Source organism: Budorcas taxicolor, chromosome 3, assembly GCF_023091745.1.
Source record: "Budorcas taxicolor isolate Tak-1 chromosome 3, Takin1.1, whole genome shotgun sequence".
Taxonomy (NCBI): Eukaryota; Metazoa; Chordata; class Mammalia; order Artiodactyla; family Bovidae; genus Budorcas; species Budorcas taxicolor.
Window position 1 is genome coordinate 7,268,801 of NC_068912.1, and position 72,089 is coordinate 7,340,889.

The following is a 72,089-nucleotide window of genomic DNA, read 5'->3' on the forward strand; positions in this document are numbered from 1 at the left end:
GTTTTTTTAAATTTGGAATTATCAGTATAATTATATTTTTCCTTTTCATAACCAACAAAATATATTTTCTAGGTCAGTGCCCTAAAAAGGTTCAGAACCTCTAGCAATAAATACTACTAGGGCCTATAGTATCTAGACATCATTTCTTATTAAAAGGAAAAAGACTTCTTGAAGAAAAGGCTTCCTTTGACCGGTTGGACCCATTTCCCACTGCTAGGCACCACTGTGTGCCTCTCTTTAAAGGGCCTGCAATCTCATTTGAAGGTGACCTCAGTGGCATCTGTAGGAATCATACAGATTTAACTTGTATTAGGTGAGTCACGGCTCCTAGGAACATGCAGAGAGAGTGCAGGTGCCACAGCTCCTAGGACTCTGACTCCTGGCCCATCTCTTGACTCCACTCAACTCTCATCCCAGAGAGGATTCAGTCTTTCTAGCATGTAATCTCATCCCTTGGATCAAGAGTATAGGCTTGATTCCATGGATAAACTTAGACTTACAAACCTAAATTTTCGTTACAAGGATTTTTCCAAATTAAAGTCAGGAAAATAAATGTGTCACAATAAATGAGTTAGTAAACATATTTTATAAAACATCTAAAGTGGTATTTTTTAAAAATTTGTCTAGAGTAGGGCTAGAAATAATTAATTTTTGTCCTGAGACATCTTGTGATATCAGAAAGCAAAGAAGCTATCAATACAAAAGAATATTATGAGTTATGTCAGAAGAACATAGGAGACAATTCAAAGGGGCTCACTGGCCAAAACTAATAATGAGTGTAATGGATGGAAATACATGAAGTATTTTTTTTTAAACCCATGAATTCATAATGATATTTAGAGTTGGAGAGGATTTCATTATCTTGGGAGTTTTGCTAAGATATAACTCATTCTGGAAACTAGTAAAGGAAAAAGCTGTTATAACTGCTTTTGTTGTAACTAATCAAATAATTGATGACAATGTTTCTTTACAAATAATCTTGCTAATCAATACAAAAGAAATACTAATGAAATTGCCATTTTTCATCCCTTAATGAAATAATGACTCTAGGAAACAGTCATCAATATCTGCTAAGGCATTAAATAAATGCAGAACCACCTACAAAGTATTTTTCATCAAAAGAAAAGAGGAGAGCCTGAATCTGATCAAACCTCAGATTCAATGACAGTTTTTGGGAAATAAGGAAGACAGAGGAAAATGTTAAAGGATACCATGAACATGAATTCCAAAATCTACAAAGTGACAATGGAAAAATAACTGGTTTTTTCCAACAACTATTTTTAGAAAGGAGGACATGGATAGGCTAAAAACCATTTAAGAGTCTTAACAAAGAACCTGATTCAGCAGTTCTAATGAGGAGGATGAAACTGGGGCCTATTATACAGACTGAAGTAAGTCAGAAAGAAAAACACAATACAGTATATTAACGCATATATATGGAATTTAGAAAGATGGTAATGATGACCCTATATGCAAGACAGCAAAAAAGACACAGATGTAAGGAACAGACTTTTGGACTCTGTGGGAGAAGGCAAGGGTGGGATGATTTGAGAGAATAGCACTGAAACATGTATATTACCATATGTGAAACAGATCACCAGTCCAGGTTGGATGCATAAGACAGGGTGCTCGGGGCTGGTGCACTGGGATGACCCAGAGGGATGGGATGGGGAGGGAGGTGGGATGGGGGTTCAGGATGGGGGACACATGTACACCCATGGCTGATTCATGTCAGTGTATGGCAAAAACCACCACAATATTGTAAAGTAATTAGCCTCTCCAATTAAAATTAAAAAAAAAAAAAAAGAACCTGATTCAGATACATTAATATTCAGTTCAGTTCAGTCACTCAGTTGTGTCCGACCCCATGAACCACAGCACACCAGGCCTCCCTGTCCATCACTAACTCCTGGAGTTTATCCAAACTCATGTCCATTGAGTCGGTGATGCCATCCAACCATCTCATACTCTGTTGTTCCTTTCTCCTCCTGCCCTTAATCTTTCCTAACATCAAGGTCTTTTCAAATGAGTCAGCTCTTCGCATCAGGTGGCCAAAGTATTGGAGTTTCAGCTTCAATATCAGTCCTTCCAATGAACACCCAGGACTGATCTCCTTTAGGATGGACTGGTTGGATCTCCTCGCAGTCCAAAGGACTCTCAGGAGTCTTCTCCAACACCACAGTTCAAAAGCATCAATTCTTCAGTGCTCAACTTTCTTTATAGTCCAACTCTCACATCCATACCTGACCACTGGAAAAACCATAGCCTCGACTAGATGGACCTTTGTTGACAAAGTAATGTCTCTGCTTTTGAATATTAGAAAGGTGTATATGTGATATTTGGGGAAATCTGAACATTGGCTGGGTATTAGATAACATCTTAGTCTGTTCAGGCTACTATGACAAAAGTACCATAGACTGTGTGACTTATAAAAAATAGAAATTTCTTTTTCACATTTCTGAAGGTTCGGAAGTCCAAGATCAAAGTGCTGGCAGATTTGGTGTCTGGTGAGTTCCTACTTACTGGTCCATAGATGAATGGCTATCCTTTTTTCCCTGTATTCTCGCAATATGGAAGGGGCAAGGGAAATCTCTGGGCTCTCTTTTATAAAGGCACTAATCCTACTCATGAGGACTACACCTTCATGACCTAATCACCCCCTAAAGGCCTCATTTCCTCATATTATCACATTGAGGGTTAGCTTTCAAAATATGAATCCTGAGAGGACATAAACATCCCACCGATAGCAGATGATATTAAATAATTACTTTTAAGGTATGGGGTTATATATATATATATATATATATATATATATATATACACACATATATCAAAGTGTTAGTCACTCAGTGGTGTCAGACTCTTTGCGGCTCCACAGAATGCAGCCCACCAGTCTCCTCTGTCCATGGAATTCTCCAGGCAAGAATACTGGAATGGGTAACCATTCCCTTCTCCAGGGGATCTTCCCAATCCAGAAATTGAACCTGAGTCTCCTGCATTACAGGCAGACTCTTTGCTGTTGGAGCTACCAGGGAAGCCCATATATAATAGATTGATTATACACACACACACACACACACACACACACACACACACACACACACATATATACATATGTATAATAGAAATCTCTCTCAGATATAATCTTAAGTATAACATCCAACATGTAGAATTACTCTTAAAGTAATTCCCTGGAGGCTTGGGAGGTGGGTATTAAATGAAACAGTATTAGCCAATGCTAGTTGTTAGAAACTAAGGAACAGGCTGTCATTATTCTGTTCTCTACTACTGGGTATGTTTGAAAATTTTAAAGAAAAATATTAACAAAAAGAGGAGGTCTCTGGATTCAGACTCTGGGTTCACTTTCCAGCTTTGCTTCTTACTAGTCATATAATCTTAAAAAATTTACTTAACTTCTAAGCCTCAGTTTCCTTAAGGACTGAACAGTAAGAGTTCTCATCTCATAGGAAAGTAACAAGGATTACATGAGACAGTGTACATATAACATGCTTAACACAATGCCTGGCTCACAGGTAAGCCCCATTATAAGATGCTGGGCATAGTCATCATTACTTAATTACTTTTTATGTTCATGATATTTAATTTCCTTTCTGTCAAATTTCAGATCTTTTAAAAATAAATAAATTAGGAGAAATTTTAAACTTTAAAAGGAAATCTATCAAATCTCCTTATAATCTTATTCATACCACCTATATTATATATTTTACCATATAATATATATACATGAAGAGTTCTACACAAATTTTGTCAATTAAAAAAAAAAAAAAAAAAACTTTGTCCACCAGAACAAAATCTGCAAAGGAACATTTCCTAAGAAGTAGAATCACTGAGATAGAAATAAGAAACTGATGTGGAAACAATGAGTCATGAAGTTATAATGATAGACTTTCCGTTCTTACATTGTCCTCATTTTGTGCAGGACTTCGAAAACACTATGCCTATATAAACATCTTTGGTGTCACTACTGACTCACTGAGCTTTTGGCTAGCCTACTAGGCCTCTCATCTTTAAGAGGCCATAATAAAATACTCAATTCATGTATTACATCAGAGGACTCATATTAAGCCTCTTGCAGAAAGGTTTTAACTCCAAGTGTGTTACCCAGAATTCTTACAGCAAATTTGCTTCATACACCCTTCTGAATTAAGACATTATCATTTTCCACAAAGAAGTTCCAAGTAATGCCCAAGCTCAGTTGTTCAGTTAAGTCGTATCTTACTCTGTAACCCCATGGACTGCAGCACTTCAGGCTTCCTTGCCCTGCACTATCTCCCAGAATTTGCTCAAACTCAGGTCCGTCTGAGTCAGTGATGCCATCCAACCATCTCATCCTCTGTCATCCCCTTCTCCTCCTGCCCTCAATCATTCCCAGCATCAGGGTCTTTTCCAATGAGTCAGTTCTTCACATCAGGTGGCCAAAGTATTGGAGCTTCAGCTTCAGCATCAGTCCTTTCAATGAATATTCAGGGTTGATTTCCTTTGGGAATGACTGATTTGATCTCCTTGCTGTACAAGGGACTCTCAAGAGTCTTCTCCAGCATCGCAATTTGAAAGTATCAATTCTTCAGCCCTCAATCTTCTTTATAGTTCAACTCTCACATCCATACATGACTACTGGAAAAACCATAACTTTGACTACATGGACCTTTGTCCTCAAAGTGATGTCTCTACTTTTTGAAACACTGTCTAGGTTTGTCTTAGCTTTCCTTCCAAGGAGCAAGTGTCTTTTAATCTCCTGGCTGAAGTCACCATCTGCAGTGATTTTGGAGCCCAAGAAAATCTGTCACTGTTTCCCCATCTATTTGCCATGAAGTGATGGGACTGGATGCCATGACCTTAGTTTTCTGAATGTTGAGTTTTAAGCCAGCTTTTTCACTCTTCTCTTTCACTTTCATCAACAGGCTCTTTAGCTCCTCTTCACTTCTGCCGTAAGGGTGGTGTCATCTGTGTGTCTGAGGTTATTGATATTTCTCCCAGAAAACTTGATTCCAGCTTGTGCTGCATCCAGCCTGGCATTTCACATGATGTACTCTGCATCATGTGAAGGCAATGGCAACCCACTCCAGTACTCTTGCCTGGAAAATCCCATGGACAGAGGAGCCTGGCAGGCTGCAGTCCACGGGGTCGCACAGAGTTGGACACGACTGAAGCAACTTAGCAGTAGCAGCAACTCTGCATATAAGTTAAATAAACAGGATGACAATATACAACTTTGATGTACTCCTTTCCCAGTTTTGAACCAGTCTATTGTTCCATGTCTGGTTCTAACTGTTGTTTCTTGTCCTGCATACAGGTTTCTCAGAAGACAGGTAAGGTGGTCTGGTATTCCCATCTCTAAGAATTTTCCAATTTGTGATCCACACAAAGGCTTTAGCGTAGTCAATGAAGCAGATGTTTTTTGGAGTTCCTTGCTTTTTCTATGATCCAATGGATGTTGGCAATTTGATTTGTGGTTTCTGTCTTTTCTAAATCCAACTTGTACATCTGGAAATTCTTCACGTATTGTTGAAGCCCAGCTTGAAGGATTTTGAGCATTATCTTGCTAGTAGCATATGAAGATCATGTTGTTTTACATGACAGTGGTACACTGTCAACATTCTATTATCTGAAAGTATGGTTATATCCCCCTAAGTTTACCACAGCCAATTTTACCTCCAAGTTTTCTCACAGCTGTACCTAACTAGTTAATGTGGATACCCGTGGTTTGACTCTTGAGCCTTCATAAAATGTAAAACTTTTTATCATAAAACTACTAATAATGCATTATCCAAAAATTTATGCAATATTAGAAAAAAAAAAACCATCCATTACACCATCACCTGAACACATTATTTTAGTTTTTACTTCTCATTCAGCCTGAAACATATTTTTTAACCAAATTATGAAATAACTTTCCCTTGTCCCCTACCATTCCTTGTTTTAGGAAATGCTAAGTCAATGAGGGATAAAATTTAGGAAGAGCACTATTTAGGGTGGTTCCTTTCTAGCAGTGTGAGATATCTGCAAAGTCAAATCACCTCCAGAGCACTTGTATCTGGGCCTCATCTGCCCATTCTGTCTGTGCTGTTCAAGTGAAAACTTCCTCACTCTTCGCCCCACCCCTTGTCTATTTTTCCAAAGCCAGGACACATTCAAACTTTTCCCATCTCAGCCTTGGTTGTGGATCTCTGCACTAAGTACACATCTCCAAGTCAGTGATTCTCACTTCTAGCTGCCATTTACAATCGTCAAATGCTTTTTATAATCAGCCACCCAGGCCTTCCACCAGACAGAATCATAATCTCTTAAGGCCCTCCAAGTAATTCAGAGACTCCACAGGACTTGGAAACCACTATTCTAACAATTATAATTGTCCTGATCAGGTCTTACAAATTCCATCCTCTATTCTTCTACCAGTATCAGTACATTCCCTTGGCATTTTAATGAATAAAGCTCACAAAGGACATATCTATTTGGCTTCTGGCTTAACTATTCTAGATCAACTACTCTTGCTCTAGGAACACTGACCTCTCTGTTTCTCCCCCTAATTTATGTTCTTTATGGTACCATCTGTGAACTTTTGATTAGCTACTCTGAATTCTCTTATGGTAGTTATTCTCTAGGTATGCAGCAGGATCACCTGGAGGGTTTGTTAAAACACAAATTTCTGGGCCCCATCCACAAATGTCTACTACGGCAGTGCTCAGAATTTGCATTTCAAACAAGTTTCCAGTGGTACTGGAAACTGATGAACCTCATCAGGGGACTACACTGAGAAAATCACTGTCACAGATTTTCCTATTAACCCTTAACTTGGGCATAACCTGACAACGTAACAAGGCAAGTGACTCCTTCTTCCCATAATAACAATATCCCTTTAATCCATTTCTGAATCATTTGCCTTTTAAGGTAATTAAAATTAATAAATCAGCGTTAACTTACTTGAGTGCTTACTAGGAGCAAAACAGGATTCCAACAACTAAAAACCTCACTGATTTTTCATAACACATGTTGAAATGATTGAAGTACATCTTTTTAGAACACAAACCTCTGATCCCAATTTGAGAAGGAAATAGCTCTATTCTCAAAATGATGAGGTTTGTTGGGGAGTTCTGCCACACCAAACTACAGGTCATAATGACCTTTAACTGTTACTGGACTTGATTTCATTCCGAGTATTTTAGTACTAGAGTATCTTCCCATTGTGTTAAGTGAGTTAATTTTACCTCTTTAAGCAGCATTCAAACTTTCTAAGACCCTATGTTACACTTTCTGTCCCCTAGTGGTGCCGGATACATGACAGGCACTCAACCTTTATTGGCTGACTCATTCATTCATCACTTCCCAACATGCTTTTCCTAAACTGGAGCTCTAAAGAGGGCCATGAATTGTAAAAGCTTCAGTCTCAGTCTGAGCAGAAACAGATTTCCAAGCCAACTGAATGATCTGTGTTTTAGTCACTCTCCTGGGTTATGCATGATTCTTCCTTGCCTCTTTTTACCTGAATAATCGAGATCTTGCCGTACCATGATGAATCATCAACAGAAAATGCTGGAGATAGTAAGTTAGGGTTAGAAATGAAATCACATATTACCAGCAACAGCCCAAACTTCCAGGAATAGAAGGGCTAGAAATTGAAAATGGAATTCTTTTTGCTCCCCTTCCTATATACTTCACTAGTAATTCCTTTTTAGGCATCAAAACTGGATCGATTTTGAGAAGCAAGAAGGAAATGAAGAAAAAACTCAAGTATTCAAATAACACACTCAGTTGGACTTAGATGTTCATTTGTGACTATCAGCAAAGTTGTTAACACATAGTAAGGGTGATTTTGACCAAACTCAGTGGTTACTAACTCTCACATAAATTCTACCGTGTTGTTGCCAAGTGATTCCAATTCACGTTTTAATAAACATTTTACTTGGTTCTATATTTGCTGAATTAGAACAATAACTTGACAAGGACTCATGAAGATATACAATGCTATTACCTTAAGATTTCATGGCTCAGAGGCTCTTAAACTCCTTAGCCTTACATCCAGTGGTGCCCAACCATTGCTCCTCTATAGTGAAACCACTGCCACAACCCCACACTGCCAGAGCTCCCCTGCCCAGCAGTATTAGTATACGATCTTAAAACAGGGAGACAGGAAATAGGAGATGAAGGTTCAGAAAAAGGAAAAGCAAGCATACCATTCAGAGGCTAAAGACTCTGCAGATCTGTCCTTGACAATCCAGTTTAGAGCTTGCTCTGATGAAGAATTCAAATCCTACATCCTTTTTAGAAATGGAATGGATAACAACAGCAAAATTGAGCTATTATTTTGAAATAAAACAAAATATGCTACACACTATTTAAACTTTAGCACAAACACTATGAATAGATATAAATATCATACAGTTTAAAGGAAAAACCACTAGACCATTCAGTTCAGTTCAGTCGCTCAGTCGTGTCCGACTCGTTGCAACCCCATGAATCGCACCACGCCAGGCCTCCCTGTCCATCACCATCTCCCACAGTTCACTCAGACTCACGTCCGTCGAATCAGTGATGCCATCCAGCCATCTCATCCTCTGTAGTCCCCTTCTCCTCCTGCCCCAATCCCTCCCAGCATCAGAGTCTTTTCCAATGAGTCAACTCTTCGCATGAGGTGGCCAAAGTATTGGAGTTTCAGCGTTCGCATCATTCCTTCCAAAGAAATCCCAGGGCTGATCTCCTTCAGAATGGACTGGTTGGATCTCCTTGCAGTCCAAGGGACTCTCAAGAGTCTTCTCCAACACCACAGTTCAAAAGCGTCAATTCTTCGGCGCTCAGCTTTCTTTACAGTCCAACTCTCACATCCATACATGGCCACTGGAAAAACCATAGCCTTGACTAGACCTTAATCAGCAAAGTAATGTCTCTGCTTTTCAATATGCTATCTAGGTTGGTCATAACTTTCAGGTATGACCTAGATCAAATCCCTTACGACTATACAGTGGAACTAACAAATAGATTCAAGGGATTAGATCTGATAGACAGAGTGCCTGAAGAACTATGGACGGAGGTGTGTGACACTGTATAGGAGGCAGTGATCAAATTCATCTCCAAGAAAAAGAAACGCAAAAAGTCAAAGTGGTTGTCTGAGGAGACCTTACAAACAGCTATGAAAAGAGAAGTGAAAGGCAAAGGAGAAAAGGAAAGACATACTCATTAGAATGCAGAGTTCCAAAGAATAGCAAGGAAAGATAAGAAAGCCTTCCTCACTGATCAATGCAAAGAAATAGAAGAAAACGACAGAATGGGAAAGACTAGAGATTTCTTCAAGAAAATTAGAGGTACCAAGGGAACATTTCATGCAAACATAGGCTTGATAAAGGACAGAAATGGTATGGACCTAACAGAAGCAGAAGATATTAAGAAGAGGTGGCAAGAATACACGAAAGAACTGTACAAAAAAGATCTTCACGACCCAGATACTCATGATGGTGTTAGCACTAATCTAGAGCCAGACATCCTGCAATGTGAAGTCAAGTGGGCCTTAGGAAGCAGCCCTATGAATAAAGCTTGTAGAGGTGATGGAATTCCAGTTGAGCTATTTCAAATCCTGAAAGATGATGCTGTGAAAGTGCTGCACTCAATATGCCAGCATATTTGGAAAACTCAGCAGTGGCCACAGGACTGGAAAAGGTCAGTTTTCATTTCAATCCCTAAGAAAGGCAATGCCAAAGATGCTCAAACTACTGCACAGCTGCACTCATCTCACGTGCTAGCAAAGTAATGCTCAAAATTTTCCAAGCCAGGCTTCAACCTTACGTGAACGGTGAACTTCCAGATGTTCTAGCTGGATTTAGAAAAGGCAGAGGAACCAGCGATCAAATTGCCAACATCTGTTGGATCATTAAAAAAGCAAGAGAGTTCCAGAAAAACTTCTGCTTTATTGACTATGCCAAAGCCTTTGACTGTATGGATCACAACAAACTGGAAAATTCTTCAAGAGATAGGAATACCAGACCACTTGACCTGCCTCCTGAGAAATCTGTATGTAGGTCAAGAAGCAACAGTTAGAACTGGACATGGAACAACAGACTGGTTCCAAAGCAAGAAAGGAGTACATCAAGGCTATATATAGCCACCCTGCTTATTCAACTTATATACAGAGTACATCATAAGAAATGCTGGACTGGATGAAGCACAAGCTGGAATCAAGATTGCTGGGAGAAATATCAATAAATTACCTCAGATATACAGATGACACCACCCTTATGGCAGAAAGCCAGGAACTAAAGAGTCTCTTGATGAAAGTGAAAGAGGAGAGTGAAAAAGTTGACTTAAAACTCAACATTCAGAAAACTAAGATCATGGCATCTGGTCCCATCACTTCATGGCAAATAGACAGGGAAACAATGGAAACAGTGACAGACTTTAATTTGGGGGGCTCCAAAATCACTGCAGATGGTGACTGCAGCCATGAAATTAAAAGATGCTTATTCCTTGGTAGAAAAGTTATGGCAGCATATTAAAAAGCAGAGACATTACTTTGCCAATCAAAGGTCCATCTAGTCAAAGCTATGGTTTTTCCAGTAGTCATGTATAGATGTGAGAGTTGGACCATAAAGAAAGCTGAGCACCAAAGAATTGATGCTTTTCAACTATGGTGTTGGAGAAGACTCTTGAAAGTCCCTTGGACTGCAAGGAGATCCAACCAGTCCATCCTAAAGGAGATCAGTCCTGAATATTCATTGGAAGGACTGATGCCTGAAGCTAGAACTCCAATACTTTGGCTACCTGATGCAAAGAACTGACTTATTTGAAAAGACCCTGATGCTGGGAAAGATTGAAGGCGGGAAGAGAAGGGGACAACAGAAGATGAGATAGTTAGATGGCATCACCAACTTATTGGACATGAGTTTGAACAAGCTCCAGGAGTTGGTGACGGACAGGGAGGCCTGGTGCTCTGCAGTACATGGGGTTGCAAACAGTCGGACACGACTTGGTGACTGAACTGAGCTGAACCAAAGGAAAAAAGGGATCCTTAAACTTTGTACCTCTAGAGAACAGAGGATCAGCCATGACATTCGATCTTGTGATATCAATAGAAAATGAAATTTATTAATCTCTTCTCTAGACATAATTTAAACATTTTTTTCATTTATCTAGATATCAATTTTTATGCTTTTGGTCAATAGTCAAAGGCTATATAAAATGCATTTATAAAGCTCAATATTTTTATGCAAACTACATTTTAGACACAGAGGACCCTTACTAATATCCAGTGACCTATGGCCTATATTTAGAGAACCACCTTTCTCTTTTTAATCTTCTGTGCTAGTCTACAGCTCAGTCATGTCTGACTCTTTGCAACCCCATGGAGCCCACCAGGCTCCTCTGCACATGGGGATTCTCCTGGCAAGAACACTGGAGTGGGTTGCCATGCCCTCCTCCAGGGGATCTTCCCAATCCAAGGATCGAACCGAGGTCTCCCTCATTGCAGGCAGATGCTAAGCCACCACAGAAGCCCTTTAATCCTCTAGCTGAAAGCAAACCACCAAACCAAAAACCTGGATGTTAGTGATTAACTTGCTGAGGAAATGCAAAAATTACAATCTTTTGAAATTCCAAGTGTCACCAAATATTTGAGCCAAAGAGAATAAAGCAGTGATATGAAACAAGGTTTTTCAACCTTTACAGTTTGAGCCAGATTAATTCTTGTTTATAGGGGGTTGTCCTGTGCATTGTAAGATGGGTAGGATTATTCCTGATCTCTATTCATTAGATGCCAGTACTACCATTTCACCCTCTCAGTATGATAACAAAAAATGTCTCAAGACACTGCCAAATATGTCCTGGAGAAGGGCAAAGCCATCTCTGGCTAAGACCTACTATTGTAAAGTGATAGGAAGATAAAGTCCAAAGTTAGATAATCAATAAAAAGCTGGAAGACTGCAGTCATAGAAGTATTAATTTGGTTTTTCTTGTATTATCTCAAAGTTTCTCCAAAGTTTCATATTTTCCCAATGGAATAATTTCTTCACAGTACAAATAACACTTGAGACAAGAAGAAAAGTTTATTTTACTGTCCAATTATTTTCTTAAAAAAATTTAATTTTTGATAAAATAAAACAAACTTTTAGTACCATAGAAACCTTTCGACATGTACAATGACATATTATTACTATGTACAACTTCAAAACAAATGCTTCCAGCTCCAAGTAAAGTGATGTTGAACACCCTGACTATACTTAAGTTGTAAGAAATTTCCAAGATGGCCAATGTTTTCCTTAGCTTGGAAAAAAAATACAGTTGAAAAATATAAATAAGACCTTCAATCAGCTGTGAATCATAAAAATGCTTTCTGAAGTTCAGTCATCTGGATCTTATGAAATATGTAGTAGTTACAAGAGTTCAACAAGCAAAATGAAAGCCTGTGTATATTCAAACATGAGTATTCCAGGAGAGGCCCTGTAGGTTCACAGTCAGTCTATCAAAAATAAAAGCTATTCTTATTGTGGTGGAACTTATTCAGTATCTGGCTCATATACCATTCTTCACCAGCTCATGGACTCCATTCTCATCAATGATTAAAGGTGCATGAAATTCTTTATCTGCCACATAACTTTCTAGTCCCTAAAAGAAGGGTTGAAATAAAAACACAGTTAGAACACTGATCAACACAAGTCATGCAGTGCTGGACTTAGTGGCTGTAATAATGACATAAAGCATGAATGCTAAAAGTTGGATTGAGATACAGAAACTTAAAAGTCAATAAAAAGCTCTATTTAGTTTACTTTTAAAACTGGGGTAATGGCCTATTTATGGAAGCATAAAACAAATAACAAAAAGAGGGGAAAGTGTTCTGATTATGTGTTCTGATTATAACATAATATTCAAAGTTAATAAAATGAGAGTCATTCTTCCTATAACCATCATCCAACAGTTAACATTCTAAGCAAGGTGGCTATTTCTAATGCTAGAACTAAGCAAGCTGACAAGGATCTCCAGAAACAAAAACAAAACCCTGTACATATTAGAATAAAAGGACCCCTACATCCCCTGGTCTTAAAAGTGAAAGTACTAAGAATATGAACAAAGTAGACCCACTGAAAAAAAAATTTTTTTTTAATTATATTGCACTGAAAAAAGCCAGAAGATTTACCTAAAAAGCAAGGCTTATTTTTAAAAGACCACTGCATTTCGATATACAGGTAAAAGGAACTAAACATGAAACATTCTGTTCATGGCAACTAAGGCACTGATACAAAGCCACACCAGGAATTTTCCAAGAGGTTTCTCATTCTCAGGATGAGTTCCTCAGGGGACGCCCACTGGAAAATGCTGTATCTTCTCCAAGGACAACTCTGTGCTGTGCTGTGCTTAGTTGCTCAGTCATGTCCAACTCCTTGGGACCCCCAAGGACTGTAGCCCACCAGGCTCCTCTGTCCATGGCATTCTCCATGCAAGAATACCTGAGTGGGTTGCCATGCCCTCCTCCAGGGGATCTTCCCAACCCAGGGATCAAACCCAGGTCTCCTGCATTGTAGGTGGATTCTTTATCAGCTGAGCTACCATGGAAGCCCAAGGACAACTCTACTTCAACATAAAACAGTATCACAATTCTACTTTTAAAAGAATAGGGAAAAGAATAAAGCAGACTTACTTCTCCAGCATAGGAGATAAGAGGAGAGATTTCACACTGGATTGGCACATCATTGGCATCCTTCAAGCTAAGAAAAAAAATCAGACATGAAGATTTTGCTTCCCATGTTGCTTGCCAGAGTGAAAATACAGATTGTAACTTCCCTCTGAGAAGCCTGCAGGTAACAAAATTTTCCTAAACAATTAGAGTAGCTCCTACCCTCATGATCACTAAATTTCCTGAGGCGTAAGTTAATACAAACTCATCGTGGTTCAAAGGGCACTACTTGGGATATGTGCCAGTAATCACCAGTAGCTCTTCACAGTACTTCACCAATCTTGATATACTTATCCCTTAATATAAACACTATTTTTTATCATTTCCAAACTTTAATTCCATAAAGAAAGGACTATTTATTGAGTACACACTGCATTCCAGGCTCACAGCTAGACAATTTGAATCCTTCAAAATTCATTTTAATCTTTGTCACAACCTCGCATGTTAGGTGATAATGTTGACCAGCATTCTAAAGCTACCCTGTCCAATACAATGACCACTAGCCACATACTGTTATTTAAACTTGGATTAATTAAAATTTTAAAAATTAATTCAAAATTCAGTCTCTCATTCATAATAATCACATTTCAAGTGCTCAGTAGCCATGAACAGGTAGCGACTACCAAACTGGACAGCACAGATATGGAACATTTCCTCACTGCAGAAAATTCTAATTGGACTAAAAGGTCAGTTAGATTATCTCCCAGTACAGCCTACATCTCCTAGATTAGCTGAGCTGATTTATTCAATGTTTCAAGGAGCTTCACTGTTACTTTTTTAACCAAAGTCCCTTCACTGCACCCTAGTGAAAGCAAAGCTGAAGTCACCACTTGCTTCCTCTAGACCACACTCTTAACATTTACATCCACTTGCAATACTGAGTTCCTAAATTACATAACACAAAAGTCAATTAAGAGTGCTTTTAGTATGTTTAAAGTCACTAACCTCGAGATTTTTCACCATTTTGAGAATTTAGCCAGTAAGATACAGGGCACACAAAAAAATCTAGTATTTTGCAGCCTCAAACCGTTAGCTCTCCTTTGTTTCACCCAATATGTAAGTCTGAGGCTTTGGTGGGGTCAATAAAATCAGAGACCTTCAGAGGTCAGCCACACCCAATCTTTCTCCAAACAACCATTTAGTGAGCCTTCCAGGCACTCTATACCCTACTCCAACTCTCTTGCCTGCTATTTCCCAGTCAAACCAGGCTAGATACAGGCACTTTAGATTATTGCAAGTCATTCTAAACTATGGTCCCTTTAACTATCTAAATCATACCCACCCTCCAAGACTTAACTCAAGCCCCAATATTCCTTTACCACTGCATTGTACAGTGATTGTTCTCATTCATTTACTTATAAAAACAAATAAATTTATTAGACATGTGATAAGTCACATGCTTCCTAGGGTAATTACTATTTATATCACACATTTAACACATAAACAACATCACTGTCTGATGATTTACTTAATTTTAATGTATGTGCATCTTGAATCTCCCAGGAGGCTGTAAGAAATGACTAATTTCTCTTATGTATGCTCCTTCAGCCCCTGGGATTTCTGTACCTGAAGGTCTGTGTGCAGGCCTGCAAATGCTTGTTGGCTGAATGAACAAATGACTTATTAGGGTAGACAGATGGGAGACTAATTCAAGTAAAAGATGAATTAAGAAATGGAGCACTTGTCTCCACAGCCTGAGATGTAGATATGTGTCAGATTTTATCAAAAGAGCTCAAGAGGTCTGGTCCAGACCCTCTGGGGACAGCTTGGAGTCACATAAAACCAGATGGGAAAATGAGGGCCCATTCCATTGATAAGATGTATATAGCCCCTAAAGGATTTGGTGTGCCAGTAATTAACTGAAGATGTTTCTGAAACCAAGGAACACGTAACCAACTTGAATATAACTTCCCTTCCATTCCACAGATATCTCCCACAAAACTAAGCAAGCTGGGTGCCAGAGAGGAGAAAAGATAAGAGCTACCATTACCAAATGTAAAATCTCAGGGGATAGGCAAATTAGTCGTCCCCTATTCTTTAGCCAAGCATCCTTTTGGTAGCTAACAGTGCTGAGCAGGTGTAAGGTAAAAAATAAAAACAATGCCATTTCGTCAAAATTTAGCATCCAGCCTTCCCTTCTTTCAAAATACCTCCAAGCTGCTTCTTCCCACTTTTATAAAAAATACTTCCCTTTCATCTCTCATTTTTAAATAATCTTTTTCTATTCTCTGAGGGTATCCTTTAGTGCTAAGAATTTAGGAAGACCTATTTCTAAGTCCATGATCTCATTTGGGGCCAAACTTTGATTTCAGTTTAACTATACAAGAAATGACTACAAATGAAGTAAATGAGGGTGAGGAAGTGTGAAACAAAGAACTCAAACAAGAATTAAATAACATTTAAAACACTCTGTATCTTAGCTGAGATGTTCCGTGTTTTTTTCAGTTGTATACTTAAGAAGCTATCTCACTTAACAGACAGAAAGCTGTGTTTCAACGAAACAGAAATTCAGGATCAAAACATCATTTTGTCAAATTGTAAAAGCAGCTTGCTTCCACATATTAAAAATGATGGATGGGACAGAAAAGGACAAAGGGCTCTATGTCCCAGCTGCCATGGCACAAGGGGCAACAGTCACCTACGGCTGCTCTAAGAGCTAGCCAGCTTTGAGTGTACTTCCTCATGCCCAGGGCCACATCCCGGAAACACCTGATACTCACAGGGACTTGTCTCTGCAGGGTCAGGATGAGGGGCTCAGGCAGGAAAAAACACACCAATGAAACGGACATCCCTGCTACTCTATTTCTGAGATAAATGCCATCCTCGGCTCTGTACACATATCCTAAATTATCCTAAAATTTTAAATTCAAACTAAACCCAATAACTTTCAAAGTGTAATAAGAATATCAAGCTGTCTCTTTGGCTATAAAGATAATGGCTTTTTCTAACTTAATCAGTACCCAAATAAGAGAGGGTATATGCTACTGCTAGCTAAAAATTATCAACCGTTAAGACAAAACTGTTAAGATACCAAAAATGGAGCGGTTACTATGAAACTAAATTAAAAGAACAGTTTTTCCACATTAAGAGCCATCCAGTATGTCAGGAGCAGTTAGCCTTTGTACTGAGAGCAGGTATCTAATTCAGTAAGACACATCCATAGAGTATCATTCTTATCCAGCTGACACTTATGCTAAAAAGGGTACTCGGACTCACATTTGTTCTTCTTGGTCTGTGACCTGCTCTAGATTTTATCTTTCACTTGTAAACTTGTCAGTACAGGCTCAAATACCTATGGTGAGAGTCTTTAGAAAAGCATGCTCCCCTTTCCAGCATGCACTGAGATTCTGAGTTAGTGCCATCCAGACAGAGACCTGCCACCAAGTAAGCAATAACCCCACCACAGCTTCAACCCTTCACCCCCAGACCACCAAAAGGCAGAGAGCACTAAACTACAATGCCAGTTAGTATGGAGGGAAGCACAGCCCCACCACCATGCACTGCAGGCAGGCTGGTATATTTACTTGTGATTGACATCAGCTGTGATGGCCTCTGACTTTCCATGTGTAGCACTGCTATGTAGGAATAAATAAGCATTAATGGGAATGGAAACAAACCAAACAATAAAAATGAAGTGGAACTGCAAAATATACTTGACTGAAAGGCATGTATTCACGGTAAATTACAAACTTGGCAAAGGAGATCTGAGGGGGAAAAACAAACAAACAAAAAAAACCCACAACAATAAAAAAAAAAATCAATGGTGAAAGATGAAGCGTGAGGACCATCTGACATGCCACAGAGCTAGCCTGTTGACAAGACAGAGCCTGAAAGTGGCCTTGGACTGAGACAGTCTACCACTGCTCCTTCTTAATAAAAACAGTTATAACCCCAGCTCCAATACCCAATGTTCGAACATTTAACAAGGCATCCTAGCACTTTGTGCATAGTCTTTTTATCCCTTAAGAATTATAAATTTTATGGCAAAACGTTTTTGACAAAAGTATAGAAACATCAAATGATTTAGAAAGGGGGAATTCTAAGTATCAAGGGAGGTTTTATCATAAAATATAAGACAGCTGAAAAGCACTTTATCTCATATTTGAATAGCTCCAAAGATCTTTTTTTTTTAAACTTCTAAAATCCTAAACATTTCAACGGTTTGAATATCAGTGACTGTAAGTAGCGTGCACATCCCTTCCTGGCACCTCCCTTTGCGATCTGAAAGTTCCACAAGCAGAACTGAAGTATGCGTCTGTCTCAGAGGCAGCCTGTGGGTGCCAGGTTTTTTGGGGTGGGGGGTTTGTAGATAACACTTGAGGCCACAGATATATGGGCCTAATAATCAATCCTCTTTCCCTGTGGCATAGTGGCTGCTGATGGTCTTTAATCCTGTAGCATAGCAAAAGAACTACCTTCTGACCATTCTTCAGTAGGAGTCATTTCACTGATATGGTAGAGGGGCATCCAAAAAACGGAGAAGGCAATGGCACCCCACTCCAGTACTCTTGCCTGGAAAATCCCATGGATGGAGGAGCCTGGTGGGCTGCAGTCCACGGGATCGCTAAGAGTCGGACACAACTGAGCGACTTCACTTTCACTTTTCACTTTCATGCATTGGAGAAGGAAATGGCAACCCACTCCAGTGCTCTTGCCTGGAGAATCCCAGGGACAGGGGAGCCTGGTGGGCTGCCGTCTCTGGGGTCGCAGAGTCAGACACGACTGAAGCGACTTAGCAGCAGCAGCAGCAGCAAAGCTACTGCTCTCTATGTAAAGGGGCCAAGCCGTCATTACTTCACATCATGAACTGCCACAACAATACTTAGCTCTTTTAAAAGTTCTAGGAATACATCAGAGATAAGAGGACAAGCACAGGAGGCAGCCACACAAAGAAGCAAAGATATCAACCTACCGGGGAATAGCTGGGAGGCGAGAGCCATTTTCATCTATGAAGTGGCCCCCTGCATTGAGGACCCAGCAATGATGGAGGGACATCAAAGCATGCCTTGCAGTAGTAGGGTTGTCCTTCCCATTCTGACTGTCTGCATTCTTTAGTGGGGAAAACTCATCTTCCCGTAATACTTCATATACCACAAACTTCCTAGAGTGAAACCATACAAACACTGCTTTATTATGAAGCAAACTGCATACACAGCTTCTGACTTTTCTCCATGTAGCTAAGCCTTTGGTCTTCAATTACAGTCTCTCTTAAAGCAATTTCAAATGAATGCTGAAAGAAATAATGTTCATCCTTGGATGAAATAAATTTGGAATTATCTTCTCCACACGAAATGAGAAATTATTTCCTTCCCCAACAATATACATATAACACAAATCTCAACTCAAGTTAATGTGATCTTTAATCAAGAGAACAAAGAGCAATATAAGTTAAAAACAATCTCACTGAAACATTTACTCAGAGGCCAGTAAAGGCCTCCTAACCACAAAATGGGCCGATTCTCTACCTCAACCTTTTTTGTCTCTCAGCCAAAGTAAGAGACTTTAACAAGTTTTCAGGAGAGCCAGATAATATAATAATTGAAAATTTTTAAAAAGCACTCACAGGCAACTCAAACCATATTCTTGCATTGGTGGTTTCATACTAGAGAATAATAATGAATCTAAACTACATACTCACAGTCAAACACCATGCCTGTCATACCTGCTGTCAACTGTTTTCAACAGTGTCCTGCCTAGAAGAGCAAAAAGCAACATCTCAAGACATACTTAATCTTACTGATGCTATTCAAAACATACTTTGCAAACTGGAAGATATCAAAGACAAATTTTTCCATCTTTATTCCATTTGGTTTGTCTGGCTTAATTAACTGTCCCTGGGAATCCACAAATGGAATCTTCTTTTGAGCCACATGGTGCTGCAACTGAGGTTCATAAATACTATGGAGGAAAAAAAAGAAAAAAAAAAAAAAAAAGACAATCACTTTCCAAATTTAAAATGCCAGAGAATCTGATAATCACACTCAGGAGCTAATGCATCAATAAGTACTAAGACTTTCAAAGGGAAGGGCATTCATTAAATTTTAGTTCATATTTAAATATTAAATATACAGATTTCCCTATTCATTTTTTTAAAAAATCAAATGATCTCTACAAAAAAAAAAAAAAATACACACACACACAGCTCGTAACATCTCTCCCATAATTTCCATGTCTTATATAAAAATGTTCCACTCTCAGCCTCAATTTTCCCAATTGGGATCCTGTGAAGTGCTAGATGAAAAGGTGAGTATTTATAGTTACTACGGGTGAATTAGTAACACAGCTACAAAAAGCACAGCAGGAAATATTGTGGAACTGGAGCTGAAATTGTAAGGTAAAGCTTAGTAACTTTTTAAACAGTAGGCAGTCATCTTGAATGTCCAAAAAGCAATCAAGTGAAGAATTAGATACTGAGAACATCCTTCATTTAAAAATCTGGCGGGATAAAACAACTCTTTATTACTAGCTGACACCACTATGTTGATTTCCATGCTTGGTCTCAAGATCTTTTTCCTTTACTTTCCAATCTACTAGTTCCTAAATGCTAGTGAGAGAACCAGTTAAATTAAATTGCGTGGGCAGCTTTTTAAAAATTACAGATGTCTACATCGACCTTCAGTAATTCTGATTCCATAGATGTAGGGCAGATATGTGTATCTTTTGAGGTTTCCAGTTGTGGTAGAAAGCGGGGGTGTTGCCTTTCTTACTCGTTACTTCACCAGAACTGAGCACAGTTAGAGGGAAGGAGAAGAAAAGGGAGAAGTGCTTTGGACTCCAGTTAATGCACAGTTAATGCACTTCACATTCTGTACAGTGGGTATCTCAGGGCTGCTACAAATTTGCACCTGGTGATATAGCTTACTAAAAACAACCACAGTGTCAAGTAAACTTCTATCTGATAAAGGAGATCCTCAGGAAGGAAGATGAATTAAGGATTTGAAGTTTCTTCCTACTTCTCAGGTGACTTAGCTTCTGATTAACAATAAATAAAGTTTTTAAAAGCCCCCATCTTGCCCATACTTGACAACATCTCTCAGAAATGGCACAGTGAAGAAATGGTTGGCAATGTTCCCAGCGTTGAACAGCAGTCGTCCATCTGAGCTTCGCTTCTGAGCTGTTGCCAGAGAAATCTCACTATATTCCACCACCTGGTATACTCCATCCACTCTGCAAACCACTCCAACTGGTTCTGTAGGGTTTGTTTTCTCCACCACCTACCCACCAAAGGAAGAAAACAGTAGAGAAAGAAATCTGATCAGGTGCTATGCTGGAGATTTGTCTTTTTCCAAGATCTGCTTACTTTAAGGTATAAAATCAAGAGGAATCTTTAGATAATCATCTATCTTTACATTTGATAGACTACTTTTCAGAAAGAGGTCAATTATCTCCCTCCTATTTATCAACTAACTAAACTGCAGAGTAGAAATTCCATCACACACATAGGGCCCAGAAGAAATCACACTGGAGTGTGAATAACTGCATCCCCCCATCTAATATATTTTCACTATTGAATTGATCCTCAGTCAGACTCAACTACTTTGAGAATAAATGAAACAAAATCTATCTGAGATTCACAAGACAAAAGAAGTAAGGCATTTTGCCTCTCATTTTATATTGCACAAGTCATTATTTCATTTGAAAATGGTGTTCCTTTCATTTTCATTCATGAATATAGCAAATTCCTTATTTTTCAGGCACTTGGCTAGCTGGTAGCAGGGTTAGAGCAGGCAGGTCACAGGGCTCCCACTCCAACTTGAACCAGAAAAGTCCACTCACATTTCTGTCTTGCAGGTTTGGTTTTATTTGAAGTAAGAGAGTCTATGCTTTTTTAAAGTCTGAAAACCAGTGATTTGATAATCTAGCAAAGGTTCTAGGATGGTGAGGGAGCTGAGAGAAAAGTGTTTAGTCAAAATCAGAGGGAAAACATAAGAGTATGTAATTTTTTAAAAAAACCTCACAGGTGATTCTGACACCCCACCACCCTATTTACGTATCACTGACCTAAATTAAGTGTTTAGAATACAATTATAAAGGAACCCTATGTAATGCACTAATAGAAAACTCAAGCCTCAGACAAGATGAATATCCAGCAGAAGAATCAAACAATTAAAAGATTTGAAAATATTTGTTTTGCCTTGTTCTATTAACAATTCAGTATACTCCAGAGTATTTTGAAAAACTGTCCCCAACTTGAAAAGTCTATCCAAAGTATACATGAAATTATTCCAACGAAATTAAAGCTTTTCTTCAGCAACTGATTTCATAAAATAAATACAGCCAGTCAGGCCCTTGCAGACAACTGAAGTCACTACTGAGTGCTTTGTTTACACTGCAATTAGAGACACAGGCACTGAGTGTAGCTCAGTGAGGCTGGGCTACTGCATACGCAGGCCTGATGTGCAGTTTCACTGTTTGCCACCCTGAAAGGAGTACAGTATTCAATGAAAAGGATCCTTCTACCACCGAAGTGGATAAAACTGAGAGAAACATACAGCAAAAGGATTTAAACCAATCATGAGCCCATTTCCAATTCCAGTCTATCAAGCCATCACCACCTCTCACTTCACATTCTATACAGTGCGTATCTCAGTAGACAGGGCATCTAGAACAGATTCCTCCTATCCACATAAACACACACACACACACACACACACACACACACACACGTATCTCAGTAGACAGGGCATCTAGAACAGATTCCTCCTATCCACATAAACACACACACACACACACACTCACACGTATCTCAGTAGACAGGGCATCTAGAACAGATTCCTCCTATCCACATAAACACACACACACACACACACTCACACGTATCTCAGTAGACAGGGCATCTAGAACAGATTCCTCCTATCCACATAAACACACACACACACACACACACTCACACGTATCTCAGTAGACAGGGCATCTAGAACAGATTCCTCCTATCCACATAAACACACACACACACACACACTCACACGTATCTCAGTAGACAGGGCATCTAGAACAGATTCCTCCTATCCACATAAACACACACACACACACACACACTCACACGTATCTCAGTAGACAGGGCATCTAGAACAGATTCCTCCTATCCACATAAACACACACACACACACACACACTCACACGTATCTCAGTAGACAGGGCATCTAGAACAGATTCCTCCTATCCACATAAACACACACACACACACACACACTCACACATATCTCAGTAGACAGGGCATCTAGAACAGATTCCTCCTATCCACATAAACACACACACACACACACACACACGTATCTCAGTAGACAGGGCATCTAGAACAGATTCCTCCTATCCACATAAACACACACACACACACACACACACACGTATCTCAGTAGACAGGGCATCTAGAACAGATTCCTCCTATCCACATAAACACACACACACACACACACACACTCACACGTATCTCAGTAGACAGGGCATCTAGAACAGATTCCTCCTATCCACATAAACACACACACACACACACTCACACGTATCTCAGTAGACAGGGCATCTAGAACAGATTCCTCCTATCCACATAAACACACACACACACACTCACACGTATCTCAGTAGACAGGGCATCTAGAACAGATTCCTCCTATCCACATAAACACACACACACACACACTCACACGTATCTCAGTAGACAGGGCATCTAGAACAGATTCCTCCTATCCACATAAACACACATACACACACACACACACTCACACACACACGTATCTCAGTAGACAGGGCATCTAGAACAGATTCCTCCTATCCACATAAACACACACACACACACACTCACACGTATCTCAGTAGACAGGGCATCTAGAACAGATTCCTCCTATCCACATAAACACACACACACACACACACACACTCACACGTATCTCAGTAGACAGGGCATCTAGAACAGATTCCTCCTATCCACATAAACACACACACACACACACACTCACACGTATCTCAGTAGACAGGGCATCTAGAACAGATTCCTCCTATCCACATAAACACACACACACACACACACACACTCACACACACACGTATCTCAGTAGACAGGGCATCTAGAACAGATTCCTCCTATCCACATAAACACACACACACACACACTCACACGTATCTCAGTAGACAGGGCATCTAGAACAGATTCCTCCTATCCACATAAACACACACACACACACACACACTCACACGTATCTCAGTAGACAGGGCATCTAGAACAGATTCCTCCTATCCACATAAACACACACACACACACACTCACACGTATCTCAGTAGACAGGGCATCTAGAACAGATTCCTCCTATCCACATAAACACACACACACACACACACTCACACGTATCTCAGTAGACAGGGCATCTAGAACAGATTCCTCCTATCCACATAAACACACACACACACACACTCACACGTATCTCAGTAGACAGGGCATCTAGAACAGATTCCTCCTATCCACATAAACACACACACACACACACACACACTCACACACACACGTATCTCAGTAGACAGGGCATCTAGAACAGATTCCTCCTATCCACATAAACACACACACACACACTCACACGTATCTCAGTAGACAGGGCATCTAGAACAGATTCCTCCTATCCACATAAACACACACACACACACACTCACACGTATCTCAGTAGACAGGGCATCTAGAACAGATTCCTCCTATCCACATAAACACACACACACACACACACACTCACACGTATCTCAGTAGACAGGGCATCTAGAACAGATTCCTCCTATCCACATAAACACACACACACACACACTCACACGTATCTCAGTAGACAGGGCATCTAGAACAGATTCCTCCTATCCACATAAACACACACACACACACACTCACACGTATCTCAGTAGACAGGGCATCTAGAACAGATTCCTCCTATCCACATAAACACACACACACACACACACACTCACACGTATCTCAGTAGACAGGGCATCTAGAACAGATTCCTCCTATCCACATAAACACACACACACACACACACACTCACACGTATCTCAGTAGACAGGGCATCTAGAACAGATTCCTCCTATCCACATAAACACACACACACACACTCACACACACACACACGTATCTCAGTAGACAGGGCATCTAGAACAGATTCCTCCTATCCACATAAACACACACACACACACACACACACACACACACACACACACACACACACACACGAGGTTAGTTTTCCAATCACTTCTATATAACCGTACTCCTGACCAGCCATGGAAAATAAAAATAAACATATTCATACTTTACTTTCCAAGTGTTAATCTGCCAGTGAAAGGTTTGCTTTTATAACAACATGAACCTCCAAATACTGTAAAAGTCTAGATTACAAAACAAAGCATTTGTAAAATACATTAAGTTGGAAGTCAGTTTATATTCTACAGAAAAGATATGCAGCATAGAATTAAGAGGTCTCCTAATCTCCTACAAGTTAAATCCTGAAAAGCTGAGCTCAAAATAACTTTAACCTCAAAGTTACTATAAGTGTTTTACAAAATTATCTTTAATTAACAATCATTCCTACTCTCTCAGCTGTGGACTTTTGTAAACCACTCCACTAAGTCTTTTCTCAAGGCTCTCACTTCATTAAAAATACTTCATTCCCCAAGGCAGGAGACTGTTAAATAAGAACTAAAGAGAATTCTCTGCAAAGAATTCTACTACCCTCTATGAATCACTCCCTAATTTAGGTGTTTTTTAAAGTATATTTTAACATCTATGATTTTTAAATTAAAAGGGTGGGAAGACAGATTAAATAAATGGTTTCTAACATCTCTAAATTTTTTTAACATATACCAATCTCTTAATATTTCAGTTGCATCCGAATATTTATTTATTCATTCACTGAGAGACCACTAGATTATATACTAGACACAGAACAAGCAGGAAGACTGAGAACGGATTTGTCCTAGAGGACCCACCGGCAGTAAAGAGAGAATGGTTATATTTACATCCCAGTATGATTAGAATACTCAAAAAAGTTAGCAGACCAATTCAAAGGTTTTTGAGCTGCCAGCAAAAACATAATTAAAGAACTGCTTTATTAAAGTGATATAATACTAAAACTAAGAGTTGGGAAACATTTCTAATTCTGCCTCTGCTAATGTGATGATGGACCTAGAGCCTGGAACTTATTTAGTACTAGAACTCATTTCTAGATCAAAGGAGTTGACCAGATGATCTCTGAGGTCCCTCCCAGGTTCAGCATTCTCTAATCATTTAGAATTTAAATTGATTCTGAAGCTGAGTCGGAGAAGGAAATGGCAACCCACTCCAGTACTCTTGCCCGGAAAATTCCATGGACAGAGGAGACTGGCAGGCTACAGACCATGGGGTCACAAAGAGTCAGACACGCCTGAGCGACTGAGCACGCACATGCTGAAGCTCAGCGCAGTAAAATTTTAAGCTTCTATCTTAGAAAGAAGAGTGACACCAAGTGGAACAAAGTCAGAAATACAGCTTTGTTTTGCTTTTCAAAGCTGAGTAGCTTTAAAAAGTTAATCTACTATTCCTGTTAGGGGAGGGGAGGGCGCCCCTGCCAGGGCACAGCTGAGTACAGTTTCTGATCTTCCCCATTCTCCTCTCCAAAGTGGAGAGCTCCCTGAAACCACTCAGAGCTGAGCCCCACCCCAGACCAGGCAGGAGGACTGAAAGCCAAACCTAGAATCTTCCGAGGTGGAGCAAACCTCAGCGAGTACAATCCAATGCACTATTACAGTTCAACAGCTATTTACAGTAGGGCACAGACACTCATAGAGTACTGAAAGGGACAGAGATCTTCAATCAGTGAACTAAGCCCTTTATTTTCAGAGTCAGGAGTCGTCTTATTAGGCCTCTCAGCTTAATCTCTCAAAACTTATACTGGTAAATTTAAGACTTTAGCTTCTATGACTTTGCATTGATTTGTAGATTAATTTTGAAATGGCATCTTTATAACAAAAAATCTCCAAACAAAGATACATCTCTTATGGCAGCACTTCTTTTCTTTCATTTATTTTTTATTGAAGGATAATTGCTTTACAGAATTTTGCTGTTTTCTGTCAAACCTCAACATGAATCAGCCATAGGTATACATATATCCCCTCCCTTTTGAACCTCCCTCCCATCTCCTGCCCCATCCCACCCCTCTAGGTTGATACAGAGCCCCTGTCTGACTTTCCTGAGCCATACAGCAAATTCCCATTGGCTATCTATTTTACATATGGTAATGTAAGTTTCCATGTTACTCTTTCCATACATCTCACCCTCTCCTCCCCTCTCTCCATGTCCATAAGTCTATTCTCTATGTCTGTTTCTCCACTGCGGCCCTGTAAGTAAATTCTTCAGCACCATTTTTCTAAATTCCGTATATATGTGTTAGAATATGATATTTATCTTTCTCTTTCTGACCTACTTCACTCTGTGTAATAAGTTCTAGGTTCATCCATCTCACTAAAACTGACTCAAAGGTGTTCCTTTTTATGGCTGAGTAATACTCCACTGTGTATATGTACCACAATTTCTTTATCCATTCACCTGTCGATGGACATCTACGTTGCTTCCATGTTCTAGCTATTGTAAATAGTGCTGCAATGAACAATGGGATACATGTGTCTTTTTCAATTTTGGTTTCATCAGGGTATATGCCTAGGAATGGGACTGCTGGGTCATATGGTGGTTTTATTCCTAGTTTTTTAAGAAATCTCCATACCATCTTCCATAGTGGCTGTATCAATTTACATTCCCACCAACAGGGCAGCACTTCTTTTTAAATTCATATATTTAAAATTTATATGTAACTTAACTTGCTTTTGTCAGAAACCTATACATGGCTTTTGCTTTTGGCAGAAAGGTTCCCCCTTCATGTTGATTATAAAATTATTCCAACAATACTGTAAATCAACTAACTGCAGTAAATAAATAAATAAAATTATTTTTTAACTTTCTTCTATGTTTTTTCACTGTTTTATGTTTTTTCATTTTGTAATCCATTTGAAATCAATTTTGATATGAGCTCTGAGGGAGACATCTTAGTTTATTTTAAGCCAGTTTCCCAGTAATCTCCCTGCAACGATTTGAAATGCCATCTTTGTATACAGTACATTCTTATACATGCGAGCTTGTTTCTGATTATCTGTTCCATTAGTCTGTCATTCTATTCTGGTTTCAGGACTACACTCCTACTTACTTTTTATTTACAACCCATTTTAATAGCTGATAGATTGTTAACACTCTTCCTTCCTAATTATCATTTTTTCAACATTTTCCTGGTCATCTTTATATGCTTCTTCTAAACTTTACAACAATTTTTTCAAATGTCCCCAGTATAGTCTCATTGGGACTTTGATCAGAATTGCGTTATACTTGAATTCGGTGAGACCTGATACCTTTACAGATTTCCAGGAAAGTAACACCTACATTAGCATCCTGAAATCTTCCAAAAGTATTATTAAGGCCTTTCACGGCACAAAGTCAAGTCTCTTGCATTATCCTCTATGCGACTAAGGAAAAATGCTAAAAATTCCTATGGCAAGGACAGTCTTGTTATATGGCATTACAAACCTCCCTCTATTTCAGTATCAGTATGTCTGTCGTCACTCAAGCAGCTATTTAATCTCTGCAACTTCCCTTCCCCCCAGTCTGCATATTTCCATCTTTATGCGCACGACTGTCATGAGTTACCTTGTCAAATGCCTTGCTGAAGTCTTCATGTGCCATTTCTACCATATTTCTTTTACTTACGACTCCAGTAACTTTGCCATAGGAAGAAACTTGATATTAATGAATCCAACAACTTGGTATTATTAAGTCCACTGCAGACCCAGTGATGACCATTCACTTTCCCAGGTACTTACAAATCATCCTCACATACTGTAAACTCTTACTTGTGATAAACTAAGCATACACCATTATTTATAGCATCAAACACTGCAAATTAAAGAAAAAGTAGGTATGGGACATTTCAGCTACTTTAGAAGATGAATGGTCCTAAAATATCCACATCACCCTAAAAAGTCTAGCTTGACTCCTGGAACATATACACTGACAAGAGAAAGACCACAAAAAGCCTCATTACAGTTGAGAAAGGCATTACCTTTGCTCCACAGTCTGCTCCCTTCTGAATGCAAAATCCAATAAACCGTGGGTCTGCCACTTTTACTAATATGTTGTCAACACAATAGACATGAATGCTCCAAATGCCTCTTCGTTCCATATCCTCCACAATATTCTGGGCTGCAAGAGCCCGATAAAGACCACCATTCCCATCTGGAAAAAAAAAAAATTGCCTGTTAGTAGCAAACCAAAACTCATTATGAAGGTAACTCAAAGATAGCTCAATGTTTCTAAACAGGGCAGAAGCTCTCTAAAAACCAGTTTTACATGACAGGGCCAACAAAAACTGAGTATCCATAAGTACGGATTCAGCAGTCAAAAGTTATACTATGTGATTTTGAGATAATTTACCATAAGAATACAGAGAATAACATTATTAATATAAGACTAGGCAATCCTTAAGAACATACTTCTAACTCAGTCCTTTTAACAATCTGTCCCATAATACACAGTGAAACATAAAACTCTTTACCAGGCAATGATTATTTTATAACATTTCTAGTTTTATTTGCATGATTCAAATTAGCTCTGTATTTACAGCCCCAACACTGCCAATTTCATCCACCTCAATAATAAAAATATATGACCATCTATACCAAATGATTTGTTAAGAAAGCAGATTAATATGAAGGTCTATGGTGATTTAAATTAAATACAGGTCAAAGCCTCTTCTTTCTCCATCTATTTTTAGTGCTGCTTTAATATACTTCTTCCATATACAGCCTAAATGATGACAAAAAAAAATTAGACAACTGCACAAAACTAAGCTAAAAGTAGTAAACTCTTCCATTAATTAAAAAGAATTAAGTAGAGGTAAAAAAAAAAAAAAAACAGTTGAGATGAAATAAAAGTCTACATCTGCAGACCATCACTGTAAATACTATTTTTTATTTCCTTTCACCCTTTTTTCCAAGAAGTGAGTCACACAGATGAGAATCTGTGAGTTCTGTATTTTCCATTCTCTTACTTAACCTACTGAAACTATTTCACTTTGTCTTTTGATATCTACAAATGATTATTTTAATACTGTTTAAGAATGAATGCTACAGATAAACTATAATCTAGCCTCATTTTTTAAACAGCAGATGCTTTCCAATTTTTCACTACGATAAGTAATGAGGCTATGAACAATACTGTATATAAAATGCTGAGTAAAGAGAATAAATACTCTGAATGACGCTCAAATTGCTGTCAAGAGCATAGGAAGTATAAAAGCATATTCATTTCACCCATGGGCATTTCCGTTTTTTTAAATCACTGACAAATTTAATTATATTAAGCAAAATATTAATTTTTGACATCAAAATCACCATAGTGAAAAAATTCAAAACTTAATGAGCTACACTGTGTAAATCAACCATACTTCAAAAACAAAAAAAGTTAATGAATTGTGTTAAGTCTATTTCTATTCACAATTAAGTAAGCACAGTTACAAACCTGGAGCCATAGAAACCTTATTCTTCTCTTCCAAAATAATTTTCCCATCAAAACTCATAGCAGGCAGCATTCCCTGCTGGAAAAAGATTACATTCTCTTTCTTTAAACCAAAGTACTTGTGCTTTGTGAAGAACTCCTTTGTAGATTCCATTGTTCTGCCACTGGTCATTATATACCTTGCAAGAGAAAAGCAGATCTTCTAAGAAATAATGCTATGTGAATTAGGGGAAAATAGTTTATTTCCTAAGAAAAAGAAAATTTTTGAGAGCACTGTTTATTGTTCTCACTTCCTTCATCCCTTTCCTGAATAAGGCAGTATTAGTTGCTACCCAATGGGAATTTCTTCTAGCAACTTCATTAATCTTTATGCATAAAATAAATCTGTGGCCTCTCCTTAGGGGCTGGCCTGCTCCCATGTCTCCGGAGTATACTATCTGCTGCCTGTTTTAAAAAGTCCTGCTGCTTGAGCTGTAAAATAACTCTGTTATTTTACAATATTTAAACACATCTCCTGTAACAGAGAACCTGCAACAGAGAGGCCCAAGAAAACATTTCAGAACTCTGTGAAAAGTATAGTCTAAGTCAAAATCTCTCCTATTCTAATAAAAGGGATAAAGGCATAAATGCAATACATTCTAATTACCTCTTATGGTTCTTTTTACTAAAATTTTGAAATGACATCTGGGCTCTGCACACCCTTTATTTACAATCATAAAAGTATAAGTATACACTCTGTTGTCACAAAAATCCAACCCATGCCAATGTAGTAAAAGAGAAAAAAATTCTATCTAAAATTGTAATTATTGACTACAATAGCTAAATGTAAACTATGTGTAAGTAGGGATTTTTATCTGTTTTAGTTACTGATATATTCCCAGCACCTAGAGGCAGGTACTCACGTAATACCTGTTAAATGCAAAAATGAAGAAAACTGTAAAATTTCCCAGGACAGTCAGTATCTGCCTGATTAACAAATTATCCTCGATATTTGAACCCTGGGCACAAAAACTTTGGGCATCATGATTCAAATGAAAAGGGACTAAACTGTTTCACATAAGAAAAATAAACTCTGAGTTGTGAGGAGAAAGAAAGAGAAGAAAATCCAACATGACAGTTGGGAGACTAAGGCTTGTAAGTAGAATTTTGGCCACTTAAAACACAGATGTCCTTCAAAAGTCCCCAAGGGAACCAAGATGAAAAAAAAACACGCAAAAAAGTTCACAACTGGCCAATACCCTTCTTAAGAACTAGAAAAGCTGAGGCAATTATAAAAAGCCTATTTTTAAAGGCATCAGAGAGCTACAAAAGCAACATGGATTAGAACTTAAAATTTAAGATAGTGAGAATCTTTCAAAGGAGACCTTCAGATATGCCTTTTCCTGGGGCTATTTGCTGATCTGGGGCAAAGGCCAGTGGTAAGGAATCTGAGCTTGGACCAGGCAGGACAGAGAAACCAGCAGAGCTTTTGTTAAGTCTCCTGGGGCTAAAATAACAAGATTAGTGACTTCAGGTTCCAAACAAACAGCTGGTTTCCCCCTCAAAACAGGACAACTTCCAAAGCTGCTCTGAGAAACAGATTCAAGAGCTAAATCAAAACCTTTTAAAAAACAGAGCAGAATTCTCATAATCTCCTGGTGTTCAGAAGATGAACAATGGCTGAGATAGGCCCTGGGGAGCTGGCATACAAGCAGAGACAGAATCCAAGTTTGGCCCACAGCAGAGAAATCAGTGAGGCTTTCAGGTTTGGTTTGGTTTTGTTTCGGGTGGGGGAGGGGGCGGGGGCAAAAGGGTGGGGTTTCAGGAGGACAAGATAACCCAATATTTAAGGACATGAGTTTCTAGAGTGAGAGAACCCACTGAGTACCCACAGCAGTGACTGGAAACAGATCCATACATCATCATGAAATTTCAGTTACTAAAGATAAGAAGAGACTCCAAATGCTTTCAGAGGAAAAAGGGAGAAAAAAAGACTGAGAATCAGAATGGCAACAGATCTCTCAAAAGCAACGCTGGAACAATAGACCAATGCCTCCAAATTTCAGAGGGAAACTGATTTCCAATCAAACTCTGTACACAGACAAACTACCAATCAGTATGAAGTTTACAGACTGAGAGAACCCTCTGAGGATCCAAGAGTGCTCAGGTAGGGGTTAAAGTTGGAAATAAATATATACTGCTCATTAAGGCTATAGTGATTATCTACCTAGCTATAATACATATTGATTTTAACATATAAAGGACAGCTCCCAAGAAAACCTGTAGTAACAGGAAATACCTCTGCTTATGAATAAAGTATATATGCATTTTGAATATTATAAGCCAATATATGTTCAGACACTCTCCCATAATGAGAGATATCTTACCATGGAATGATGCATTTGTTGCTATGAATAATGAGAGATATCTTACCATGGAATGATGCATTTGTTGCCATGATATTTTTCAGCTAACTGCTGAAGCTTCAGGATACGCTCTGCTTGAATCTGAAAAAGTGTCTTATGGGATGGCAAACCAACATCATACATCCCCTTGGGATATGCAACACCAAGTCTTGTCCCCTGCCCACCAGCTAGAAGAAGAACTGCCACTTTGTTCTGAGAAATCTGGAAAAGTCCTAAAAAAGAAAACACTTGTATCATTCTATAATTCAACACTTTAGGGTTACACATAGAAAGGTAGCTGCAAAGGGTCACCCTAACTGCATAAGCCATAAAGAACAAGGAATTCACAAGTAATCATGGATGACTACATTGTTAATAAAAACATTTTATTATTAAAAAATGAAGTTTATATAATCCAAACAAACACCAGATAATTAATAATATACTGTAATGAACCAATAATTGTTATTCTGATAAGGTTGGAAGGCAAAGACCAAGAGACGCTGCAAATGTTTTATAAGCACCTGACAACTTACTAGTTGCGGCAGGTAAAGAAAAAGGATAGAAGATCCCCAGACTTCAGGATGAATGATGATGCTATTAAGTTACCCCCAGCCTATAAATCAATCAATAATAACTGATTAATCAATTGGCATGTAAATATACTAGACAAACTGCCATCCAGTAAATGGAAAGACAAGAAATCCTGAGTTGGGGAAGCAGTGCAGAACAATGGTTAAGAAGCTAGGCTCTGATGTCAGGATACCCAGGTATGAAATCAAACTCAACTGAATGAGCTTAGGGAATATGCCTGCCAAAGGGCATTAGGACACTCTGTGGGATGATGGAAATATTCTATATTTTGATTGGGGCAGTAGTTTTATGGATGTATAAATTTTTTAAAAACTCATAAAACTAGTGCATTTTATTACATGTAATTATACTTCAATAAAATTGTTTAAAATGCCTTTTTTTTTAATGGGCAGCTCAGAAGGATGTGAAACACAGAGTTCTTGTGAAACTGCAAGTGAAACAATAAAACTAAAAATGGTATTAAAAGACAGAGGCTCTCAGTTTAGATTTGAAAAAAAAACAAAAATAAAATCTTGCCATATACCATTTCTAGGAACTACCTCATCTCTCTAGGTGGACAGTTTCAGCACCAGAAGGTAGAATAACCTGCGGGAAGAGGTAAAATATAGAGCGGATCTCTCAGAAGCTAGAAAAGCTGTAAAAGGTCAAATGTGATAAAGCTATGCTTGATAGGTTATGTCCTTTTTTCTGAATTTCACACTTTTATTAAACTTCTCAGAAATTCTATGAATGAGGCAGGTCACTATCCATAACTGTAGATCAAGCCAAAGGGAGCAGTGGTGGCCAGTATCAATTTTTTTTGTTTGTCTAAATTACCAACTTTATGCTTTATGTGTTGGGGGGGGGGGGGTTTTTTGGTCTTACATGTTTTTGATACACTGTGTGTCTGTGTCAGTTGCTCAGTCATGTCTGACACTTTGCAACTCCATAGACTGTAGCCCACCAGGCTTCTCAGTCCATGGAATCTTCCAGGCAAGAATGCTGGAGTGGGTAGCCATTCCCTTCTTCCAGGGGATCTTCCCAACAGAGGGATCAAATCCCAGTCTCCTGCACTGCAGACAGATTCTTTACCATCCTGAGCCACCAGGGAAGACCTAGGCTTTGCTACAGCTAATATACTAGTACATTGTGAACTCAGAAAAATATTCTTAATAAACCTAATATAAAATCAAAACTATCCTGATTCTACAACCTGTTTTCACTAGTAACTAAGCATAGCCAAGGATATTATGCAGGAACTTTCTGGCAATTTTTTCAATCAAAAAGTTTAAAAACACATTAGATATTTCCATAATTTTCCCCTTTGATATGAAGCAGAGAGCTTAGCTACCTGAGAACTAATCTTCTCTCTTTCTTCCTTGCTTATGATGAGACTGTCCTTGTTTTCTCCACAGCATTTCACTGTACCTTATTAAAGTTTGAAAATAAAATATCAAGAGTAATGCTAGACTCCAGCTATTATTACAGTAACTGTAATCTAAGAGGTAAGTATAATTTTACCCTTTTAAGACGTAATAGGCTCATATGAGTTAAGGATCTTGCCCAAGGTCATACAGCTAAACAGTGTGAATCAGGATTAGAACTTGACTCCGAGGCCTATTCACCAACACTGCACTGACTCCAGCAGTCTCTCCAAACATTTAACAGATATATTATACAGCACCATAAATTTTAGGTGCTGTATAACAGTCATTCCTATTGCCTTCTTGACCCTTCTTCTCTTTTCCATTGAATTAATGAGAAGTTGTGCTGCCTTTTCTTAAATCTTACCCATCACCCTACATGAAAAAGCTGCTGAGGTGGCCAAGAGCCCACATTCTCCAAAATTTGTCAAAGACTGAATTTCTAACAGCATTCAAGCTCTGCGTTGCCCTTAAAACAGGCCCTACAACCACCATGTAACAAAGACTGGCTGAGATGAAGCAATCTGAAGGGAACAGGAACCATATAAAGAAAGCAGCTCTGAAAACCATTTTCCATTTGGTTATGTCTTCAGTTACCAAAGAAACCATGGTTTCTAGGAAATAAATTTAACTCTGCCGTCGCTGACCCAAAAAGCATTATTTAAAATTACAGGTCCACAAACCCTTACCTAAACTAGATTTATTTAAGAAGCTTACTTCAGAATGCAGAACTCTTCAAAATTTAGAAAACAGATATAATACATATACAATATGTTCATATTTTAACCCAGCAGATCTAAGACAGTTCCTTCTAATCACATTAAGTGAGACAAAAAAAGAGTTTTTCAATACTATCTCAGGCTTCCCTGGTCGCTCATTAGGTAAAGAATCTGCCTGCAATGCAGGAGACCCAGGTTTCATCCCGGGGTCAGAAAGATCCCCTGGAGATGGAAATGGCTACCCACTCCAGTATTCTTGCCTGGAGAATCCTGTGGACAGAGGAGCCTGGTAGGCTACAGTCCATGCGGCTGCAAAGAATCAGACATAACTGAATGACTAACACTACTGCTACTACTACTTGCTCAACCCTCATATACCACCAAAGGTGCTGGAATCAAAAATATTTCTAAATGTGTTCCCCCAAAGTCCCAGATAAATATTCTGGACACAAAGATCTTTGTTCTTTTTGTACTATTTATTTTCTTTATAGAGCACATGTGTTTTAAGTTGTTGTACTATTAATGTGGCTTTCCTGGTGGCTCAGTGGTAAAGAATCTGCCTGCCAAGGTAGGAGACACAGGTTTGATCCCTGGGTCAGGAAGATCCCCTGGAGAAGGAAATGGTAACCCACTCCAGTATTCTTGCCTGGAGAATCCATATAGACAGAGGAGCCTGTCTATATGAGCTACAGTCCATGGTGTCACAAAAGAAACGGACATGACTTAGCAACTAAACAACAATCTGTTAATGTGGTTCTAGTCATCCTTCCTGATTTTTCACTTTTACCTTCAGTCCAAAGTTACATTATTTCTCTCAGCTCCCTTTAAGAGCCACACTTCCAGAGTCACTTCCATGTCTCAACTCTGGCTCGCCTCATGGCCACCCAACATCAATCGGCACTTTCCCTAGGTTCTAACGAGTTATCAAAATTATCACTGTATAACCTTTTCTCTTCCTTGGATCAGTTCCCTAAACCACTGCTTCATTCCAAATGGTTTCCAAATGGTTCTGCTTTAAAGATTTGCAAACCAACAGCTGGTAGTGGCCTCTTCCTTCATTCAAATAAATGGCATGTGTTTGTTTCCTAAGCCCTCCAATGCCACACTTTCTCCAATTCTTTTTTTTTCCCTAATTTTTTCATCTATTTATTTTTTTAATTAAGTAATTTTTTATTGAAGGATAATTGCTTTACATCTCCAATTCTTTTTCCATACTTTCTCCAATTCTTCTTTCCACCTGTGGACCTGATAACGCATATAATCACTATGTCTTAAAAACAGCACTGACGCCATGCTTGCCAGGTGTACATTTACAGGCAGATCTACATTTACAACTCATCTCCAGCTAGCCACAACTATTATAATGAATTATAACACAATTCATAAATATTTGTGATAAAAAGGTGTCTACATTAACTTCTTCCTGCTTATACATCTGACTCATGAGCACACAGAGAAAAACAAGAAGAAAGCAAGCAGTCCCTAGAGTATTAAAGCCAGCTGCAATTCAAGAACTAAATGCAGCTATAGCTGTTGTTAACAATATCAAACCCTGCCGAGCTGAAGTATTCATCTACTTGATCCATGTTACTGCAATAAAACTGCATTGTTTATCGAAAGTGTGTAATGCATAAATTAGTATCTGCTTTATGACAGACCAAATATTTCTTGAAATTAAGTAGGCCAATAAAATTCTGTAAGCCTCATAGTTACATGGCAATACACATGATTTCAAACTGTATAATTCTATATAGGCAGCACTGCACGTATCTGAAAAATGTTGACTGTTTTTATAAACAGGCTTAAAACATACTTAACCTATGCGACACTTAGGAAATTATGAACTTTTATTTCAAAACTTCCACAAAAATATGGGAAAAAAAACTTGAAAAGTTTAGTACTATATCATCCTTCCCATCTTTTCATTATATGACACGAGAGTTAATTACCTTCCCACAGAGGTCAGGACCTAACACACATCAAATCACAGGTTTAAAAAAAAGAGAGAAAAGAAATCAAGCCAGAGTGAGCAATTTCCAGGACACGGGTAGAGCTCTCTCCTCAGAGTCAGGCATGTGGGCCCAACAGAGTCTGAACAGTTTTCCTAGTAACACTTATAGAAAACAGAGAGGAGTTTACAGTAGCCTCTCCCAGGTCAACTGCTTCCTGGATAACTTCCTGCTTGGACTAGTTCCTCTCAAACATACTCTTAGATTTGGGCATGTGCCTGAAACAAAGAGGCTAGCAGAGGTGCTATTGAAATACAGCATCGTCAGAATTTTCTGTCTAAACTGTCGGCACTACTGGACAAGCAGTGGGGTAAATAGGCTAATCAACTGGTGCAAACAAAGGAAGACTATACAAGAAAGAGGAGGTATTCTAAGAGTTTAATTTTTAATCACATTTCACAGATTAAACAATTATTTTATAGATTAACTACTTCCCTAAACTATTAAGAATGAAAAGTAGACTAATAAGGGAAATCTCTATTTGGAATGGTTTCAGATACTGGGAGATTATTATAAATTTCATTAAGTATAATGACGGCATTGTAATTAGGGGAAGAAAATGTCCTTGTACTTAAGAGATGCATACTAAACTTTATGAGGATAAAAATAACATAATGTTTGCAATTTGCCTTAAAATACTATAGCAGAGAAAAATAAGAGGGATATATGAAGCAGAATTTTGAAAATTATGTAATTAAGGTGATATATATGTGGAATTTCATTATACTATTTTTTGTCCCAAATATCTGTTTCCAAATAAGCTTGAAATTTCTTTGTAATAACAAATTCTTAGGCAGGCTACATGACTATACATGAACTATGAACCTAATGTATGTGTGTGTATATAAGAAAATACTATAAAATATTACTAGTGAGTATCTCTGGATTGTGAGACAGCAGAGATTTATCTTTTTTCTCTTGTAATTCTTAGTATTTTCCAACCTCTCCAAAATATATGTGACTTTTAAAATAAAACAAATCTATTAGAAATATCAGAGCACTAGATTTCAGAAAATGTAGAGGACATAATGTTATTAATACATTTTTTTCTAAACAATCCATTTACTTTTCTACCATAATGCTATATAAATTAATTTTTTAAATGCCTCATAGGCAAAAAAAAAAAAAGGCTAACACTGACTACTAATTTATTATAACATAAAGTTAAAAGATTGTTTTGTGTTCAGTTCAAGCATGGGTTGCTTTTATAAAGAATGGATTTTTTAAGCAAATATATTTTTCCAGAGTAAGTATCCTTTCTAAAATAATATTCTCATCAAAGCTTCTAAATTACTTCTTTCAAGATCTGAGTTTTATAAGAGAGATTTTTCAGACTCCTCTACCTTTCATTTTCTGTGCTTCCAGAAATAAATTAAAACAAGAACTCTCTTCAGGAAGGACCACAGTGGTCACTTACGTATTCATCCTTCAGCAATAATTTTCCACCCTAGGTATTAAAATGTCTGATGTCAATAGTCACCAGACACTCTGAAATTACTGTAGAATGCTTTTACTTTCCCTCTCCTGGGGCACTGGGATGGGGCAGGGGCAGCAAGGGTGCGGGGGTTGGGGCCCGGTTGTCTTTGATACAATTATCAGTAATCTCCTATTGTCTGAAATAAAGCATCCTAATCTTTGCAATGGAACTCTCTTTCCTTAGATAACTTACTGAAGAAACTTCATTTTGTTACAAACTTTGCACACATATGGTAGTTTCTAAGCGAAAAGGATGTAAAGTCTGTTCCAAAGTCTCCTTCTCCACCCCTACTGCTAAAGCCACAATTGGCTATTGCTTCCTTGACCGTAAGCCAAAAGGAAGTTTGCTTTGTACTTTCTTGTACTAGACTTGCTTGTAACCGTTCTGGATTTTAATTTAAATGAAAGGTCACTGGGCTTGTTCCATAGATTCCAACGTAAGAAGAATTGAATTATACATAGATTCCATGTATAAGAAGTCTTCATTGCTGCTCATGGTCCCCATTATACAACGTCAAAGTTTTATCTTTCCAAAGAGTTAATTCTAAGACTTTTTCCCCATAGAACCACAAGGAGAAATATAGGCAGTTGGCATACCAGAGGAAAAGAAAGGCCTTGTGTGGCTTTTGGTCTGAAGTAGAAGCCTTTCTGAAACCCAGGGAGGGAGAGAAGGATTAATGAATCCAAAGTTAGTGAGGGTCAGAGTGTCACCACAGTCCTCCATTCAGAAGGATCTGCCTGCAAGTCCCTCTCACATCTTAGTGCCAGGGCCCTGTTCTAAGTGAGAAGTTACATTAGACACTAACATTCTAAAATCTGAAAGGGCCCTCCCTGAAGATCATCCAATTATTTCAATGTTTTTAATTTCCAAGCCCTTTTAAATAAAACCTCAGGTATCAAGTTTTATGTATGTATCAAAATAAGTCAAAGTAGAACTGCTCCTGGAGTGGGGACGTGAAGGGGTTGGAGACCTACTGTTTAGCATCTGTTTCTGCCCTTCCCACTTGAAACAGTCTCACCAGCAGTCAAAACCCTAGAGGTCTTTGGAATACAGTTTGAAAAAGAGTAAATCTGTAAGCCCAGAGAAAGACATGAAGATAATGGTACAGAAGAAGGTTGATAATGGTAGTTATGTTTCTTTTCTGGGAAGATGCAGAGAGTGCCAAAGAGCAAAAGACAAAATAAAAATAGCCACAGTGTAGTGTGAATACAGGCTATAAATCATATCCATAAAAGTAAATATGTATATTACCAACTACTAGGTGGCAATGCGGGCAAATGAAAACAAAGATATGATGAGGTTATCAGCAACTTCTCTACAGTTATTTCTGTTACTTTGATATTATTAATATTTTTTTGCCATAAAGTAATGTTTTTTTAAAAAGGAAAGAAAAGTATGAGTCCAGCCTGTTCTTTCTACAGCTGAGGAAATAAGGTCCAGATTTGCCAAGAAGCATGGACAAATACTCAAGGGCCTGAGCTGCAATATTTAGTCACTTGTACTTACAGAGTACAAGATTATAAAAACCACAGAATAGTAGATTATAAAAACCACAGTTCTTAACCCCACCAAAAGAAAAACTAAATTTTAGTTATTTTACCATTTTCAAAAGCATTCATTAGTACTCATTATTACTCATTATCGGGTTAGAGTTAGATTTTATGATATGCTTTAGAGGAGAAAGCACTGGAGTAATTCAGGAAACATTTATCAATCAACTTATAACTGCAAAATACTGTTCTAAATACTATGGATATACATAGAAACTAGGACATGGGCTGCTCTTTAAAAGTTTACATTGTGACAATGAAGATAGACATAAACAACCCTTATTATAAGAAAGAATGAAAGAAAAGCGTGCACAAATAACTCCAGCCTGGGACACTGAAAAAGAGGTGATGAACCCTGGAGAATGAACCACTGCACTACACAGCTCCAGGAGACGGGCAGCCTCACAAGGAGATCCAGTCACATACAGAAGGTGCAAAGGCCAGACACAGCTAAGGACAAGCACCAGCAAAGGCAGGAAAGGCGTAACAGAATGTTCAGAGAAAGATGAATTATGGGTTCCAGCTGAAATGTGTGAGGCAGTAGAATCGGAGAGAAACATAAAAGACAGGACTAGATACGCAAGCTAGGGCTGGGTTAGGGAAGGTTTTTGGAGTAAGCCAGCATGAACTGAAACATTTAGCTTGTGCTCCAGGAAGGGAAATCTAATAGTAGTACAGATAATGAGAAAGGAAAGAGACTGGAGTTAATTTTGGACTTGAAAGAGAAAAGCCATAAACTAGGCACATGAGTCTGGGTAAACTCCAGGAGTTGGTGACGGACAGGGAGGCCTGGCATGCTATGGTTCATGGGGTCGCAAAGAGTCGGACACGACTGAACTGTGGCACCAGAAACGAAAAGAGAATGGAGGGACTGGCAACAGGAGCTACCACAGTGTCCTGGCCACACAATCTGTCACTTCTGGATCAGTCACCTGGTTTAAGGTCTTAGGGAAGTCAAAATATTAATGATGTCACTCAAGTTACTTTAGTGGATTTAAATCCATTAAATGGTATATCTCATAAAAAACCTTACAGCAAATCTTTCCAAACTCAGTACCTTCACTTTCCCAGGCCTGCAGCTGATCTTGATCCCTGGTAGCACTGCCCAGCACCTCTCGAGGGACAGGTTCCATCCGTGCATCCACTTTCTCTGGTTGGGAGGAATGGTTAAATCCTTCAATGGCCTTTTGGAAAAATAAGTTCAGCTCCTGGAAGTTCATGGCCTGGAGCTCCGCATAAAGTTCTACCTGTTGGGCCTCCTCCAACTCATTCCAGAAGTCCAGCAGGTGTTCCTGCCCAGCTTTGGACAACCTGAGTTTGAGGTCATTAACATTCATAATGCTCTAATAGCCAAGTTTTGTGATAACGGAGGTGTAATTTCTGCACCTGTAAACCTGAAAGAGAAAAGGAATCAACAGCAGGTCAAAGTCCAACACTGAAACCTAAAGAAATTTTTCCTGCTAAAAATGAGTACATTAAAAAGAAAAAAACCTTGAGAGTTCCCTGGTGGTTACGACTCAGTGCTTCACTGCTAGGGCTCAGGTTCAATCCCTACTTGGGAAAGTAAGATCCCACAAGCAGCACAACACAGCCAAAAAATATTTCTTTAGTAGAATTAAAATAAATAATAATTAAACACTTTGATGTTAAGGAAATATTGCTTTTCCATCGTGATCATACTCATAAGAGACCAAACTTGTAAGACAATGTTAATTATTCTTATATACCAGTACTGCACCAAGTACTTTGCTTACATGGTCTCATTTTACTTTCAACAACTCTATTCCTAGGTGGTGCAGTATTAAAGGATCCACCTGGTGATGCAGAAGATGCAAGAGACACAGGTTCGATCCCTGTGTCAGGAACATCCCCTGCAGAAGAAAATGGCAACCCACTCCAGGATTCTTGCCTGGAAAATCCCATGGACAAAGGAGCCTGGTGGGCTTCAGTCCATGGGGTTGCAAAAAGTCAGACACGACTGAGCAACTAAGCACAGCACACATGGCCCTTTATCTTTGCCTGCTATATAGCAATTTATTCTTGGCTATCCTGGGGCCCTGGCCAACTTGAAAACTGAACATAAATATTTACTGGGGTAGAAAACAAGACATAAACCAAAGAAAGACATAACTTAAATTTTACACAAACCTAATGAAGTGTTTCAGAGAAGGCAATGGCAACCCACTCCAGTACTCTTGCCTGGCAAATCCCATGGACAGAGGAGCCTGGTGGGCTGCCGTCTCTGGGGTCGCACAGGGTTGGACACGACTGAAGCGACTTAGCAGCAGCAGCAATGAAGTGTTTTACCCTGTTTACTGGAATAGGAAACGGCAACCCACTCCAGTATTCTTGCCTGGAAAACAGCATGGACAGAGGAGTGTGGCAGGCAACAGTCCATGGGGTAGCAAAAGAGTCGGACGTGACTGAGCAACTGAGCACACACATACGACAGAAATACTACTATTATCATTATTTTACAGGTGAGAAGACCAAGGCACAGAGAAGCAAAGCAACCCAGCTGACTCGTGCAGCATATGGCAGTCTGATTCCCAGGCTCTAGCTGCCTCTTTACACTCCACTAAACTACTACTGAAAAAATAACTAACTGCTTAATATTTTCAACCTTTCTCCCTTTATCTCTAAGAACAGAAATAGAGAATTCAGAATACAACAATATCAAGGAGACAGAAATACCTACAGTCATAAAAAATATGGTTTTATCTCAAAGGCAACTCCTGCAAAGAAGGAATAAAATAAGTCCACCATCTTTACCAAGAATTAAACCCTAAAGGACAAGCAATCTACACAAAACAATCCAGGGATAAGACAATGCTTTTTAAGAGTATTCCATAATAATCCAGCAAAATGTTAAATTGCATACAATAAAAAGAGAATGAGGAAATATTTAGTCTACTTACCTAATACACATAAATGCAAAAGACAGGCATTGTCCAGAAAGGGTTCACAAAGGAAGCATGATCTAGCTGTGCCTCAAGGGTTGAGCACATTATATAGATAAGATTAGGAAATAAGTGGGCTTCTCAAGTGGCTCAGTGGTAAAAATCCATCTGCCAAGCAGGAGACATGGGTTCAAAACTTAGGCCGGGAAGATTCCCTAGAGAAGGAAATGGCAATCCATTCCAGTATTCTGCGTAGGAAATCCCATGGATAGAAAAGCCTGGCGGGCTACAGTACCCAGGGTCCAAAAAAGTTGGACAAGACTTAGTGACTAAAAACAACAACAGAAATAAGCAGAGCCTGTTGTCCACGAGAAGTACACATGAACAGGACAGAGAGCGGCAAGAAAGTTAAAGTTTTATGTAGAATGATGGGAAATGATTTAAGGTAGGGCTAACGTGTGAACAGCAAGCCCTGAAAACTAAGCAAAGGAATTTAGATCTAACCAAGTAAGTAACAGGAAGCCAACACAGCTTATTAACAGGGCCGGGCCACCATGCTTTAGAGACATGAGAGAAAACAGCATCGCACAAAAGAGACTGTAAGGAGAGACAACTAGAAGCAGGAAAACGAGTTAAAACACATCTGCAGGCATGAAAAACCAAAGAGGAACCAGATTAGTTGCAGAGGAAATAAAAGTGAGAAGGATAATTTGAGACATACTGTAAAGAATCATCATTGCATTATCATTATTTAACTGAGATATAAAAGACGGAGGAAAAGTAGTTACCAAAGAAAAACCCAACTATCGTCTCCTCTAAGAATAGTAAAAGGTAGTTCAGAGCAAAATTCTGCAGCTCAGTTAAATTGCTTATTTTCCCTGTTTCCTTTTGCTGGTAAAGTTGGATTAATAATCCTCGCTACCTGATGAAGACTATTAAGCATCAAACACCATTTACAAACTCAGGTTAAGAAAACCTACATCTGGGTGTCCCCTGAAGGGGCAATAACAACAAACACTAAGATATACAGAAACACAGTTCTAACTGCTTTATAGACAGCTGTTCGCTTAATCCTCAAAACAACCCTTAGGTCCTGTTATTGCGATTACTTTACAGAGGAAGAAACTGAGCCACAGAGATAACTTGCCGACAGTCCAAAACCAGGAGGGTGATAAAGAGTCAGGATTCAAATCCTGACAGCCTGACTCCTAACTGCATGCTCTTAACCATCATGCTGTATTGCCTCTCAGGAGAAAAAAGGACTCTGTTATCTTCGTGTAGATGTCTATGCGTGTATGTGTGTGTGTGTGTGTGTGTAAAACAGAGAGACGGCAAGAAAAAGAAGTAATTTGGACTTTCTTTATTCAGAAATATAGACACATTTGATGTTCTTTTACCTGACTCACTGTGCAAAACTGATTTCATATGCCATCATGGAAAAGGAAGGAAATGTGCAGGACAGCGGGAGAGGAACTTCACAGGATGAACCAGATATAACTACCTCTATCCCACAAAAAGAACAGCACTTCCTCCATTGATTCTAATAAGAGGTGTGTGCCTGTGTGTAATGGTAAGCAGTAGTGAATAAGAGACTAGGTTAGGATTTTTATTTTGACAGCCAAAGTCTGAAAAAGTTGAAGATCTATAAATTATGACAAAATTTCTGATATGCCCACCCCAATGCACCTGCATCAACAACAATGACATATTTGTAGTAGTCCACCATTATCAAATATACCTTTGGTGGTGGTGGTTTGGTGGGGGTTTAGTCACCAAGTTGTGTCAGATTCTTGCAACCCCATGGACTGTAGCCCGCCAGGCTCCTCTGTCCACGGGATTCTCCAGGCAAGCATAGTGGAGTGGGTTGCCATTTCCTTCTCCAGGGGATCTTCCTGACCCAGGAATCGAACCTGGGTCTCCTGCAGTGCAGGCAGATGATTTACCAACTGAGTTATAAGGGAAGTAAATATACCTTTATTGGAATTTAAACCCTAGCATAAAAGATATCTGGCCTTCCCAGGTGGCTCAGGGGTGAAAAAGGAGGCACAGGTTCAATCCCTGGGTTGGGAAGGATCCCTGGAGTAGGAAATGGCAACTCACTCCAGTATTCTTGCCTGGAAAATTCCAAGGACAGAAGAGCCTGGTGGGCTACAGTCCCTGGGGTCCCAAAGAGTCTGACAGACTGAACACATGCAGACAGGAATAAAAGATACCTAGCACTTCACGCTCCTTTTCTGCTTTCCTTATGCCTCCCAAATTGGTAAGTAAACCTCTCAAACCTTTAGAAAAACACAGGGGCCATAACCATCGAATCCTACAAATACTTCACAGAATAGGATATTAAATCTTTTTTAGCCTTAGCTAAGGGAGCCAGCTCAGCAACAGTGAAGGAATAGAAACTGCCTTCATTTTCCTAATTTCACCACGAAGACCTTAAACTAAAGGCACTACGTAATAACATACATATAGTATCATAATCACTATTACCTGGTTTCAGATATCATAAGCCACGTACAAATAAATATAACATAGGGTCGAGCCAAACTTAATAAAATCTTCAGGAAACCATATGTTCAGCACATGTGTGCTCTAAATCCTCCAATCTCATCTTTCTGCTTGGCCAAGCCAGGGGAAAGCCAGACATTTCAACCCTCTCCCATTACCCGTATTAAAACAAAAGCGGCAAGTAAGGTTCTGTTCCACTCTCACTCAGGTCCTCCACAGGTAACTCGAATCCTTACTGTACTGTCAACGCTTCCAGAGTCTTTCCCTCATATATTCAAGACACCCCAACTCGCTCCCATGGGACAGTTGCAACGACTTCTCCCCACTGTAGGATCCCACCCCAAGCTTGGCCTAAGTCCCCTGCCTGAGAACCTCAAGGCCCCCGTCCAGGTCCAGGTGAGGCTCCACTCCCAGCCGCACGACAAGCAGACCCTGCCCTTCTGGGGCCCCCTCACGCCAGCGCTCCCGGCCAGGTAGCCGAGGCTGAGGGGCGCCGCAGGGCACAGGAGGCGGTGCGGGTGTGAGGCGGGATCTTCCGCGTGTGCCCAGACGCCGGCTCTGTGCACGTACGTGCACCGCGTGTCCACGTCGCGCGCGAGGCCTCGGAAGCGTGTGCGTGGCGGCACCGGCCCCCCACCGCCCCAGCTCCGGAATCCCGCCGCCTACTCCGGGATGGCGGGAGGAGACAGCGACTGCGTTGGGCACCCCTCACCTTTCTCGGCGCGACCGCAGCTCCTCCCAGCTCCGACTCCTTCGGCGCGGCCACTCATCTGCGTCCAGCGCCAGCTCCTGATATATACCTTCATCCGAGGGGCCGGGGCGGCGGGGCGGGCCGGGAGCTCGGGCCAGGGGGAGCGCCGGCCCCGGCCACCCCGCCCCTCCGTCTCTGCAACGAGTGGCTGCCGCGAGGGGAGGAGCCGCAACCCGCCTCCCCGACACGTCAGCTCCCTGAGCGCAAGCGACTCGGCGGACGCGGGGAGGAGCGCCGGGAGAGGCGGGGCGGGGCGGGGCCTCCGCGTCACTCATCCTCCGGCCCAATGGGGACGGCGCGGGGGTCCTGTCAGCAAGCGGCCCCGCCCCCCAGGGCCCTGAGGCCAGGAGGGGTGTCTTTCGCGTCCGATGGAGGGGGCGAGGCCCGAGGCCCGCGATGGTATAGCGACCGGGTTCTAAGCGCCCTGATTTCACCGCGTTGTCCCTCGAGGGCCCCTCCCGTGGCTCCTAGTCCGCCCAGTGGCCCCGCGGCTCGGGGCGTTCCCCCCCTTTCCCGAAATGGACCGCAGAGTTAGTCGGGGAGCTGTGTCATCGGGTGGCGGATTTCCGACCGCGCACACGGAGGATTGCGAAAGCGCGTCGGCCAACGTCTTGGCGCGGAACACCAGGGCGTGCCCTCTGACCTGGGGCTGCTGTTTCGTCTTGAGTTGGCCAGATGGGCAGGGCCCTGACCGTCTTTTCTGTTTTATCGTGGTTTACGTCCCAAGCACGTGAAGCAGGCCCATTGACTTTTGCATAAATAAGCACACACACACACACGTACACACACACACACACAAATAGGAAATGCAAGCAAATGTACTAGGTAGCCCGAGGAAATGAAAAGCGCGCCATTGAGACTAAGCCCGCACATCAGCTTTGTGTGACTGTGGTCTTAACCTCCCTGGGCCTCCATATATGACAGGAAAATGGTCTTTGGGCTGGCTGACCTCCAAGGTCCTCCAAGGCAGTGCAACTGTTTATAATTTGGTGTGTACCATATATCTTTGTGTGGATGTGCCCTGCAGATTATATGCTTGACATATAAAAGCTGTGTTTACCTGTAGCACAGCTTTTGCAAGAAGTTCAATATGTTGAAATATCAAAACATCTAGATTTAACAAAACACCTGACAGAAATTCAGCTACTTAGGTGCCTTTTTTCTGCTTTCTTGAGTGAAAATGCCTTTTAATTTTCTTTATCAATTTCAAAATTATCCACTGCATTAAGTAACAGAAAAATTTACACCAGATAAGTACTCCTGGTATTAATACATTCAGGAGGTTGAATATTCTATCTTTCATCATCCCAGAATGTCATCCATTTGTTTGAAAGATTTATAGTATAGTGGTTACCAACATGACATCTACAGACAGAATTCCAACTTCTTTATTGCTTGGAATCTTTGGCAAGTTGATTAACTCTTGCTCATCAGTTTTCTTATCTATAAAATATAGAAAATAATAAAAATGCCCCTTAAGGTTGTTGTGAGAACTAAATAAGTCAATACAATAACAGAATGTAGAACAGAGTAAACACTAAATAAATTGTAATTGTTTTTATATGAGTGTGCATGCTGTCAGGTCCTGGAAACCTTGATATACTTCTCATCATTTGGAAAACCTTCCATTGTTTGGTTCCTGATACTACAAAGAACATTTCTCTTAAACCTTTCATAACTAAGAACAAAATTGCTCCCATTAATGTTTATAATAGTTCATTTGAAACACTTGTGTTGGGACTAATTCTACCTTTTTTTAAAAAATAAATGCTCTTTACTAATGATTTTCCTCTTTATTCATTCATTCATCTAAAATTAATAGAATGCCTATAATACTCCAGACACTACTATAGAGTCTTGTTTAAAGATATTTTTCTTTTAAAAAAGTTATTTATTTTTATTTATTTATTTGTTTGGCTGCCCTCGGTTCTGGTTGGGCATGCAGAATCTTTCATTGCAGCACACGGCATCTTTTTGAAAAATTTTGGCTTTGCTGGGTCTTTGTTGTGGTGCGAGGGCTCTTCATTGGTTCATGCAGGCTTCTTAGAACAGAGGCTCTAGAGTTTGAGGGCTCACTACTTGAGGCATGCAGGTTTCTCTCTAGTTGTCCCGCAGCACGTAAGATCTGAGTTCCCCAACCAGGTATCAAACCCACATCCCCTGCATTGGAAGGTGGATCCTTAACCACTGGATCACCAAAGAAGCCCAATAAAGTCTTTATCTTTTCATTTTTACCATACTCATGTGAGCTAATTACAAATATGGAAAGGGAGTGAGACTAGAATAACCTCTTAAGATTGGAATTGAAGTTAGCATGAACTCATGATTATTCATCCAAATACAGAATTGGCATAGATACATGTGCATATGTCGTAGTACTGAATATTTGGGGTGGGGGGTGAACTATCAGTTAATGAATTTGGGTAACAGGTATATGAAACTTTATACTGCTCAACAATTTCTCCATAAGGCTGAAATTACATACAAATTTTAAAGTTCGAAAAATTGAAATACAACTAATGCTGGGTCGTCATTGTCAGTCCAAAAGAAAATCTTTATCCCGTGGAGCACTCAACCCTGGAAGAAAGGACCGAGGATGAGAGACTCTATCACAAGCCCTCCTCCACCAGGTTAGAAAGCCACATCACTTGGGAAGCTGTAAATACCACCCAGTGCTGTTTTGGGTGGCAGTTGTGCTCCCCTGGGACAGGAATAATGCTAGGAAAGTGTTTTTCTCTAATGCTCAACCTTCCAGTTGAAAACAGTGAGGCTTAGATGAGGGGTGTGGGAACCTGTTGTGCAGAGTGGGGAATGACCTGGAACCTCTGGATATTTATATGCCTGAACCTGAGGTTGAACTATTCTCTTAAAAACAAACTGACACATTTTTTTCAGCATTTAATCAAGAACGAACAGGTGCTTATTCAGAATATGTTTATTAAGTAGTTCTGTGCAGGTCCTTGTGATGGAAACCATGGGGAATCAAAAGCTAGGGTGTCTGGGTCTCCAGGGAATATATACTGCAAAAGTAAATGTGGGGGAGAGGTGCCTTTCCAGGCCAGAGGCCGTAAGTGCCATGGTGAATGCAAACATGAAGGATTTCAGAGCTCAGAGGAGGGAGAGAATAAAGAAACGAAGACATTTCTTAAAAGGACATGCATTCAGTAGAGTTTGAGAGAGAGCTAGGAGGTGAGACAGAGAAGGCAATGGCAACCCACTCCAATACTCTTGCTTGGAAAATCCCATGGACGGAGGAGCCTGTTAGGCTGCAGTCCATGGGGTCTCGAAGAGTCGGACACGACTGAGTGACTTCATTTTCACTTTTCACTTTCATGCATTGGAGAAGGAAATGGCAACCCCCTCCAGTGTTCTTTCCTGGAGAATCCCAGGGATAGCAGAGCCTGGTGGGCTGCCGTCTATGGGGCAGCACAGAGTTGGACATGACTGAAGCAACTTAGCAGCAGCAGCAGCAGCAGGAGGTGAGAAGCCTCACTCTCCACAAAGGCTACCCCTAGGTTTTCAGCCTAGGCTGAAGATGAGATGGTTATTTGTGTTCATACTGGCAACACCTGATGCCTCCTCAGCAGAAGAAACCAAGGAATTTGTACTCAGAGAACTTAGCAGGCAAGAGATCTACATAGAAAATGGTACTAAATAAACCATGAAATCAGAAGAGAGGTGTTTTAAATGGGCTATTATCAGTTCAGTTCAGTCGCTCAGTCGTGTCCAACTCTTTGCAACCCCATAAATCGCAGCACGCCAGGCCTCCCTATCCATCACCAACTCTCGGAGTTCACTCAGACTCACGTCCATCAAGTCAGTGATGTCATCCAGCCATCTCATCCTCGGTCGCCCTCTTCTCCTCCTGCCCCCAATCCCTCCCAGCATCAGAGCCTTTTCCAATGAGTCAACTCCTCGCATGAGGTGGCCAAAGTACTGGAGTTTCAGCTTCAGCATCATTCCCTCCAAAGAAATCCCAGGGCTGCTCTCCCTCAGAATGGACTGGCTGGATCTCCTTGCAGTCCAAGGGACTCTCAAGAGTCTTCTCCAACACCACAGTTCAAAAGCATCAATTCTTCGGCACTCAGCCTTCTTCACAGTCCAACTCTCACATCCATACATGACCACTGGAAAAATCATAGCCTTGACGAGATGGACCTTTGTTGGCAAAGTAATGTTTCTGCTTTTCAATATGCTATCTAGGTTGGTCATAACTTTTCTCCCAAGGAGCAAGTGTCTTTTAATCTCCTGGCTGAAGTCACCATCTGCAGTGATTTTGGAGCCCCCAAAAATAAAGTCTGACACAGTTTCCACTGTTTCCCCATCTATTTCCCATGAAGCGATGGGACCAGATGCCTTGATCTTCATTTTCTGAATGTTGAGCTTTAAGCCAACTTTGTCAGTCTCCACTTTCACTTTCATCAAGAGGCTTTTTAGTTCCTCTTCACTTTCTGCCATAAGGGTGGTGTCATCTGCATATCTGAGGTTATTGATATTTCTCCCAGCAATCTTGATTCCAGCTTGTGCTTCTTCCAGTCCAGCGTTTCTCATGATGTACTCTGCATAGAAGTTAAATAAGCAGGGGGACAATATACAGCCTTGATGTACTCCTTTTCCTATTTGGAACCAGTCTGTTGTTCTATGTCCAGTTCTAACTGTTGCTTCCTGGCCTGCATACAGATTTCTCAAGAGGCAGGTTAGGTGGTCTGGTATTCCCATTTCTTTCAGAATTCTGCACAGTTTCTTGTGATCCACACAGTCAAAGGCTTTGGCATAGTCAATAAAGCAGAAATAGGTATTTTTATGGAACTCTCTTGCTTTTTCCATGATCCAGCACATGTTGGCAATTTGATCTCTGGCTCCTCTGCCTTTTCTAAAACCAGCTTGAACATCAGGAAGTTCACGGTTCACGTATTGCTGAAGCCTGGCTTGGAGAATTTTGAACATTACTTTACTAGCGTGTGAGATGAGTGCAATTGTGCGGGAGTTTGAGCATTCTCTGGCATTGCCTTTCTTTGGAATTGGAATGAAAACTGACATTTCCCAGTCCTGTGGCCACTGCTGAGTTGTCCAAATTTGCTGGCATATTGAGTGCAGCACTTTCACAACATCATCTTTCAGGATCTGAAATTGGACTCAACTGGAATTCCATCACCTCCACTAGCTTTGTTCATAGTGATGTTTTCTAAGGCCCACTTGACTTCACATTCCAGGATGTCTGGCTCTAGGTGAGTGATCACACTATCATGATTATCTTGGTCGTGAAGATCGTTTTTGTATAGTTCTGTGTATTCTCGCCACCTCTTCTTAATATCTTCTGCTTCGGTTAGGTCCATATCATTTCTGTCCTTTATCGAGCCCATCTTTGCATGAAATTTTCCCTTGGTATCTCTAATTTTCTTGAAGAGATCCTAGTCTTTCCCATCCTGTTGTTTTCCTCTATTTCTTTGCATTGATTGCTGAAGAAGGCTTTCTTATCTCTTCTTGCTATTCTTTGGAACTCTGCATTCAGATGCTTGTATCTTTCCTTTTCTCCTTAGCTTTTCACTTCTCTTCTTTTACAGCTATTTGTAAGACCTCCTCAGACAGCCATTTTGCTTTTTTGCATTTCTTTTCCATGGGGATAGTCTTGATTCCTGTCTCCTGTACAATGTCACGAAACTCATTCCATAGTTCATCAAGCACTCTATTTATCAGATCTAGTCCCTTAAATCTATTTCTCACTTCCATTGTATAATCATAAGGGGTTTGATTTAGGTCATACCTGAATGGTCTAGTAGTTTTCCCTACTTTCTTCAATTTAAGTCTGAATTTGGCAATAAGGAGTTCAGCTGACTGAGCCACAGTCAGCTCCTGGTCTTGTTTTTGTTGACTGTATAAAGCTTCTCCATCTTTGGCTGCAAAGAATATAATCAATCTGATTTCGGTGTTGACCATCTGGTGATGTCCATGTGTAGAGTCTTCTCTTGTATTGTTGGAAGAGGGTGTTTGCTATGACCAGTGCATTTTCTTGGCAAAACTCTATTAGTCTTTGCCCTGCTTCATTCCATATTCCAAGGCCAAATTTATCTGTTACTCCGGGTGTTTCTTGACTTCCTACTTTTGTATTCCAGTCCCCTATAATGAAAAGGACATCTTTTTTGGGTGTTAGTTCTAAAAGGTCTTGTAGGTCTTCATAGAACCGTTCAACTTCAGCTTCTTCAGCGTTACTGGTTGGGGCATAGACTTGGATTACCGTGATATTGAATGGTTTGCCTTGGAGACAAACAGAGATCATTCTGTCGTTTTTGAGATTGCATCCAAGTACTGCATTTCGGACTCTTTTGTTGATCATGATGGCTACTCCATTTCTTCTAAGGGATTCCTGCCCACAGTAGTAGATATAATGGTCATCTGAGTTATTCACCCATTCCAGTCCATTTTAGTTCGCTGATTCCTAGAATGTGGATGTTCACTCTTGCCATCTCCTGTCTGACCACTTCCAATTTGCCTTGATTCATGGACCTGACATTCCAGGTTCCTATGCAATATTGCTCTTTACAGAATTGGATCTTGCTTCTATCACCAGTCACATCCATAACTGGGTATTGTTTTTGCTTTGGCTCCATCCCTACATTCTTTCTGGAGTTATTTCTCCACTGATCTCCAGGAGCATATTGGGCACCTACTGACCTGGGGAGTTCCTCTTTTAGTATCCTATCATTTTGCCTTTTCATACTGTTCATGGGGTTCTCAAGGCAAGAATACTGAAGTGGCTTGCCATTCCCTTCTCCAATGGACCACATTGTGCCAGACCTCTCCGCCATGCCCACCCATCTTGGCCCCACAGGGTATGGCTGTGACCAGAGAAGCTACCCCAAGTCCAAGGTCAGGGGTGGCAGCCGAAAGGAGTTATCCCACGTCCGAGGTCAGGGAAGGCAACCTAGAGGACCTACGCCACATCCGAGGTCAGGGGCAGCATTCAGGAGGAGCAACCCCACGCCCAAGGAGCGGTGGCTGCGTGGGCACTGGAGGGCCTAGAGGAGCTATGCCACGTTCAAGGTCGGGAGGGGCAGCATTGAGGAGATACCCCATGTCCAAGGTAAGAGAAACCCAAGTAAGATGGTAGGTGTTGCAAGAGGGCTATTATCACTCACATTCAAAAATTCAGAAGTCAAAAGGTCTTATGTTTTGCCTTTCAGGGACAATGGGATTTTGGTGACTATGGGGTGCTTTTCTTCTAAATTTACTAAAGTGAAAATTATTTGACATTTAAGAGAATATATATTTTTAATTTTAGAAAAGCAGATATGTTACTTAATAACTAAAGAGGCTATTTGCTTGCTTGTCTTTCCCTGCAGTCGCGTCAGATATGTGCCAGCCTGTCCATACTTCCTATTGTTGTACAGTGAGTGAGGACCCACACAGACTTTTCAGACAGTAGGCTGGTATTAGCGAGCAAACACCAGAGTCCTCCCTTCACTGTCCTGAACGTGATGGCCTCAGCAAGGCTGCTGAACAACTAAAAGGACCAAGGTTATTTCCGAGCAGTTTATCAGCACTAGGAGCCTCTCGCTTAGCTCAAGGCTCAGTTTGAAGACAAGCCTGAGCATATCATTAGATCACTATTTCCAAGAGACAAACAAATGAGCAGTGGAGGAGTTAGGACTCTAACTTTCCTGTTGACAGTTTCCTAGCACTTGAACACTTCATTCTCACTTGGAATCATCCTGACTTAGCTCATCACTCCTCCCACTCTCTAAATTTTCTGTAGTTCAGGGTGTGTTTTGAAATATTGTGAAAAAACAAATACACCCTGTTAAACGTTTTTGGTTGTTGGTCTTTTTTACTCAAAGCATAGCCCCTCTCAACTGACTATAATCTAGGAATAAATAACAGAAAAAAATGAACCTGGAGAGAGTAGATGAGAGTGTTGGTGTGTAATACTTACAGAGATACACAGCCTCAGGACTCCAAATTGACTAGGCTGTTATGGTGTGGGAGAACGGAGTTTAAATTCCCTTTCAGTGCTGTTAGCCAGAGATTGTCTGGTCCATCTCCCTTAATTCATAGAAAAGGAAAAAATGAGACCTCCCTGGCAGTCCAGTGGAAGACTCCATGCTTCCACTACAAGGGGCACAGTTTCAATCCCTGGTCAGGGAACTAAGACCCTGTGTGCCATGCAACACAGCCAAAAAAATGAATGAATGAATGAATAAATAAATAAATCCCCCCTAGAGTTAAGAACCGGAATCAGTATTAGAAGCCTATCACTGTATAACAGGGGTTTTCTGGATTTAATGAATGGAAAAATAATCCAGTCACTAAAAACATCAATCACCCTAATAAATGTTTGGAGTATCTCGTCAAGCCAAATGGCTCTCTACCATTCTGAGTGGTCAATTTAATGCCCACTCTTGGAAGGCCACTTGACTGATATTTCTAATGCACAGCGGGGCTGTCCCCAGGGGAAATTCCACAGAAACTTAGCCTAGAATGGCATCTGGCCAGCACCAAAACCAGAACTGTAACATATTTTGTTCTAAACCTGTCCCACCACCTATCTGGTCATTGTTTTCTTATGCGTCTCAACTCAAGGTAAATGACAAACACAAGGGACAGTATTATTCTTGTAGGAGGTATCTCCTAGTCATCTGTTCTTTCCTTATGAACCTACTATAGCTGAAATTTACCTTATATCTTCCAGGTAATTTCTTTAAGGAAAAGATAAAAATGGCATGTCACCTCCAGGAAATCTCAGGCACAGTAGAAGTTCCTCACATTTTTTTTGTTCCAGGCTTCACATCTCCACTTGTGTTCCTTAATAGAAAAAAAGACCTAAAATCATAAAACTCTCTGATAGTATCAACTGACACGGCATCAAAATTAAACTACAAAATGCAGTGTCAAAACTTATTTGGTTCTCAGAGCTGCTGGGTAACTATTTCTTGTATCTCTCAATAGCATTCATTTATTCATTCACTTTGTTTTTGGTCACTTAGCATAATAGGTAAGAATACAGACTCTGAAGCCAATGAGCATGAGTTTGAGTCCTATTTAGTTACTTAATTAAATGACCTTGAACTGAGTTAGTTGATGTCTCTGCCCCTTACCCCCCAGTCTGCAAAATGGGGATAATGTTAACACCTACCTACTAGGGTTGCTATGGGGATTAATATTTTTAAAGTGCTTAGAGCAGTTTCTGACTCAGAATAAGAGCTCAGTAAGTTTTGTTTAAAAAATAATATTTACTCAGGGTGGCTTACTGCATACCGAGTATCAGGACAAGAATGCTGCAGCGGGCAGACTCTAAAGTGACTCTGTGACCCCTGCCTCCGGGATGTGTAATCCCCTCCCCTTCAGGGTGGGCGGAACCTGTGACTCACTTCTAACAGAATATGGAAAAGGTGATGAGATGATCATTCCCATGAATACACTATGCTATATGACAAAAGTGTTGGGATGTCACACCAATTATGAGGCTATACTATGTAAGGCGTTTTGCTAGCAGACGTACTTTCACTTTCCTACTGGCCTTGAAGAAACAAACTATGTTGACAGCTGCCTACAGAGAGAGCCACATGGCAGGGAGCGTCACACATGTTCTTGGACCTGGGAGCGGCCTCCAGCCAGCAAAGATACAAACACACAAATCCAGAAATGTGCAGTCCTATAGCCATAAGGAAATAAATTCTGCTAAAAATTGACAGCTTGGAAGTGGACTCTACTCCAATTGAGCATCCAGAATGCAGCCCATCTGACACCTTGATTGCAGTCCAGTGAGACCCTGAAGCATAAAGATAATCCTTGGCCAACATCACAGCCTTTTGAGAGACCTTGAACCAGATGCCCCATGGTGCTGAACAAGTTGGAGAAAAACACAAAACCATTCTGACTGGAGTCACTTTAAATTCATAGTGAAAGTCACTCAGTAATGTCCGACTCTCTGCGACCCCATAGACTATAGACTGCCAGGCTTCTCTGTTCATGGAATTCTCCAGGCAAGAATACTGGAGCTGGTGGCCATTTCCTAATCCAGGGGCTCTTCATGACCCAGGGATCAAGCCTATGTGTCCTATACTGCAGCAGAGTCTTTCCTAATCGAGGGGATCTTTGTGACCCAGGGATCAAGCCTACGTGTCCTATACTGCAGCAGATTCTTTACCGCTAAGCCACCAGGGAAGCCCAACTATGCAAACACCATACACTATACTTCTTTAGTCTTTGCAGTTCTTCCAGATAACTGTTTCACTTTGCAATTCTTCTTGATAACCATTAATTCCAAAGAAGCTGAAGCTGAATGGTTCTTTGAAGACCTACAACAACTTCTAAAACTAACACCAAAAACTTCACCATAGGGACTGGAATGCAAAAGTAGAAAGTCAAAAGATACCTAGAGTAACAGGCAAATTTGGTCTTGGAGTACAAAATGAAGCAATGTACTGGTCATAGCAAACACCTTCTTCCTAAACAAGAGACAGCTCTACACATGGACATTACCAGATGGTCAATACCAAAATCAGATTGATTATATTCTTTGCAGCCAAAGATGGAGAAGCTCTCTACAGTCAGCAAAAACAAGACTGGGAACAGACTATGGCTCAGATCGTGAACTCCTTGTTTCAAAATTTGGATATAAATTGAAGAATATAGGGAAAATCACTAGACCATTCAGGTATGACCTAAATCAAATCCCTTACGATTACACAGTGGAAGTGACAAATAGATTCAAGGTATTAGACCTGAGAAACAGAGTGCCTAAAGAACTGTGGGCAGAGGTTCATGACATGGTACAGGAGGCAGTGACCAAGACCATTACCAAGGAAAAGAAATGAAAAAGGAAAAATGGTTGTCTGAGGAGCCCTTACAAATAGCTGAGAAAAGAAGAGAAGCTAAAAGCAAAGGAGAAAAGGAAAGATATACCCATCTGAATGCAGAGTTCCAAAGAATAGCAAGGAGAGATAAGAGAGCCTTCCTCAGTGGTCAATGCAAAAATATAGAGAAATATAATAGAATGGGAAAGACTAGAGATCCCTTCAAGAAAATTAAGAGATACCAAGGGAACATTTCATGCAAAGATGGGCACAATAAAGGACAGAAATGGTATGGAGAAGCAGATGAAATAAAGAAGTAAGTGAAAGTCATGTCTGACTCTTCGCAACACCATGGATTGTAGCCCACCAGGCTGCTCTGTCCATGTAATTTTCCAAGTAAGAATACTGGAGTGGTTTGCTATTCCATTCTTCAGGGGAACATCCTGACCCAGGTCTCCTGCATTGCAGGCAGATTTTTTACTGTCTGAGCCACCAGGGGAGCCCATATTAAGAAGAGGTGGCAAGAACACACAGAACTATACAAAAAAGATCTTCATGACCCAGATAATTACGATGGTGTGATATTCACCTAGAGCCAGACATCCTGGAGTGCAAAGTAAAGTAGGCCTTAAGAATCACTACGAACAAAGCTAGTGAAGATGATGGAATTCCAGTTGAGCTATTCCAAATCCTAAAAGATGATGCTGTGAAAGTGCTGCACTCAATACTCCAGCAAATTTGGAAAACTCAGCCATGGCCACAGGACTGGAAATGGTCAGTTTTCATTCTTAATTATAGCAGCCAGAATGATCTCTGGAATTACATCACTCTTCTGCATGAAACCCTCTAACAGCTTTTTATCTCACTGGGAATAAAAGGCAAAATCATCAAAAGACCCACAAAGTTATACAAGGTCTCAGCTACTCAACCCTGGCCCCTGCATACAATCCTTCTCTAACTTCCTTCCTTCCCCCATTTATGTTCTCCTTACTCTGCCCTAGTTCACCAGACTCCAGCCACACTGCAGCTTAGAATTTGTCCTGAGGGCATTGGGAAGCCCCTGACGTGTTTTATAAGCCACCTTTCTATCTGCTCTGCCTATAACATAGGGCAAATGATAGACATTAATATCACAGACTGCACTATTATGAAGTTGTTGTAATGGGCCTTACTGCTCCCAACAGGGAAATAAAAGGATCCCTTTGTGGGGCTTGAGATTCATTTTTTAATTTTCCTTTTTGTCCAAAAGAAAGATTAAAAGCAGAAAATTTAAAGACTGAAATTTTCAGTGTTTTTAAAAGTTTTTTCTTAATATTTTTGTATTATATGAGTATCATAAATATTAAAATTTGGAACATACAAAAGAGATATGGAAGGAAGGAGGGAGAAAGGAAGCAAGGAGAGAGGGAAGGAGGAGAAAAGGGGGAGAAAGAAAAAGTGATAGAAAGGAAGAAAAGCAAGAAAGGAAGGGAGGGAGGGAGGAAGCGAAAGAAAAGACAGAGATAGAAAGAGAAAAGGGAAAGAAAATCATCCCAAGAGCCTGCCACACAGAACAAGTCCTATTAGTAATTATGTTTAAGTATTTTTTAAGCCACCACCCCGGTTATTCTCCCCAGGGAAGTGAGAGGAACAGTGCCTTCTCCTCTAAAGTCCTGGCTTCATTTAGGATGCCACACCCTGCCCTAGTTGAGCTCACTTCTCACGCGCAAGTTTTGGAAAAGACTTACTGGTGTTTAACAGTCCATGACCTTTTTATCTTTCAATTTGTTAACGTAGTGTATCACACTGATTGATTTGTGAATATTGAAGAATACTTGCATCCCTGGGATAAAGCCCACTTTGTCATGATGTATGATCTTTTTAATATATTGCTGGATTCTATTTGCTAGAATTTTGTTAAGGATTTTTGCATCTATGTTCATCAGTGATATTGGCCTGTTGTTTTCTTTTTTTGTGGCATCATTGTCTGGTTTTGGTATTACAGTGATGGTGGCCTCATAGAATAAGTTTGGGAGTTTACCTTCCTCTGTGATTTTCTGGAAGAGTTTGGGTACGATAGGTGTTTGCTCTTCTCTAAATTTTTGGTAGAATTCACCTGTGAAGCCATCTGGTCCTGGGCTTTTTTTTGCTGGAAGATTTCTGATTACAGTTTCAATTTCTGTGCTTGTGATGGGTCTGTTAAGATTGTCTACATCTTCCTGGTTCAGTTTTGGAAAGTTATACTTTTCTAAGAATTTGTCCATTTCTTCCAAGTTGTCCATTTTATTGGCATATAGTTGCTGATAGTAGTATCTTATGATAATTTCTGTGTTGTATTTCTGTGTTGTCTATTGTGATTTCTCTATTTTCATTTCTAATTTTGTTGATTTGATTCTTCTCCCTTTTTTTTTCTCCATAAGTCTGGCTAATTGTTTGTCTATTTTATTTATCTTCTCTAAGAACAAGCTTTTTTAGTTTTGTTGATTTTTGCTAGAGTCTCCTTTCTTTTTCATTTATTTGTGCTCCAATTTTTATGATTTCTTTCCTTCTACTAACCCTGGGTTCTCCATTTCTTATTTTTCTAGTTGCTTTAGGTGTAGAGTTAGGTTATTTATTTGATTTTTCTCTTGTTTCTTGAGGTAAGCATGTATTGCTATGAACCTTCTCCTTAGCACTGCTTTTACTGAATCCCATAGGTTTTGTGTTATGTTTTCATTTTCATTTGCTTCTATGCATATTTTGATTTCTTCCATGATTTGTTGGCTATTCAGAAACGTGTTGTTTAGCCCCCAAATGTTTGTGTTTTTAATAGTTTTTTTCCCCCCTGTAGTTGATATCTAATCTTCCTGCATTGTGATCAGAAAAGATGTAGACAACAGTTAGGTTTAACTGGTCTAATGATTCAAATAAAGCTTGTGCTTCCTTGTTAATTTTCTATTTGGTTGATCTAACCATAGGTGTGAGTGGGGTAGTAAAGTCTCCCACTATTATTTTGTTACTGTTAATTTCCCCTTTCATACTTGTTAGCATTTCCTGTATGTATTGAGGTGCTCCTATGTTGGGTGCATATATATTTATAATTGTTATATCTTCTTCTTGGATTGATCCTTTCATTATTATGTAGTGTCCTTATTTGTCTCTTTTTGCAGTCTTTATTTCAAAGTCTATTTTATCTGATATGATTATCTCAATAGATGCAGAGAAAGCCTTTGACAAAATTCAACACCCATTTATGATAAAAAAAAAAAAACTCTAGAAAACAGGCATAGAAGGAACATACCTCAACATAAGAAAAGCCATATATGATAAACCCACAGCAAACATTATCCTCAATGGTGAAAAATCAAAAGCATTTCCCCTAAAGTCAGGAAAAAGACAAGGGTGCCCACTCTCACCACTACTATTCAACATAGTTTTGGAAGTTTCAGCCACAGCAATCAGAGAAGAAAAAGAAATAAAAGGAATCCAGATTGGAAAAGAAGTAAAACTCTCACTATTTGCAGATGACATGATCCTCTACATAGAAAACCTTAAAGACACCACCAGAAAATTACTAGAGCTAATCAATGAATATAGTAAAGTTGCAGGATATAAAATTAATACAGAAATAGAGAAATCCCTTGCATTCCTATACACTAGCCATGAGAAAACAGAAAGAGAAATTAAAGAAACAATCCCATTCACCATTGTGATGAAAACAATGAAATAGTTAAGAAGAACTCTACCTAACGGAACAAAAGACCTATATATAGAAAACTATAAAATACTGATGAAAGAAATCAAAGACGACACAAATAGATGGAGAAATATACCATGTTTGTGAATCGGAAAAATCATAGTGAAAATGAGTATACTATCCAAAGCAATCTATAGATTCCATGCAATCCCTATCAAGCTACCAAGGTATTTTTCAGAGAACTAGAACAAATAATTTCACAGTTTGTATGGAAATACAAAAAACCTCAAATAGCCAAAGCAATCTTGAGAAAGAAGAGTGGAACTGGAGGAATCAACCTACCTGACTTCAGACTATACTACAAAGCTACTGTCATCAAGACAGTATGGTACTGAAACAAAGACAGATATATAGATCAATGGAACAAAATAGAAAGCCCAGAGATAAATCTACGCACCTCTGGACAACTTATCTTTGACAAAGGAGGCAAGAATATACAATGGAGAAAAGACAATCTCTTTAACAAGTAGTGCTGGGATAACTGGTCAACTACCTGTAAAAGAATGAAAGTAGAACACTTTCTAACACCATACACAAAAATAAACTCAAAATGGATTAAAGATCTAAATGTAAAACCAGAAACTATAAAACTCCTAGAGGAAAACAGGCAGAACACTCTCTGACATAAATCACAGCAAGAACTTTTATGACCCACCTCCCAGAGTAATGGAAATAAAAGCAAAAATAAACAAATGGGACCTAATTAAACTTAAAAGCTTTTGCACAATGAAGGAAATTATAAGCAAGGTGAAAAAGCCTTCAGAAAGGGAGAAAATAATAGCAAATGAAGCAACTGACAAACAACTAATCTCAAAAATATAAAAGCAGCTCATGCAGCTCAATACCAGAAAAATAAATGACCCAATCGAAAAATGGGCTAAAGAACTAAACAGACACTTCTCCAAAGAAGACATATAGATGGCTAATAAACACATGAAAAGATGCCCAACATCACTCATTATCAGAAAATGCAAATCAAAACCACAATGAGGTACCATCTCACACCAGTCAGAATGGCTGTTATCAAAAACTCTACAAACAATAAATGCTGGAGAGGGTGTGGGGAAAAGGGAACCCTCTTACACTGTTGGTAGGAATGCAAACTAGTATAGCCACTATGGAGGACAGTATGGAGATTCCTTAAAAAACTGGAAATAGAACTGCCATATGACCCAGCAATCCAACTGCTGGGCATACATGCCAAGGAAACCAGAACTGAAAGAGACACGTGTACCCCAATCTTCATCAGAGCACTGTTTACAATAGCCAGGACATGGAAGCAACCTAGATGTCCATCAGCAGATGAATGGATAAGAAAGCTGTGGTACATATACACAATAGAATATTACTCAGCTATTGAAAAGAACACATCTGAATCAGTTCTAATGAGGTGGATGAGCCTGGAGTCTATTATCCAGAGTGAAGTAAGTCAGGAAAAAAAAACACCAGTACAGTATATTAATGCATATATATGAAATTTAGAAAGATGGTAATGATGACCCTATATGCAAGACAGCAAAAGAAACACAGATATAAAGAATGGATTTTTGGACTCTGTAGGAGAAGGCAAGGGTAGGATGACTTGAGAGAATAGCACTGAAACATGTATATTATCATATGCGAAACAGATGATCAGTCCAAGTTTGATGCAAAGAAACAGAGACAACCCAGAGGGATGGGATGGGGAGGGAAGCAGGAGGGAGGTTCAGGATGGGGACACATGTACACCCATGGCTGATTCATGTCAATGTATGGCAAAACCATCACACTATTGTAAAATAATTAGCCTACAATTAAAATAAATTATTAATTTTTTAAAAGAAAAAAAGAGTCCATGTCCTTTCTGACATTTCACTCAAGTAACTTCTGACTAGGTTTTGTCTTGGCCATAAGGCTGATTTTTAAAAAGATTCTGGGTTTTTTCTCTTGATGGAAAAAGGATAAATTTAATTGTACTATATTTTCAGCAGTTATAATGAATGAATGATTAAAATATAAACAGACCACCCAAGAACAGAATACCCTTGATTGAAATGAACATACAAACTCTCATCTTCTCACCAAAATACTATTAAATTACATCAGGGTAGAATTCTACTGATCTCTATGTTTTGTGAAAGTTGATTTTTTCCTTTTATTTATTTGTCACTGTACTATCCTATATGGGCTCTACTATCCTATATGTACTATACCATCCTATGGGCTTCCCAGGTGGCACTCATGTTAAAGAACCTGCCTACAAATACAGGAGACATGAGTCGAGAGTTCAGTCCATGGGTCAGGAAGATCCCCTGGAGGAGGACATGGCTACCCATCCCAGTATTCTTGCTTGGAAAATCCCATGGACAGAGGAGCCTTGCAGGGTCTATACGGTCACAAAGAGTCAGACAAAACTGACTGACTTTCACTTTTTCATACTATCCTACTAGTATTAGGTTTTATTAGGTTCTATTATAACTATTAAAAAAATTATATTTTGTTCAAAGATCATCATTTTCATTTAAATAACTGTTTAAAGACTGATATTTATTGTTAGCCATAAAAGATGCAGCTTTATTTCACAATTTAGTACACAGAAATAGTAATTTTATAAAAAGTAATTTAGAAGTTTAAAAATATAAATGAAACTTTCCAAATGGCAGTTGGTGACTCATTGATTATAGCATCTGATTATATAGTCAGCTTGGATTATTTTTAGAATAAGGAAAGTACACACTTAATTAACAAACAACATGAAATCTTTCCAAACATGTACAAAAATTTAAGAACATTTTCTAATAATTATTTTGGTCATTTTTAAATTGCCTATTCTTTTCACAATTGATCCAATAAAAGTATCCATGAACTACGTAAAGAGTTGGACACGACTGAGGGACTTTCACTTTCACTAGAAATGTTAAGTGGCTTTTGCAAGGTTTCATACCAGTGGGAGATTTTTAATTTGAACACATATTTGTCTGACTAAAAATTTCATGTTCTTAATCACCATTTCAATAAATCCATATATCTCCAACCTTTTAATTTCCAAAATAGTAAGTAATCTTTTCACCATTCACCATCCATTTAGATAAATATTGCACGAAGTGAAGTGAAAGTCACTCAATTGTGTCCAATTCTTTGTGACCCCATGGTCTATATAGTCCGTGGAATTCTCCAGGCCAGAATACTGGAGTGGGTAGCCTTTCCCTTCTCTGGGGATCTTCCCAACCCAGGGGCCAAACTCAGGTCTCCCACATTGCAGGTGGATTCTTTACCAGTTGAGCCACCAGGGAAGCCCAAATATTGCATGGTGTTGTCTAAAAAAGACAATGGTGACTAGTTAAGTATCTATATACCTCTAGTCAGTAGTGTAGTGATATCTTACAGTTTTAATTTGCATTTCTCTGGTGACATATAATGGGGAGCATTTTTTCATGTTTATTCACCAACCATCTATATATTTTCTTTGGTGAGGTGATAAGGTCTGGGGCATTTTTTAAGAACTGAGTTGGCATATTATTCTTTTATCTTTTTATTTTCAGCCAGCTGTATCATTAATTCTGTAATTTATCTCTCATAGACAACATATAATTGTGTCTTGACCTTTGTCCAGTCTGACAACCTCTGCCACTTAATCAGTGTTTAGCCCATTTACATTTAATGGAATTATTAATATGATTGGATTTATACTTGGCATTTTGCTATTTGTTTTCTTTATGTCTCATGTGTCTTTTGACTTCTGTTCTTCCTTTCTTGCTCTCCCTATGCTAAATACTTTTTGTGCAGCATTTTAATTCCTCTGCTGGTATGACTATAATTGTTTGCTGCTATATTCCTATGGTTACTTTAAGAAATACAATATGCTTTCTAAGTTTTTACAATCTACTTTTGGTTAATAGTAACAATTCTGGAAAAGTTTAGCAACTTTGCTCCAATATAGCCTCATTTTCTCATATATATTACATATTGATATGTTATAAATCCAAAAGTAAAGTATTAAAATTATTCTTTTGTACAGGAGGTGGTGACAAAAACCATCCCCAAGAAAAAGAAATGCAACAAGGCAAAATGGTTCTCTGAGGAGGCCTTACAAATAGCTGAGAAAAGAAGTAAAAGGGAAGGAAGAAAAGGAAAGATATATCCATCTGAATGCAGAATTCCAAGAAATAGCAAAGAGAGATAAGAAAGCCTACTTAAGTGAAAAATACAAAGAAATAGAGGAAAACAATAGAATGGGAAAGACTAGAGACCTCTTCAAGAAAATTAGAGATACCAAGGGAACATTTCATGCAAAGATGGGCACAATAAACGACAGAAATGGTATGGACCTAACAGAACCAGAAGATAATAAGGAGAGATGGCAAGAATATAGAGAAGAACTGTACAAAACAGATCTTAATGACTGGGATAACCACAATGGTATGATCACTCACCTAGAACCAGACATCCTGGACTGTGAAGTCAAGTGGGCCTTAGGAAATGTTACTATGAACAAAGTTAGTGGAGGTGATGGAATTCCAGCTGAGATATTTCAAATTCTAAAAAATGATGCTGTTAAAGTGCTGCACTCAATATGTCAGCAAATTTGGAAAACTCAGCAGTGGCCACAAAACTGGAAAAGGTCAGTTTTCATTCCAATCCCAAAGAAGGGCAATGCAAAAAAAAAAGTTCAAACTACCACACAATCGAGCTCATTTCACATGCTAGCAAGGTAATGCTAAAATCTTTCAAGCTAGGCTGCAACAGTATGCGAACCAAGAACTTTCAGATGTAAAAGCTGGATTTAGAAAAGGCAGAGAAACCAGAGATCAAATTGGCAACATCTGTTGGATCATAGAAAACGCAAGAGACTTCCAAAAATCATCTCCTTCTGCTTCATTGACTACGCTAAACCCTTTGACTATGTGGATCACAACAAACTGTGGGAAATTCTTTAAGAGATGGGAATACCAGAACACCTTACCTGTCTCCTGAGAAACCTGTATACAGATCAAGAAGCAGTAAATAGAATTGGACATGGAGTGACAGACTGGCTCAAATTTGGGAAAGGAGTACACCAAGGCTGTATATTGTCAACCTGCTTATTTAATTTATATGCAGAGTATATCATGTGATGGATGGAACAGTGAAAATTATCCATCCATCAATCAGTGACAATAATCCATCCATCCAGTGACAATGTAAACAGTGACAGACTTCATTTTCTTGGGCTCCAAAATCACTGCAGATAGTGACTGCAGCCATGAAGTTAAAAGCTGCTTGGTCTTTGGAAGGAAAGCTATGACAAACCTGCTGCTAAATTACTTCAGTCATGTCCAACTCTGTGCGACCCCATAGACGGCAGCCCACTAGGCTCCCCCATCCCTGGGATTCTCCAGGCAAGAACACTGGAGTGGGTTGCCATTTCCTTCTCCAGTGCATGAAAGTGAAGTTGCTCAGTTGTGTCCGACCCTCAGCGACCCCATGGACTGCAGCCTTCCAGGCTTCTCCATCCATGGGATTTTCCAGGCAAGAGTACTGGAGTGGGGTGCCATTGCCTTCTCCGATGACAAACCTGGACAGCATATTAAAAAGCAGAGACATTACTTTGCCAACAAAGGTCCATCTAGTCAAAGCTATGGTTTTTCCAGTAGTTATGTATGGATCTGAAAGTTGGACTATAAAGAAAGCTGAGCACTGAAGAATTGATGCTTTTGAACTCTGGTGTTGGAGAAGACTCTTAAGAGTCCCTTGGACTGCAAGGAAATCCAACCAGTCAATCCTAAAGGAAATCAGTCCTGAATATTCATTGGAAGGACGGATGTTAAAGCTGAAGCTCCAATACTTTGGCTACCTGATGCAAAGAACTGACTCATTTGAAAAGACCCTGATGCTAGGATAGGAAAGATTGAAGGCAGGAGGAGAAGGGGACAACAGAGGATGACATGGTTGGATGGCATCACCAACTTGATGGACGTGAGTCTGAGCACGCTCTGGGAGTTGGTGATGGACAGGGAGGCCTGGAGTGCTGTAGTCCATGGGATCATAAAGACTTGGACACAACTGAGTGACAGAATTGAACTGAACATCATGTGAAATGCCATCTGGATGAAGTACAAGCTTGAATCAAAATTGCCGAAAGAAATATGAATAACCTCAGATATGCAGATGATACCACTTTAATGACAAAGTGAACTAAAGAGCTCTTGATGAAGGTGAGAGAGGAGAGTGAAAAAGCTCTCAAAACTCAACATTCAGAAACCTAAGATCATGGCATCTGGTCCCATCACACCTTGTCAAATGATGGGGGAAAAATGGAAACAGTGATAACACTTCATTTTCTTGGGCTCCAATATGCAGATGGTGACTGCAGCCTTGAAATTAAGCAACGCTTGGTCCTTAGAAGAAAAGCTATGATATACCTAGACAGTGTATTAAAAAGTAGAGACATCACTTTGCTGACAAAGGTCTGTTTAGTCAAAGCTCTGGTTTTTCCAGTAGTCATGGATGGATGTGAGTTGGACTATAAAGAAAGCTGAGCACCGAAGATTGGTGCTTTTGAACTGTGGTATTGGAGAAGACTCTTGAGAGTCTCTTGGACTGCATGGAGATCAAACCAGTCAATCCAAAAGGAAATCAGTCCTGAATATTCATTGGAGATACTGATGTGAAGCTGAAGCTCCAACAATTTGGCCACCTGATGTGAAGATCTGACTCATTGGAAAAGACCCTAATGCTGGGAAAGATTGAGGGCAAGAGAAGATGGCAACAGAGGATGAGATGGTTGGATGGCATCACCAACTCAATGGACAAGAGTTTGAGCAAACTCCAGGAGATGGTGATGGACAGGGAAGACTGGTGTGCTGCAGCCCATGAGGTCATAAAGAGTTGGACACAACTGAGTGCGTGAACAACAAATACAATCTTAGGTCTTTTTTTAAAAAGTTAAGAGAGGAAAATATTAAAGTCTATTTTAAAATCATATTTACACATATATTTACCATTTCTGATACTCTTCATTTCTTTGCATGGATTCAAATTGCCTTCTGGCATCACAATATCCTTTCAGCCTGCAGTATATCCTTTAGCATTCTTTTAGAGGCAAGCCTACTAGGAATAAATTTCCTACGATTTTTAAAAATCTGGGAATATCTGTAATTTGCCTTCATTTTCCCTTGCCCTCATTTTGAAGGATAGTTTTCTAGAGCATGAAATTCACTCATTTGTTTCTCATAAAATTTGCTATTTTTACTGACAATGCCAGTGAATATGGATTTCTCACTTTCTATCCAAATCAACCCAGCCCCTTCTAGCAGTGAAGCTGCTGGTTTTTACAGCCAGCCCCACCTTGGTAGTACTATCAAGCTTGGGCTTGGGGAAGAGGAAACATTCCCAAGCAAGAATACCGCAGACTCCCACTGCTTGTTCAGAAGTTCAGCAGTTTCTCACAAGTATATACTTCCTTATTTGTTGTCTTTGGTCTTTTCCCAGACTCCTGAAACAATTGTTTTTTGAAAAATTTGTCTAGTTTTACACTTGTTTCTTAAAAACATTTTCTGCTAGAAATACTGCTCTCTGGTTTTATATAGATTAGATATTCTCATAGAATTAACTCATAGAACAGCCATTGACTTAAGAACACTTTATAATTTTGGCTGCTCAGGGCAGTAGAGGTGATTTTCTATACTATCATAGAAATTTATTGCTTTAGCATATCACATTATAACTTTTTTTCTGCTAGAAGTACAGTATGTTCCTTTTCATCAGAGATGAGACTCACATTCACTGAGCATATATACCAGGCCACTGGCGTGATACAGTCTCTAATTCTCTAGTTCTTTTCAAAATAATGATTGTGGGCTTTTTGTAATTGCAAATGCAACATACCCTTGTTTTTGAAAAATTGAACAATACAGAAAAGAGTCCTCTCTCCAGAAATATTTTATAATGATACCACTTAGAGAAAGACATATTTAATATCATCCTCTCTCCCCTTCTCTCCTTTCAAACTCTGTGTGTGTCTGTGTGTGTGTGTTTGTCTGTATTAACATTAGCTTCAGGAGGTGGAAATAAATCTCCTACTGGTCTGAAGATCATAGCCCTCTTCCAAGGTTCTAAGATTTGTAAAAAAATCTTTTTTCTCATACCAACTACTAGGGTAGAAGAGAAAGCTATAGCCCTCTGAACTTGAAGAGTGCCTAAGACATACATTTTGGTTATACAAAGATCAACAAAGATTCTGTTCTTTAAGAAGAAACCAGATGTTTAGCTCCAAAAAAAAAAAAAAAAAAACTATGTTGCTCTTGATATGCAAAACTTTTCTTCCTTGTGGGTGCATATTTTATCCTTTAAGAACTTTTAAAATATAACATGGACTGAGACCTATTTGCTCTTAAAAACTATCATTGCCAGTAGGATGGACTACCATCAGGATAAAACTTGGACTAGGAAAGAAAAGAATCTTGAGTCAGCGCCACCCTCCCTTTTTATAGGAAAAAAAAAAGTATTTACAGCCAGGCCTATGAAAAAGCAAATCTTCAATAACTAAGGGGATGTTGGTTGAAGTGAGTGAGTGAAGTCACTCAGTCGTGTCCAACTCTTTGCAACCCCATGGACTGTAGCCTACCAGGCTCCTCCCTCCATGGGATTCTCCAGGCAAGAGTACTGGAGTGGGTTGCCATTTCCTTCCCCAGGGGATCTTCCCGACCCAGCAATCAATGTTGGTTGAAAGGAGCAGCCAAATCAATAGTCATCTTTAATGTTTCATCATGTTTCTTAAAGGGAAAAAATAAATGCTCTTGGTTAGTTTAAGTCTTACTCATTCTTCAGGTGAAGTCAATAGGAAATCATTGGTTACTCTCGTTGATGGGGAAACAATTGGATCTGGAGCATCCTCTTCATGCTCAGTCCAGAAAGAACAGCTGGTTCCTCTTATCCGAGGAGCTGACACAGTCTGAGTGGGAAGGAGTCATCATCACCATTTAACCAAAGCTGGGAGCATTTCCCTGAAATGCTGAGGAAGAGTCAGAGAAGAATAAGTTCCTTCTTTGTTGAGCTCCTTTAATGGACCAGAACCTGGTGGTCTGGAGTCGACGATAAGAAAGGTAAAAGAGAGAAAGTGGCTGATATTCCTTGGTTTACAAAGAAAACCAATAAAGTTCTTGGCACAGAGCTTGCGCTGCTTCACGTAGGCACCAGGCACCCTCTCGAGGGAGTGAAGGCACAGCGTGCCTTCTCAAGAAGGTCTTAGAAGCCCGGGCAAGAAAGTGAGCTCAGTGGGCTTCTGTGCTACGAAGAATTAGCCGGGAAAGAGAGAGAGAGAAAGAGAAAGACAGACACGGGGACCCAAGCTCTGATGGAGGAAAGGTATTTTATTCAACATAGTGTGGGTATATATACTATCTTACAAGGTAGCTATTTTCAGCAAAGATAAAAATCAAAAGTCCAGACCTACAAATTATCATAAGGCAATCCATATCAAAGAGAGAGGGTTGTAAATAATCACTTTTACCATATGGTTCACAAAAAGGAAGAGGGTCATAAATAGTTACTTATCACCATATGGAAAAACTAACGAAGGAAATGCATGCATTCATCAGCCCCAGGAGTGGTTTGCCAACTCCTCTTAATTCCTGAATATTCAGGAATTAATAAGGGACAGAGGATTCATGACAGATCCAAAACAGCACACAGGAAGCCTCCTGTTAAATGCTTCCTGACACTTCTTCAGTAGGTGGGACTAGAATTTCCCAAGAGAATAGTAACTATGGGGTGATTCAATTGAGGGAGTTTGATGGCAGAGGCTGAGAGAGAACAGAGAACTGAGGAAAGAGGGGGTGTGGTCAAGAAGAGACTGATCAGTCAGTGGGCATTCTGAAAACCCATTTGGTAGCCACGATGAGGATCTGCTCTTGACTCAGTTCTAGTGAAGCTGCTAGTCTTAAGATGTATGTTGTTACTGCACCAGAGTTCCAAACTATCTCAGTGGATCCAATATGTACAGCACCTATACTGTAGGTTTTTAGCTTCCTGAGAGCAACGTATTTTTGATATCCAAACAAAATAATCCCAATTCCTTGTGTTTGGATTCCCCACTGGCAGAAAATAAGGTGACCACTCAACTTTCTCTGTACCCAAGGAGCACAGTCCTGGCTATACAAAGCAGTTTGGCTCCTTATTTCCACACACTAGTCTGTGAGTACTACCTTTATACAGCCCAGATGCCCATTAAATTGCTCCCCCAAATAAAAGCTGAATTCTCCCTGGAGCTATGAATTGCAACTTGTAAAATCATATTTTTGCAATCTGTGATGGTCACCTCAAAACTCTGTTAAAATGATCAGGGATTCCCTGGTTTCTTGTTCACAGCTTATATATAGTATCTTAATTATTCCATCTAATTTTTTAACATGGTACCTATTTTATTACAAATAATATCTTTGGGTGGGAGAAATGCAATTTCATATATCATAGAAGGGTTCTGTTATCCTGTAGGCTTGGCTGCTAACTCAGCATGGTCAGGCAGACCTGCCCTCTTCTGTAGATGGGCTATGAGCATTTGCTGGGCTGTTTTAACAAAGATCAGTTATCTTACTTACCTTGATTAACAACTTTGTTTTTCCATAAACAAAGTTTCAAGTCTCTATGTTGCTGAGGAACTTTAGAAGGGCTGCAGGGCAGTGTGGTGCAAGAATAATGAAAGGCCCGTGAAGTCAGGCAACCGGAAGGCTGAGACACGTCGTGGTCAGAGTCCATTCACATCCTCTGAGGTCACTCATTACTAGTGTGTGTGATTTTTGTTTTCTCTCGAAAAACTAGAAAATTAGTGTCCCCGATCATGTTTCTCAAACTCAAAGAAATATCATAAGCAGTGAATGAAGTGTGGATTTTATCCAAGCACTGTAGTCTGCCTACACAGAGTGTAGGGATGTGGAGCCTATCTACAAAACTGTTCAGCTATGTTGAAGCCAACTGTGAAAAGTATAACTAAGGAGGGACTTAAGGCTGGAAATTCTGGCCACACTGGGGACAGACTGAGTAAGGTCACAAAACTTTACTCTTGACCTATTAAACCAACAGCTTAAGAAAAAAATTAGCCCAT

The 72,089-nt window shown here is 39.6% G+C and overlaps 1 protein-coding gene across 3 annotated transcripts; it reads right to left on the reverse strand.

Annotated features, from left to right (window-relative positions):
* Positions 1–12,063: 12,063 nt before the first annotated feature.
* UAP1 (UDP-N-acetylglucosamine pyrophosphorylase 1) lies at positions 12,064–46,612 on the reverse strand. 3 transcript variants are annotated; one of them, XM_052637164.1, is made up of 12 exons: positions 46,484–46,534; positions 42,515–42,719; positions 41,424–41,760; positions 32,643–32,847; positions 30,234–30,409; positions 28,777–28,949; positions 20,693–20,886; positions 19,430–19,570; positions 18,585–18,773; positions 17,197–17,247; positions 13,637–13,703; positions 12,064–12,606 (listed from the first exon to the last, which is right to left on the reverse strand). In XM_052637164.1, the coding sequence occupies exons 3-12, from the start codon at positions 41,701–41,703 to the stop codon at positions 12,514–12,516; spliced, it is 1,569 nt and encodes a 522-aa protein (XP_052493124.1). In that variant the 5' UTR covers positions 41,704–41,760; positions 42,515–42,719; positions 46,484–46,534; the 3' UTR covers positions 12,064–12,513. The 3 variants fall into 3 exon arrangements, with proteins under 3 accessions (XP_052493124.1, XP_052493125.1, XP_052493123.1); XM_052637165.1 differs by lacking the exon at positions 42,515–42,719 and having other exon boundaries at positions 17,197–17,244; positions 46,484–46,612; XM_052637163.1 differs by lacking the exon at positions 42,515–42,719 and having other exon boundaries at positions 46,484–46,612.
* Between the last annotated feature and the right edge of the window lie 25,477 nt (positions 46,613–72,089).

Excerpts from the sequence above, each read along its gene's own strand:
- UAP1 (XM_052637163.1), bottom strand. The coding sequence starts at position 41,703 with ATGAATGTTAATGACCTCAAACTCAGGTTGTCCAAAGCTGGGCAGGAA. Across the intron at positions 17,248-18,584 it reads CGCCTCCCAGCTATTCCCCG|CAGTGCTACACATGGAAAGT; the intron begins GTAGGTTGATAT and ends ATTCCTACATAG. Across the intron at positions 13,704-17,196 it reads ACAGCTGATGTCAATCACAA|CTTGAAGGATGCCAATGATG; the intron begins GTAAATATACCA and ends TTTTTTTCTTAG.